General features: G+C 42.9%; 3 protein-coding genes and 1 long non-coding RNA gene across 6 annotated transcripts; 3 read left to right on the top strand and 1 right to left on the bottom strand.

Annotated features, from left to right (window-relative positions):
- Positions 1-24,481: 24,481 nt before the first annotated feature.
- Positions 24,482-43,579, bottom strand: LOC111208683. 3 transcript variants are annotated; one of them, XM_048769429.1, is made up of 12 exons: positions 40,710-43,579; positions 28,695-28,813; positions 28,182-28,626; positions 27,987-28,099; positions 27,196-27,901; positions 26,941-27,085; positions 26,709-26,863; positions 26,427-26,615; positions 26,112-26,339; positions 25,614-25,938; positions 25,161-25,344; positions 24,482-25,071 (listed from the first exon to the last, which is right to left on the bottom strand). In XM_048769429.1, the coding sequence occupies exons 1-12, from the start codon at positions 40,893-40,895 to the stop codon at positions 24,612-24,614; spliced, it is 3,255 nt and encodes a 1,084-aa protein (XP_048625386.1). In that variant the 5' UTR covers positions 40,896-43,579; the 3' UTR covers positions 24,482-24,611. The 3 variants fall into 3 exon arrangements, with proteins under 3 accessions (XP_048625386.1, XP_048625387.1, XP_048625388.1); XM_048769430.1 differs by having other exon boundaries at positions 26,709-26,860; XM_048769431.1 differs by having other exon boundaries at positions 26,709-26,827.
- On the top strand, positions 28,823-33,330 carry LOC125593185. The gene is made up of 2 exons (XM_048769433.1): positions 28,823-31,984; positions 32,056-33,330. The coding sequence occupies exons 1-2, from the start codon at positions 30,983-30,985 to the stop codon at positions 33,262-33,264; spliced, it is 2,211 nt and encodes a 736-aa protein (XP_048625390.1). The 5' UTR covers positions 28,823-30,982; the 3' UTR covers positions 33,265-33,330.
- Positions 43,580-43,740: 161 nt separating the features above from the next.
- Positions 43,741-45,435, top strand: LOC111211879. The gene is made up of 2 exons (XR_002662752.2): positions 43,741-44,537; positions 45,014-45,435. It is a non-coding gene; the product is annotated as an uncharacterized LOC111211879 (long non-coding RNA).
- Positions 45,436-53,008: 7,573 nt separating this feature from the next.
- Positions 53,009-55,136, top strand: LOC125593184. The gene is made up of 2 exons (XM_048769428.1): positions 53,009-54,307; positions 54,374-55,136. Exon 2 carries the CDS (start codon positions 54,377-54,379, stop codon positions 54,944-54,946), a length of 570 nt encoding a protein of 189 aa, XP_048625385.1. The 5' UTR covers positions 53,009-54,307; positions 54,374-54,376; the 3' UTR covers positions 54,947-55,136.
- The last annotated feature ends 16,026 nt before the right edge of the window (positions 55,137-71,162 follow it).

The following is a 71,162-nucleotide window of genomic DNA, read 5'->3' as shown; positions in this document are numbered from 1 at the left end:
GCTAAACTATTATTTGTTTCTCACTACTCGAAGACAACAGTCAAACTTTACGATAAAAACCGCAGGAAATTTATTTTTATCGAAGAAACCGTAATAAATGTTTCGAGAGTAAGACGACCCAAAGAGATCTAAAACGCAACTCGAAGCCCACTTACGATTTCTTATCCAAAAACCCATAAGCCGTATGACGGTTTATGCTTGGTTCGTAAGGCAAGAGAAATGTCAAGGTTCCGCAGATAAATGTGAAGTTTCCGAAGATAATCACGAAGATCGGGAAAATCAGAATATCTCCATTTTTAAGCTATGACGGCTTAAGGGCAGAAAGGGGAAAGTGAAAACCGACCTAGGAGCAAGTATATAAGGAGTCCTAGGCGAGAGGCAAAGAAGGATTCGACACACAACAAAACTTAGCACTTAGAGCAATTTAGGCAATTTTCCGTTTTTGTTATTCGAGCTGCGACTCAATTAGGTTTAGCATCTTTAGGGTTTTAGAACTAGGAATCTCGCCGACAGCTCTCGTAGCCCAGGCTCTTACCTTGTTTTAACGCTCAAACGCAAATTCGGAATAAGATCTACTTTGCTCTCTTTTCGATTTCTTATCTTTTATCGTCTTTATTTTGTGTTATGATTGCTTGGCGTGTGGTATTAGTAGATATCCGGGACCTCTGGGAAATTAGGGTTCTCCTACTTTCCTTATTTAAATGGAAATCGACAGTGCGAATTTCGGTTCCCACAACTTGAATCTGATCCAAGAGCCTCTGAATGATTCTGCAGGCTCTTGAGTGAATGTAGCAATCTTGCTCCTCAAGTCTTCAGCACGCGCTTCATCAAAGAAATTGCATAAGAATGCATTCTTGATGTTGCTCCAGGATTTAAGAGATCCTGGTTGTAACTACTTGAGCCAATGCAGAGCTTCTCCAGCAAGTGAATACCTGAAGAGCTTGCATAACAGGTAGTCCTCAGAGACTCCCTCGACTCTAATAGCAGAAATCAGATCCTCGAACCTCTCTAGATGGTCCATAGGATGCTCGTGGGATAATCCATTGTAGGGTAGCTGTCCCACAAGTGTGTAGTACTGCACTTTCAACTCAAAATCCCTCTCAATAGTGGGAGGAAGGATGGCTGATCTGTTGGTGGAGTATCGATCTGGACGGTTGTAGTCAGCTAACGTTTTGGGTTGTGCAGCCTCATCTACAGGTAAAGTAGTACCTATAGCAGTAGCATCAGGCTCAGGGATTTCAGCCCACTGAGCGTCTATCCTCTGACCTGCTACATTACGTAGATGACCCTCCTGGTCATGCAGGTCTCCATTGTTATCGCGTACAAGTATCAAAGGCGCAACCATGTCTCACGGCTAAGTATTGATCGATGTCCGGGATGGAATGTCGATCGATGTCGGATGAAAGATATTGGTCGAGGGAAGGTGAGTGTTGTCGGTCGATAGTGGTGAGCGAGTATCGGTCGACGGGACTAGTGTATGGGTCGACGGTGGTTGAGCAAAATCGAGCGACACACGAGTGATGTTGTCGGTCGATGAGGAGCGCGCTTCCTTGCGGATCGAGCGTTCCAAACTTGCAGGATCTGGTGAGAATAGCAGTTAAGTTTCCTTATTGCTTCTGGTACCGTTGGGGATGTACCTGAAAATCCAAGAAAAAAATTTATGTCAGAAACTTAACAAAAATTAGACAAATAGGCGATCAGAGTTCCCCGGCAAAGGCGCCAGATTTGATACCACTCAAATTACCCTAAGGAGTGATTTATACTCTCTCAAATAAGAGGTCGAGTTGTAGTACTTAGGGATCGAATTCACAGGGAGCTAGGGAACCTTTGAAATCTAATATGATTTGTTAAGCAAGATGGTTTTAGAGTTTTTAAATGTAAATTGCAGTTTTATATTGAACAAGAGTTTGTTCAATAGGTTGGTTTAGGTTTTGGTGCTTAAAAAGGAAATAGCTAGACTTAGGGTTTTTATTTAGGAAAATTGAGATTATAATCCTACAGATGATTAATGTGTTGCATGCATGATAATGTAAAGCTCAAGTACTTGATCAACAAGTCAATCAGATCTCGCATGTATTGACTTGTCTATTAACTAGATCTAATGATCTCAACTGTCGTATTTTGATCAATAGAAAGTGTCGATCGATAATCCTATGGGGATATCGATCGATACACCTTTTGCACTGTCGATCGATTATTCAAGTGTGATATCGATCGACATGCTCTAGTCAAGCTTTATGCGCAGGTTAAATAATAGCTTACTAAGCTCACTAGATCAGCTCTCGCCTTACTCATAGCAAGAAACATAGTTCAATTAGAATGTTTTCAGAATGAGAATAAAGCTCTCGCTTTTATCAATCAATCCAAGGGCAGGTTCTAGGTAGCTAATCTAGACACATGCATTAATGAACAATCCTAAAGATGATTACCACAACTCAGCAATCTATAGTTGGGGCTAATCCCTCCTAACTTATTTAAACCCTAAAATCCAACAATGGAACTACTCAGACATGGCTAAGCAATTCATAACAGCAGTTAAGTTTGAAAACTTCATTAGAATAGTAAATATATATTAATGGAGTTCCAATCACAAAATATAACTTTGGATCTTCTCTCCTATCTATCAAAATCTTAAAACCTTTGCTGTGAAAATAGTAAAACAATAAAAAGTACACTTTGCTTCTAACATGGCGGCAAAGCTTATATAATTAGGGTAAAACTCGTCAGGGGTAATCTTGTAAAATGGTGAAGTCTTGGGCTTCAAGTCGGTTGTGACCAAACGGGCTTTCTGCGCGCTACGCAGTCGATCGATACCAAGACATGCGTATCGATCGATTCTTTCTCTCCAATATCGACCGATGGTCGAGCTCGATGGTCATCTCGGGTGCTTGCTCCAAATATCTCCAAAATGCTCCAAAATCATCACTTATCTCCAAAACACTCTTGATCTTATAAATATAATAAATAGACTATATAATATAATAATTATTAGTAAAAGCACCTATAAACTATGGATGAAAATGGGTCAAATCCATAGTCTATCAACTCCCCTAGCCTTACCCTTTTGCTTGTCCTCAAGCAAAACAAACAGACAGTCTCTCTGAAAGAGGTTTTTTTAAAAACAGCAGGGACTCACATGATTTAAAACTTAGAATCATCACCTCTACAATATTGCAATCCACATCTAAGAATTCCTAATCACAAAAGCACATTATACCATATCCTAGCTTAGCAACCAAATTCATCTAGCCAACAACTTAGCAAATTCTGTCTTTCATTCCCCTCTACCAACCTTATTTCGTAGCAAAAATAAAAGTGAAGGCTTTACCTTGGGAGTATCGATCACAGAATGTAAGGATTCCGTTCAAAAAAAAAGAATGTAAGGATTCTCAAACAAGTATTTGGACCTGCAGGTAAATTTTCGTAAAACAAAATGGAAAAATGTAATATTATTATTTTCTTATGATGTATATTTTCTTATTTTAGTTTTCGAGTTTCTTTATTTAACGTTTTTATACGTAATGGTAATATTAAATTATGGAGAGTTATGAAAAAATTACATTATGGAAGATGACTTTATGAGCCAATAATTTCGAGTTTCTTTATTTAGCATTTTAATATAAAACGGTAATATTACGATATGGAGAGTTATAAAAAAAAGCCACATGGCTTATTTTTTAAGCTTGTTTTGTATATGACGTGGACTCTTCCTCGAGCCTCAAATAGTCTATTTTATTAGTATAGATTCAGAATAACAAAGATTTTCTGCCTAAAACTAAGTGAACTTTTCACAAATAAAGAAAATTTGAAACTTTTACTTAAGTGGAATTGCCAATATGATTTAATTTTAAATTCAAAGTACGTTTTTATGTGCCGGGTATCCAGTCACCATATGGGTCCTGACTAGCCGCAAATGACACCTCCGCCGATGCGAACCCAGAGACCTGGCGATTCTCTCATCTAAATCCGCCAGTGACCACATGCGGGGCTAATAATCTCTGGTCATGACCAATAGGGCAATTCCTCATTTAGTGGAGACCACTAGACCACCATGATGTGGTTGCAAAAGTACATTTTTACTATATGAATGTTTTAAAATATTAATTTAAAGAGGAATTTCTCAAATAAATTAATTTTATTTCGAAAGTTGATTTGCTTCCCAAATGAATTTATTTTATTTGAAAGAAAAGTAATGACATGTCATACTAACATTGATGACATGACTTGAAGCAAATTGTGACATGGACATTTACAGTTAATGTTGATTAATAATTTTGGAAAGTTTTTGAAAATATGGTAATAACTCATAGATCATCATTAATATAACCATAAATAATATAATTGTAGACATACAAATATAATAATATTTACAATTTCGAAATATTATATAATTTTATTTTTATAATTATAGAATTTTATTAAAAAAAATAATTCTTCAAACTTTTATTAAGTTTTTTAAGAAAAAATTAATTTTCTATTTCCGATACTATTAGTTTCTTTTGTATATCTATAAATTTTATAAATATTATTAAGTTTTACGTTTTTATAATTATATACCTGACAAAAAAAATTCTTAATTTAATAAAAGTTGATATAATATATTTTAAACAAAAAAGTAGAAAAAAATATTTCCAAAATCCTAACTTTAAATATATACATATGTATATTTTTAAATATAAATTATTTATTTATCTTAAATTTTACATATAATTAAATTAAAATTTAAAAATTAAATTATTGTAAAAAATAATAAAATCTAAAAATTAACATTTTTTTGTTGTAAAAATAATTTAAATTTTAAAACATTTATTTGTGCACATGTGTAGGAAAACACCTAACTATAGATTATAAGGGATTACCTCGGGCGGGCTACATCCGGATTTTTATAACTAGTTTTTATTTAGTTTAAATTATTATATTTTTATCAGAAATATATTTAATATTTTATTGTATATCTATAATTTAAAAATATTACAATTTGTAGCAAAATTTATCATCAAGTCGCCTTGGCCTAATGGGAAGGGGCTCTAGCTAGAGCTTCGGCGTTGGGTTTGAGTAGTGATATTATGTGTATACGCACACCAATTAACCTAATGTGTACACTACCACAATCAAATGGTATGTCGATGTAGCATTTTAGGATCGAATCCACAGAGACCAACGGTTACACTTTATTTCTATGGGATCAATATTAAGCTAAAACAATGAATGGATTTTAAAGTTGATTGAAGCTTAAAAAGCAAGTAACAGAGTTGGTTTAGTTTCAGATTATAAAAGAGCTAGGTTCAGGGTGATTCATTGGTATACTTAGGACAATAAGCCACACAACTATTCAGGAAGACAATACAAGCCAATCTAGAACTTGAACAACAAAATTAGATAAACCCACAATCATGGTGTTTACCAATTTATTAAGGAATCCTAATGCCTAAACTGTCGTTTGGAATGTTAGGGTCAAAATCGGCCACGACGGAATCAATGTCGGAAAGTTCTCAAGAAAAATGTCTCTCTTTAAAAAGAAAGAAATAATAGTTAAAAAAAATAGCAGGAAAACTGAAATTGAGTTTCATATGAATTCTGAAAATGATTCATACGATAAGCCCTCCAGAAAGGTCTGACTATAAATGCTCGATTACCTCTACACAACACATAACTAGACCATAAAGGTCTGACTGGAAAACAGGTTGTAAGAATCTCAAATCCAGGACGAACTACGAAAGGCTTGATCCTTTCGACAAGGGTACGTAGGCAGCCTTCACAAGGCGCAGCCCTAATCTTATCGCACTCCAATTTTAGTAGAACGAACAGACCACTCCCAACCATTAATTCTGCCTAACTTACCTGACCTACCTAACCGCTCGCAAGGACATCGCAAAAATTCTAGCGAGCTGGGGGGCTAACTATTGGAGTCAAAATCGGTCAGGATGGAACCAATGCCGGAATATCTCTAGAAAAATGTCTCTCTTTCAAAAGAAATAAATAATAGCTAAAAATTAGCAGGAAACCAAAATTGAGTTTCATATGAATTGTGAAAAGAATTCATACGATAAGCCCTTGAGAAAGGTTACTCGAATCCTCGGATAAACGGATCTTGGGCGTCGAAAAAATAAAATGAGCATAAGGCTCGATCAACCCGGCTCGCCATCGGGGCAAGCTGGATGCACATCCAACTCGCCCTAGTGGCGAGTTAGAGCGAACAAGAAGTACAACTCGCCCGTTCGGCAAGTTAGATCAACTAACCTATCTTCGTCCAGTTCTCGTAGCTCCCTCCTTCGAGATCGGATCAAACTTGCTCTTGTTTCATCTCGATCGTAGTCCGCAAGAACTCGTTATCTCGTATGAAATTCGAATTGATCGTATAAAATGGAAACGGTTAACTAAACACCTTGAACTGCCTCCACTATATGGAAAATTTGAACTTTCTTCGGAATCTACGTCGTTTCGGAAGCGCTCTTTCGATAAATCGTAAAACGTTTAAGTCGGAAAACGGCCCGAAAGGGTCTAGAACGCGGCTAAAGGCCCACTCACGATTTTATACGAAATTGAGCCCAATCGTCATGACGGTTTATCCTTTATTCTACAGGAGAAGATAAATGTCAAGTTCGGAGGATAAATGTGAAGTTTCCAAAGATAAACACCAAGATCGAAGGAAAATGGAATATTTCCGCCAAGCGATAAACTTGACCGAGGGCAGAAAGGGAAAGAGGAAACCGCGTCTAGGAGGAGTATATAAGGACTTCGAGATTGAAGAGGCAAATGGACAATTTTTTTACTCTTAGAACTCTCTGCACTTAGAAACTTTAGGCATTATTCTCGACATGTTTTCTTTCTATGACTGGCACTCTATTACTAGATGAACTTGCAAGGGTGGCTCGATCTCTTGTTATACTCTTTCAATCAAACTACATTCGGCTTGTTCCTCGAAAGGGGTACGTAGGCATCCTTTCATAAGGTTCATTCCAAAATCAATCAAAACATTTTTCGTTTCTTTTTTGTCTTCTGTTATCGAGCTGCGACTCAACTAGGTTTAAAGTTTTGGGTTGCTAGAACTAGGTAATTCGCTGACAGCTTTTGCGGCCGAAACTTTTATAGTCTCTTGTAATGATCGCAACGCTCTTACGCGGATTAGAAATAAGATCTACCTTTTCTATAAATTCAATTTGCTATCTTTTCATCTTTTCCGCATTAATTTGGTCACTTGTCATTGGCTCTCGCAGAGAATCCGTGACCTCAGGGAAAGTTAGGTTTGTTGACTTTCCTCCGATTACGGAAATCAACGGTACGAATTTCAGTTCCCACATGGATTAGAGAATGATGACAAGCATTAAGTTTGGATTCAATTGGTTCACGACTTGCCTTAACATCAGCTTTGGTTGGCTAAGGACAAATCGTCTATCTATGCTTTTCTAGCAACCTAAAACACTTTTGATGATCAGATGATAAATGGCTAGTTTAACACATGCATTAATATTAGCAATAGATAGAGATACCAAATATTAATAATCCTATTTGTGTCTAACTCATTGATCCATGATCCCAAAATCCTTAAACCTAACAAGCGACTACTCATCGGTAAACAGAGAAATCACAGAGACAATAGATGAAGAAAACATGTTGAATCAATAAATAAATAAGATAGGGTTCATGAATATTCTCAAGGCGAGAGAGATGAAGCCTTCCCTCTGTCAACGTAGCAAATATTCAAGTACAAAAGTCTCCAATGGTTTCTCGTGAAAAAACTAGCGTAGAATAGTATAGAGAAAGAGAAAAAGAAAAAGAAGATATATTTAGGCCACAGGCGGCTGGGGATGAAATATAGGGAAACTAGGGCAAATCCCGAAATAGAATCTTTTTTTCCATAAATATCGGGAACATGCAGTCGGATTGCTCCGCTCGATCGGGAACAGTCACTTCAGACTGTCCTGCGTGAAAATCACCAAATTGCACTGTTTTCTGCCTCTTTTGCTCAACTGGTCCATCTCCTATCCAGTAAAACTCCAGACCTGTAATGACTCACAAAAAGACTAGAAAGACTCGATAAAGCGTCAAACCCAATTAGAAAACATATATACAATGATATCAAAAACACCATATATCAATTTCTCCAGACTTAGATCCTTGTTTGTCCTCGAACAAGGCCAAGTATCAAGAACAGAGAGAAAGGTTTGAAAGTGTGGGAACTCTCTTATTTTCATCCACCATATTTTAACCACGAATCTCTGATCCATACAAGCAGTAAAACTAGGACAACACACCCATACCAAAACCCCACTGACCGCTGTTCAAGATCGGCTCCATACTCTCTATCTCAAACCTTCAAAAGCTACACCTCCCAGACAAAACTCCTTACATTCAACTAAGAGTGGCGTGAGATTCTCATCACATGCATTAGTCAAGGTTTCGGTCAAGGTATAAAACATGCCTTTTATGTGTTTAGGTGGAGTTAATCAGTGTTTAGGGATTACCATTTCTCGTAGAGGATGCAGGATACCGCGCAAAATTGCAAGAGAGGATAGATCCATTGATGTCCACAGCCTCTACTCGTTTTTGCCTTTTCTCACTTCAGCATAGTTACTCTGATTAGGCGCCTGCTCTTTCCTTGGAACAGTCGCTCATATCATTTGCATTTCCTTCATTCTTTCAACTTGGCACCCATTCTTTCACTCGACCTTCCCAGTGGCTCTTGTTTTTTTTTGAAATCTTCCCTCCTCCATCACCTTATTCTGATGGACGTTTTTTTTTTCTTGAAGAAAACATGGTGATGGTGACGAAGAAGGAGGTAACACATGATGGTTTCGATGTACCACTGGTGGTCATGATTACCTTCTCATTCCTGTTTCCTTCCACTCTGCTCTCTTAGACTAAATCAGTTGGCGTCTGAACAGTTGCTCCCTTGGTTTCACATGTTCTCTTCCCATAACACTTTTCTGTTGCATTAACGAGTAAGAGGCTGCATCGATCCTTTCCTCTCCGGCCCTTTTGCACATATCTGCACATAAGATACTGAAAAGCAAATGCATGAGGGTGGAATAAAGGCTTAGGGTTTCAAGGTGGGTACTAGCCAAAAATGAGCTAGCCAATTAGGATCAACAAGATGGATAGAAAGAATAAGAAGTCATGAGTGCGATCTTGTTACCCCAATCTAACGCCCATGACAAGAAGAATTGCAGTCAAGATAAGGTTCAAGTTAAATGGAGTTAAGTGTGTCCAGAGTAACCTTTACAAGCGAAAAGCTTCTGGAGAACAAGATTATGTAATTTCAGGGTGTTCTGGGTCCACACGTCTGTCGCCTCTGCTAAGGTCACTGAATAATATAACTAAAACACGAGGGTGGTTAAGAAACATCACAAAATAAGGTTCTAATTCTCACAAAATTTTGACTGACTCGATAAAAAAACTGACTCAAAATGACTCAAAAGAAAAATAAAAGAAGTAAACGAGTTAGTAAACGACAAAGACCCTCCCCCAGACTTACTTCACAACGTCTCGGTGTGAAAATAAATCGGAGAGAAGGTGAAAACAAGAATATACATTTTTTTTTGGTCGAGATACTTAGCTGAGTGGAACGGGTGGTCCGAAAAATTATGGGTGCTCTATCGTCAGATTTCGCTTCTGCAACCCATAATTTTTCGAAGTATCTCGATTTTTTCTGTTTTTTTTACCTGAGACTCAATAACTAAAACAGAAAATAAGCAAAACAAAAACAAAACCAAGTTATATTTATACTTACCAGTGGATTGCCTCCCACCAAACGCTTGGTTTAAGTCACTAGCTTAACTTGGTGATAGGGATCAGTCGGGTTGAGCATGAAGACTTGTTCCAAAAAAAGCTCCACAATCAGACATGTTCATCTTCAAAACACTGCTCAACAACCCTGTCACAGCAGCTTCTCCTTTCACCTTCAGCTCACCAGTGAGAATAACTCTGACTTTAGAGAAAGGTTTAGAGGTACCCTTACACTTTACCTCATACTCAATGGATTTCTCATCACACATGCGAGGTATCAAAGTCATTGTAGGATCACCCTTGATCCTTTTCTACTGGACTTTTTCATTCACTTTTGCATTCCCACTGAGTTTCTTGGTATCAGTGTGAGGATCTCCATCCAGGACTTCTTTTATCTCACCATTTTCACAAAGTTCCTTCTTAGGAACATTTTCCAGCCTTTCTCCGCTGACCACTGAGATGCAAGAGGCGTGTAGTGTGGGGTTGATCTCGGAGAAGGAAACTCTCTTATTAGGAAGATCGATGATTGCCCCCACTGTAGCCATAAATGATCTTCCAAAAATCAAAGGCATCTCATAATCCTTACTCATCTCAACAACCTGAAATCCAGTATGAAGAATACAATCTCCAACATGGACAGGAAGGTTGCGAATTGTGCCATAAGCGACTGCCATGGAAGAGTTTGCAAAAGCCAGAGTCACCAGAGAAGGCTCAACATCAACAATGCCCAGCTTGTCTAAAATCGCCTTTGAGACAAGGTTCACACTAGACCCGGAGTCACTAAGAGCTTCCTTGAATTCGACTCCAGCAATGGAACATGGAAAAGAAAAGTTTCCAGAGTTATCAAACATAAGCAATACCTTCGTGTTGGTGTTAATGCGTAAGTAAAGAGAGCCCTATATTCCTCTTGAGTCTCTTTGCAATTTTTGAAGAACATACGCAATTGCTGAATCTCCCAAATATGTTCAAATGAGGTCTTTTTAGGAAGTCTTCTCACCATCTTCCTAAACCCAACCAGCTGCTCTGCGCTAATGGGATCCATCAGATGTCTAGGTGGGATAGGATAGGTTACCTTAGGAACATAGACTCAAACTGGTGGAGTCTCAGCAGGTTCGCTAGGAGCAGTCGCTTCAGAACTAGCAGGGTGCTGTGTTCTCTCTTCTGCGCCTAAAGCAGCCTCAGCAAACAGTTGCTCCGGTTCTTTTTCTTCAGCTTTCTCACATCTCAGCTCTGTTGCATTACAGTGCTCAACCCTAGGATTTATCACACTCTTTCTAAGAAGGGTTCCTTGTTGCCTCTTAATGTCTGAGCAATCTGAATGTCTATCCTCTTCATATGGCTGCTAACCACATCATACTTGGTACTCAGCTCGGTGAACATGTTGTCCATTCTGGAGTTGATGTCCGTGGTAACATGATTCAATGCCTTGGTCTGAACCTGCTGACCCTGCAACAGTTGTTGCATCATCATACTCAGACCCTTCAGTTTATCAGGTTAACTGTTCCCGGCAGCTGAAACACCTTGCTGGTTGCTCCGCGGCTGTTGCTGGTTGCTCTGCGGCTGTTGCTGGTTCTATGAAAGCGAAAGTTTTACCCTGAAACTTCTGTGGGTTTTGTGCCTGACTGAAAGCGAAAGTTTTCCTTTCAATACAAAACTATAAAGTTTGAGCTTCAAATTTTATAACTAAATTACATTAAGATTCTTTATTTTTTATTTAGTCAGATATTAATTTGCTAATATACAGTAATATTCTTTTCACATGAATAATCCAAAACTGACCTTAACCACAACATACTATTCCTTGATTATATATTGAAGAATAAGTATTTTATTAAATAATTAACTTACTTAAAGTTTTATTATCAAGTTTGTCAGTGTGAGATGGCATCACCTAAAGCATTCTAAGATAATTTATGCTAATTTGTCATCATCACAATGATTCTCATAATTTACGTTACTGTATTATCACCACAAGTATTCTCGCAGAAATACTTAATCATTTTTTCTTTCATTAATAAGAGATATGGAATTACGTAATATGATAAAAAATATATGTGATAATTAATGATAATGAATGATAAAATTTTGATAACAAGTTTTCTATAATCTATCAATTTTGTTTAATTTTATATGTGTACATCCATTAAAATATCACATTAGCCATATAATAAGGTTTTAGATTTTATCATGTGTTATTTTTTGAAATTACTAAAACTGTTAAAAATCTAATATTGAAAATTTTGTGATCAATAGTTTACTTTTTACTATCAATATATATACATAATCATAAAAATATGTAGGAAACTTCATTTAATATATATTTAATATATATATATATATATATATATATATATATATGTGTGTGTGTGTGTGTGTGTGTGTGTGTGTGTGTGTGTGTATTTTTAATATTATTTAAATTAAATTATTTACCATCCTAAAATCCATAATTATTTTAATTTCAAATTTTTTATAAATATATATCATAGTTGAATTTAATTTTCTTTACAATTGGAACTTAATAAAATTATTAAAGTATATTTACATATCTTTTTGTTATTATTTTAAAAATTATTTTAAGAAAAACTTATTTTTAGAAAAATATTTTATAAATATCTATTATGTATATATCACAAGTTATTATCGAGTAGATTGTACTTCACATTAAAATAGAAAATAAGACACAAGCCAAACGAGAGAAAAAACAAATTATGGAAACCAAACCTTGATTCTGAAAATTAAGAAAATCAACGTCGACTCAAAACCCTGCTCATTTCATTCTTCATTTTGTAAATAACCAAATTTTTTTCGGCGACAAAAGGTATGCACTGGAAATCATGGAACAAACTATGTCATCATAAGCATAAAAGAGGGTTGGGGTTTAAATAGCTCACATATTTCAATACATCTATGCTCGAAAAACAATTTCGGCGGAAGGACGTTACTTCAGGAATGCATCACCCCTGAACCGATTAGATCTGGAACCGATTAGATCTGGAACCGATTAGATCACACTCACGGTCATATGGCTGATGCCGTATTGTCTTTGCTAGATTTCTGGATAGCAAAGGACTAATCAGCAGGGTGGGATCATGATCATCTATTTTAGTATGGAATGATATTTCCCTCCCAACCACTCGCCTGAGACCAGCAGGTAGTAATCAACAAAACCTCTACCCTGATCATATAGTGGATTTTCTCATCAACGCAACATCGCGGACATAGAATATACATGCAATTCTGTCTTTCATAGATCCACATGATGTGAAGATTATTGAAAGTATACCGCTGAGTCGGACTCAGATTGCAGAAAGAGATGGATGACATTTCACTGAAAATGGGAAATACACAGTGAAATATGGATATCAAGTGGAACGAGCTTATCCTGACAGAGAAAAAACGCTGCCAGTGTATTGCCCAATGGTGTTTCCCCTAAAGGCGTATGGCTGGAAAGTACGCTGTCCGCCGAAAATAAACACTTTCTATGGCAAATAGTATTAGGATGTTTAGCGGTTAAGAAAAACTTGAGAGCGAGAGGGATTCAAGGTGATATACATTGTGAAAGATGTGGAGCAATTGAGGAATCAATAAACCGTGTTTCTTTTTAATGTCCTCCAGTTGTTCAAGTTTGGGCACTCTCATCGAATACATATATTTTCTCTTCTCAATCACTGCAAATATGGATCATATGTATTATAGAGAGTCTCTCCACAAATGCATATGGAAGATCATCCATTTGCATAGATTCTATGGTACATTTGGAAATGACGAAACAACAAAGTTTTTAGTATTCATATATGTAGGTCATAAAATTATTAGAATTGTGATTAGTATATTTTAGGTCATACAAAATATTTTTTTAGTTTTTAGAATGCTTCCCTCTTAAATAGTATAGATTAAAGAATCACAAATCAAATAGTTTATTCAAATTTATATACTGTTAAAAAGTATATCATTTTTCTAAAAACAAATCATCAGACTTATACAAATTTGTAGGGCTTGTTACAAAAATGACTCAAAACTCAAATTCAAATTCAAACATAAAACTAATCCATGGCTTTTTTGGAACTTTCATTTGTCATATTCAACTTAAAAGTTTGGATTATTTACGAAAAATGTCATTACTTCTTTTACGAAAATGAGCATTTTACTCTACCATTCCCATCTTCTTCAAGTATTTACAATATCATCATTGCCATCAATACACCAACCACCATGAACAACCAATTTGAAGATCTTAATGCTCCTAAGAATCAATTTTCACTCTTCATATCCAATATCTTATTCACTAAAACAATATCTCTTTCAATTTCTCTCTTTATTCATCCAAAAAAACCCCAAGATTTTTATTCTAAATTTTGTAAGGCTCATAGAGCCATTCAAACTCCAGATTCTTGGCCATTAACAAGTGGGCCGTTTTCGTGTTGAACTAATGTGTGTTTGGAGAAGCTAAGCAAGTTATCTCATTAGTTGAAGGTAAGAAATCAATTTTTTTTCTAGATCGGTTCGCTAGAAGACTTCCGTGTTATTCTTCTGGTCGTAGAAGACTTATACGGATGTCTTCTGGTCAATGCAGAAGTTAGTTTTCCAATTGACTTTATGTCTTTTTTCTAGAGAAGACTTCCTTGGAGTCTTACACGTAATTCTTCTCGGATAAACAGATTAGTTTTGCAATTGACCAAATTTTGTTAGAAATTTGACTCTTTCTACAAGACTTACATGGAAGTTTTCCGCTAGAAGACTTCCAGGAAAGTTTTCTGAACTGTCGGTGGAAGTCTTCTCACAGAGCGGTGGAAGTCTTCTCAAGTTACTTTTGCAATTGAAAAATAAAAGTTAAATATTTAATTTTATTTAGAAGACTTCCATGTAAGTCTTCCGAGAAAAGATTACACGGAAGTTTTCCAGAGTTTATTTCGAGATTCTCGTCAATCATTTGGTTATCACAAAAGACTTCCGCGTAACTCTTATGCCAGAAGACTTACAAGTAAGTGTTCTAGTTAAAATTAAATACTCTATTTTTTAATTCCAAAAGTAACCTGAGAAGACTTACATTTCAAGCAGAAATAAAATATAAAGTTGTATTTTTATGGTGGAAGACTTCTGTGTAAGTCTTCTAGAAAAGGTCAAATTTCTGATACAATTTGGTCAACTGCAAAACTAACATGCTTATTCCATAAGACTTACAGGTAAGTCTTCTCTGGTATTTTCAAGATTTTTTCAAATACAAAAGTAAGCCAACATTTACAAAATGAAACTTCAAAAGAAGTCTGCTGTAGAGTAGACTTCCGTGGAAGTCTTTCTTTGTAAATTTTCAATTGTAAAAATTACCTAAAGGGAAGAATTCCTAGCAATCTTCTGAAAGACTTCCGTTGGCGTCTTCTACGTCAATGTTTAATAAACTTTCATTTTCTTTAAAACTATAAAAACTTTTTAACATTTTTTTGTTAATTCATATAAATTAGTCGATATTGCAGCTACTGAATTAAATTCATAACTTAATTGGTTTTAATCATGAGGTTACCAACATTCATGTTTATTAATATTTCTAGCTAATTTTATAAGCCTTTCCGGTAAGTCTTCTCAGTTTAAGTTTTTGTAAAACTTGTATTTTCAACTTCAATATATATATTTAACTTTCAAATGTGTCAAGTAACTTCAAAAATAACAAGTCATATGTTTTAATGTGTATTCTTAGATCATAAGATATACTTTTTAACTTTCATGAAATTTGAAATTTCAATTTTCACTAAAAATTGAGTTTCCCGCTTATATTTTAATTTTTTCGCTTTAAATTTCCCGCTTGAAATTTAAGTTATCCGAGAAGTCTAGAAGACTTCTAATGAAACTGTTATATGTTTGAACTTATGTAATGTTTGATCTTTTGTGAATTTGACTAAGTTTTCTTCCTTAGTTGTAGTAAATTTGACTAATTTGTTTTGTGTTATTGTGTTTTGCTATTGAATTTGTATCAATAACTTTTGGCAAGATAATATTGTAGACTTGAAGATATTTACCAAAACAAATTCACTAATATCTCTTCAAATTTTCAAAAGAAATCACAACTAAAGGAGTACACCAACAAATCACAAAACATACCATAAAAATAACTATTATAAATCATTGCTCCACAAAGACAAGTTTGAACTCCACTTGACATGAGAGAAGACTCCGCCAAAAGATTTCCATGAAGTCTTCTAGTGCATTAAATGTTAGAAGATCTGAAAAACATGCATATCAAAAAACATTCAAATGGCTTCAAAACATAGAAAAAATAAAAAATAAGATAATAGCTTAAAACAACCAAAACAATTTTCAAAAGGTAAGAGCTTTAAGAAACAAGAGGTTACCAAATAAAAAAATATGATTTATAGATATACTTTTAAAGGAGTCGAAGATGAGAACCTTGTAATGAAAAACTTACAAAACAAGATGAATTAGTGGGAAAGAAATGAGACAAAAAATAATAAATTGATATAAAGTTTGGTTTTTGCAAGTTCTAAGAGATTAAAGAGACGTCGGAGAGTTTTAGCTTAGGAAAAAGGTAAAAGTTTTAAGTAACCAGAGGTTACCAAATGAAGAAAAATCAGACATAGAAACTTATAAAAACACTCAGATCTATTATGAAAGAGGAGACATGGGAGAAGATTCCTCCGGAATACTTCATGCATTAAATGCTAGAAGAATTCTGAGAAAACTTCCCTGAAAGTCTTCCAAGTCTGTCTCAGATCTGAAAAACATGCATATCAAAAAGCATTCAAATGGCTTCAAAACATTGAAAAGCTTCAAAAATAAGGTAATAGCTTAAAACAGCCAAAAGAGTTTACAAAAGGTAAGATTTTTAAACAACAAGAGTTTACCAAATGAAAAATACTCCATCTGTTTTCAAAAGTAAGATGTTTTAGATTTTTTACTTGTTCCACAAAGATAGATGAATAGGAATAAAATGAATCGGAATAAAATTTTGTATTACTTTCGGAAACATTCACACCAGTGACTGGTAACCATCAAGAAACATTAGGAATGAATAGGAAAAAGATGAATAGGAATAAAATTTTGGAAATGATGAGGAATGAGGGTTCCTTATCAAAATTAACAAGGAACAAATTTGTATTATAATTCTCTACAAAAAAGAGAATGAGATGGAATGAAGAGGAAAAAATATTTTTCATGAATGGTAATCTTTTTAAGAAACGTTAAGGAATGTAGTATTCCTCTTCATTCCCTTGGTTACCATTCAAACCTATATTGAAGGTACTTTTTTATACTTTTAAGAAACATTAAATGAAAATATTTGAATTGATTAAATTTCTTTGGTGAAAAGTTATTGGAAAGTGTATAATAAAGTAAAAGAAAAATTAAATTATAAAAATTATTGAATTCTTAATAAACGTGAACACTTTAGAAAATCTTACTTTCGGGAATTTCGGGAACAGAGGGAGTATAATTTATAAATCTACTTTTAAAGGAGTGGAAGATGAGAACCATGTAAATAAAAACCTGCAAAAACAAAATAAATCATTGAGAAAGACATTAGATAAAAATGAGAAATTGATATAAAGTTTGTTGTCTTTAGGTTCAAAGAGATTAGAGAGAGGTTGGAGAACTAGTTTCCTGCCATGAACACTCAACAAAATCGCCAACAAGGTTCTTTACCTGGAAAATCTGAGCAAAACCCCAAGGAGACCATGAAAGCTATCACCCTCAAAAGTGGTAAGGAGTTACCTCAGAAAGCTCTCACCAAGGCTGCTGAGAAACAAGGTGAGGGGGTTGCCATCAACATAGATGATGAAGTGGGTATTGTTGATGAGAAAATCAATGATGAAATCTTGGAGAAGATTGTGGAAGCAAAAGGTAAAGGAGAGGTTGGGGAAGAGAAGAAAACAGTGAAAGATGGTGAAGTTGTTGCTCCAGCAAGTGAGAATTCTTTTGTTCCTCCTCCCTATGAACCCAAACTACCATTCCCTGGTAGATTCAAGAGGCAGCTGCTAGAGAAGTACAAAGCTCTATTTGAGAAACAAATGAGTGAAGTTCAAGTCACAATGCCCATCATTGATGCTTTCATGCTGATTCCTCAATATAGCAAGTTCCTGAAAGATGTTGTAGCTGCAAAGAAGAAGGAGATGGAGGGCATGATGATTATCACTCATGAGTGCAGTGCCATCATCCAGAGGCTTGTTGTTCCAAAGAAGCTAGAAGATCCAGGATGCTTCACATTACCTTGTGCTCTTGGACCTATGGTATTTGATAGATGTCTCTGCGATTTGAGAGCTAGTGTCAGCTTGATGTCTTTATCTGTTGCTAAGAAGCTTGGTTTCACTCAGTACAAGAAGTGTAGACTGTCTCTAGTATTGGCTGATCGTTCAGTGAAGAACCCTGTGGGTATCTTGGAGGACCTCCCCGTTAAGGTGTTGAAAGGTTTGATTAGATAACCCTCTCATTCTAGAATTACTTTGATTATTGAATTTTACTTGTCTTGTAATTTTCACATGATGAAAAGATTGAGAATTGTGATTCTTTACGTTGCCTCTTGAAGTTTACATTTGCAAAGTCAATCCACTTATCCCTTTTCAAGTTTTGTATTTCTCAGGTACAATGGTTAAGAAAACTAAGGGAAAGTCGGATGCTGAGAGGCAAGAACCTGAGAGACAAGAGTCTTCGTTGAGAGGAAAGGCTTTAGCCTCGGAACAAGCTGGTTCTGGGAAACAAAGGACTTCTCGACAGCAAACTGTGGCTGCAAAGAAGGCAAAGGAGCAAGAGAAGAGGACAGGAAAGAGTATAGCAGTTGCCACAGATGAGGAAAGTGGCGATGAAAGTACAGATGAGCAGGCTCCTACAAAGAGGGCCAAGATGTCCAAGGGGAAGGAGGTTGCTGATGATAGAGACAGGGCGAAAACTCCATCTGAGGAAGAGTTGTATCATCATTTGCTGAATGGGGTAACTTGGACTCCAACCAGATTCGCTGACCTTGATTTACTGAAAGAGGTGGGTCTCGATTCTGATATTGAGGCAATGCTGGGGCACCTGAAGATGCCCAAACTCCTCACCATGGCCTACCCTGCCTACCGGGATGTCTCCTGTCAGTTCTTATCTTCCCTTGAGGTCACTTACCATGACGCTACGCACGTGAGGCAAGGATGGGGCAAAATAAAGTTCAAGGTCAATGGGAGAGAGTACAACATGAACTTCAAAGACATTGGGAGAGTCATGGGTTTCCAAGACTTGGCAGACTACTCCCTTCCCAAGTGTGAAAACCTCCCCACTCAGCTTTGGAAGTTAATCACTGGAAACAAGCACTCTACCGGGGCTGACAAGAACTCACATATCCGGCACCCGTCTGTACGCTACCTCCATAGGATTCTCGTCCATGCATTCTACCCACGGAAGCAAGCTGGTAATGTCACCAAGGAAGACATGCGACTGCTCTGCCCGGCTATCCGCCCCTACATCCCACCAGGAACGTTGCCCCGTCCAAGCAATGACATCTATGCTTCCTTCGGGATGGTCAGCTTCTTCGTGAATCGTCTCGAGCACTACATAGACTGGGTATGGTACATAACTGATTCGCAACCAAAGGTTGGGATAGGCGGGATGATCACACCACTGCTCCAATTTCTGAATGTTCCCTTGGGAAAGGACGCAGCAGGGCCTAAGTTCATCGATGGCACTTACTTGAGGATTGCCACCTATTTCAGTGGGATGTATGGGAAGGACTACGTCTACCACTACTACTTGCAGGGCAAGCCGGTCGAAGTGGTTCTTCCAAACCAGAACCTGACGAGCTTAGAGAGACCTGGAGCTATCAGCTTCAACATATCCCATGAAAACTTTCTTGGAGAACACGGGTCTCTCGGTCCCATTGCTCCACCAAGGAAAAGAAGTGTTCCGACGAGACATTATGAATCTCCTAGGGAAGCATCTGTACCCGTCTATGGACCTCCGCGCTACTACTTCAAGCCACATGATGGGGTTCTTCCTCCTGGTGCGCTTCGTGACGCTCATGAGCATATTGGTCGACTTCAGAAATGGAACAAGGCACAAGACAGGACAATAGAAAAGCTGAAAAACAAGTGCAAGGCGCTGAGCAAGACGGTGAAGAAGCAAGCAAAGACTTCAGCCAAGTTCATGAAGAAAGTGGCCGATGTCTTGACCAGAGGAGGCATAGCTGGATGTAGCTCAGCGGACTTCGCTTTCGCGAACACATCAGTACCCCAGCCCCCACCTCAGCCCACTGATCTTGGTTTCCCACTCACTGATAGACAGCTCCAGCGAAAATGGAGGAACCCACCCACTCAGCCTTCCACCTCTGGAAACAAGTCTCCATCTCTAGCCTCTTCAGAAAGTGAGGCCGAGATTGAAGAGGTTCAGAGCCAACAATGGTATGGAGACTACAGCTCAGGACATGGAGGTTACTAAACCACGTTCCCACCGGACGACGACTATGCTGGGACATCTGCCCCCACTCACTATCCTTGAAGGTACTTCTCTACTTTCCCTTGTATATACCATTTCGTTTTTGCATATTAGTTTTCTCTTTTTGGGTATCTCTCTCTCCTTGACAACACAGAGACTGTGTCATTTAAGTTTGGGGGAGGTACCAATTATTTGATCATGTTTTCTTTGATGTTGTTTCATTGAGTCATGCATTGCATACCTATTTGCATAAAAAAATTTGAAAAAAATTTGAAAAACACAAAAAAAAATCATTTAGTTTGCATCATTTGCATTTCTAGGAGAGTTTAGAGCATATAGGTTTCATTTACTTTCATTGGGAGCAATGATTTGAAATGCCTTGTAAAGAACATTACTTTGCACCTGAGTAGCTTATGCACCTCTCAAAAAGACTTGTATGCTTCGACCCTTGAAAACTCTTCCTGAAACTTGTTAATGGCTGAAACTCAACATTTGAAGCCAACTACAACCTTGTTTGAACTGAACGAACTTAATGCTTCTTGCTTATGGTCCCTTGTGTACTGAGTCATGGATATACACACTTGAGTTGTCACATCCTTTATGCCAATCTTTTTGACAAACTCGAGTGGTACACCATTCCCAAAACCCTTCCCTCCTTTTGAGCTTTCATTATTTGATGAGTGAGGCCTTTTTCGGAAAGCCTTACATGTGCATAATGTTGAGAGTATCGGGAACAACAATGCTTGGTCTTCATTCTTGCTAGATTAGGCACTCTATTGTCTAGCTATAGGTGGGGGTGAGTGTTGTGACTATGGTTTGGAAGCATGAAAAGTTCAAAGGAAAAGAATAGAGTCTTTGTGTTTAAATGGATAATCTTATTGGAATTAATAGATAAACGTCTAGCTCGAGTTTATGAAAAGTCTTGGCCCCCGAAGAAAAAAAAGAATATAAAAGAGAAAAGAAAAAAATATATATATAAAAAAAAAGAGAAGAAGAAAGAAAAGGGGGTTATCAAAGTTGTTTAGAGCTAAGATTTGTTTAGAAGTTGAGAAAATCCTTTATAGATTTCAAAGAAAAAGAGTTTTATGTGCAAAGTGTTCTTGGGATCTTTTGGTGAGAGATGGGAGTTGGGTTTGACATTATGAAGTGATTGTGTAACTTGTATGTTTGGGAAAAGGGTAGAACAACGGAGATTGAGCATTGTATGCATGAGTTGGTCCCTTTCTTAGATATATTATGTTCAATGTCAAGACTACTTGTCTTGAGAGTAAACCACCTTTAAAGATCATGTGTTTTGAACCTCTTGACTCACTTGAATAAAAGACTTCCCTTTACTCAACCAAATGATTTGGACCAATTGACCATTTGCAAGAATTCACTTGATGTTTTATGCTTAATGAATGTGAGAGTTGGTTGATTTGAATGTGCGGATCCTTGATGATGAGTATAAGGGCAAAAGGAGTTGAGATATGCCTAGAGAAGCTAGAGTGTTATAAGAGAGTGTGCTCATATTGGTTTAGATGTTGAATTGAGTGCTAGTTGTGTTTCTTTTGGCTATGAGCTCCCACCTTCAAACCTCTCTGCCTATGAGTTCTAGAAACTTCACTTGTGGACAAGTAAAAGAACAAGTTTGGGGGAATTGATATCTTGGATATTTCCATTGTCTTATCCATTCACCCATGTGCATTTTGATCATATAGACTAGGATTTAGCCATGTTTATGTTGCATTTTGCATACATGAGTCTTTATTAGGTATTGGAGTACCACATGGAGTTCTTGGAGACATTTGGATGCATTTGGAGCTCAAAAGAGGGGATCTAGGTGATCATTGGACGAGCAGAGCATGGGAACGACATCACGGAGCGACGCCATGAGGTCGCCCCAAACTACCTCTCAGAGCGACGTCGCTGGAGCGACCCCGAGAAGTCGCTCGCCATTTCATCCCGGTGGAAGCCGAAACTGACCCGGAGCGACCTATCAGAGCGACCACTCCAGGTCGCTCCCGAAGCCCAGAGCGACTTGGCCAGAGTGACACCCCGAGGTCGCTCGTATTTCTATCGCGTGACGACAACACAATGGAGCCGGAGCGACCCACTGAGGTCGCTCCCAAAGCTCGGAGCGACATGCCGAGGTCGCTCCGCGTCTATTTGTTGGCCGAATTAATGTTTTCTCAAGGGCCTTTTGGTCATTTCATTATGCACGTTTTTACTTTTCAAAAACCTATGTTTTAAGTACCTTTGGTAGCCACCAGGCAGATTATCTTTTGTTCTTAAGAAAAAACTTTTGGAAAGTTCATCTCTTGAATCATTTTTGTTCATCTAGTTATTGCAATTATGTGTTTCCAATTCATTGTTGTATCCCTCTGTATGATTAATCTGAAATCCAAAATGGGTTTAAGAGGAATCATGAAGAGTAGTGAGTAATCACCATTTGAATTCATGGGTTAGGAAGATTAAGGGTGATTAGGTTAGAGCTAGGATGTTTTAGTGTAGATCATTCCAAAACCTTGTTAGTAGAGTAATCATAATGCATCTTCTGAGTTAGCTTCTCAAAAGTTGATCTTTAGGCATTTTCCACCCAAAAGGTGTTCGATGAAATGCCTGAAACAACTTTTCTAAGCTTTTAGCATATTTTGCCAAAGACATTTGTTGTTAGAAGTGCTAAGATAGCCTTAGACCTGTTAGTAATGATTGCTTCCATATTATTCAACCAAAGACATTTGTTGTTTGAAATGTGTTAGTAAATGAACATTCATCTAGACATAGAGTTTGTTTAGAATAGTGTCTAAGCTTAAGGTTGATAGTTTGATTGTTCGTCTGTCATCCTTAGTTCGAAACTTGATCACCCAAGGTCTAATTCCTATGCCCATGAGTTCTCATTTTCTTTAGTTAAGAAAGTCAACTCATTTACCGCTTTTATTATTCTGAAACTGAATTACCTTTATTCATTCGCTTAGAAATCATTTGAAATCACTGGTTGCACTTAGATTGAGTGAGTACTTGCATTCTCATTGCTTCGAATTCTCTTAGAATTGGTTCGACAATCATTTATACTACAACATTTGTCTTAGGAGCCTTGAAAACTTCTAACATCAAAGTTCCTAGGCCTGGGCGTTCGGGTCTTCGGGTCGGGTTCGAGCCGGTTCCTTTCGGGTCCGGATCTTTCCGGGTCCTAAATATATAGACCCAATAGGTACTTAGAAATTTTCGGTTCGGGTTCGGGTCGGTTCTTCTCAGGTCCGGCTCGGTTCTTCTCAGGTCCGGCTCGGTTCGGGTCTATAATTAAAATACTCATAAATACCCGTAATTTTTTGGGCCCATATCGGGTCCGGGTCGGGTTCGGGTATTTTGGATCTGAAAAGGACATAATATACCCAATTCCATCAACTTTAGTTGAATATTTGTCACATATATCTAAAATTTTACAAAACAACTTAAATGAAACTATTTATAATTAAAATAAAACATTTTAAAACTCTAAATTTTACATTTTAAAGCTTTATATTACTTTAAAAATGTTAAAAAATAATAACAAATGTTGTTAACAAAAGATATTTCAACTAAATCATAAAATAATATATATAAAATAGAACACAAAAACATCATAGTTTTAGATATACATGTTTTTAAGTCGGGTACAAATCGGTTCTTATCGGGTCGGTTCTATTCGGGTCGGTTCTTTTCGGGTCCGGGTCTATTCGGATCGGTTCCTTTTCGGTTCCGGTTCTTTCGGGTAAAAAAATTTAGACCCAAAAGGTACTTGTAAATTTTCGGTCCGGTTCCGGGTCGGATATTTTTGGGTCGGTTCCGGTTAGGGTCTTCGGGTCCAGGTTAAAATGCTCAGGCCTATAAGTTCCTCATACATTCCATTGCCCAGAGTAGTGCTTCCATCTCTGCATGAAGAGGAGAGAGACTAGCCCGAACATTCCTCGCCCCCATCAGCCCATCGAACCCTTCTAAAGTATTGAACCAACCCTGTCTAGAAAATATTATTCTTTTTCCAGGAACCATCTGTGAAACACCATCTACCTGGAATTGACGGTAAAGACGTAATCTCTACGTGTGATACTGTCCTCTGTTCATTCACTATCTATGTTTCAGCCCGGAGTGTTGATTATGTTTCTGCCAATTTAAACATATCCCTAGGATCAATATCCAGATTGCTAAAAACTTTATTCAATTTTCAATTATTCAATATATTTATTTTTTAAAATATGTAAATGAAGACAAAATAAATAACACATGGACAACTAATTTGTATACATAATATTTATCTCTTACAAGGCACGGATTATAATCTATTTTTATATAGTTTTATATATTTCTGCATATAATATTACTACACAAATACTAGAGACAAATTTATGTTCCACATGTTAATATTATTCTGTAAATACAAACGTGGTATTCTCACTCCATCTACAATTACTTTAAAACTGGATCAAACCATAAACACACCAAACCGGTTCACAATCATTTCAATTAAAATTCGGTTTCTTCAGCAATTCCTCGTACCACAATCCATGGACACTACGCGAAACGTTCGCCACAAGAACCAGAATGTCTGAAACCTCTATAACCTTGTCCGAGAGAGAAGCTGCTCCGATTCTTCTTAGCATTGTTTCCACCAATTGCTTTCTCTTCGTGTTGTTACCCGCCATAACTGCGGCTCGTGTCGCTAGGTATATGGTCTGTGACACACGTGTGAACACTGGGTCTCCCGCCTGTAAGCTTTTCACAAGCATGTTTGCAATCACTTGTTTCTTCGTCTCTGCATCGTCAGAATCAAGAAGCTCGGAGAAGGTTTCCATGATTTCTGAAAGACCCGCATCGGGTTTCGCATCTAACATCTCGTAGAGTCGGTTAATGCAGGTCCATGTAATGGTCTCCACGTCAGATGCTTTATGGCTTGCAAGTGTTTGCTGAAGGATCAACACACTGCAAGAAATACACAGCAGGTAATAAAAGAGATTATACTCTGTGATTGAGAGAGAGGCTATCAAGAGGTAAGTTTTGTCACTACTGACCTGATGGAGACTAGAATGATTTTCTGGATTTGGGATTGAATAGCTCTCAGCCTGGTGAGGTTGAGTCGAAATGTTTCGGGGATAGTTTCTAAAGTAAGACCCCCAATTTCGCTCACCATTTTTAAGAGGCCAAGACGAACAAGAAGATCCACAGTTTCTCCTTTGCACTCTGACAGTTCAATACCTGCAATAGAACATCACCAGCGTGTGCACATAAATCAACAAATGAGTACAGAGCTGGATTCATCGAAATATCATGGGCACATAGTTTAGAACCCTTCAACAGCCACATACAATGTTGATACCTTGTTAAGATGAAATATATCCATTTAATTTGGGGAAACAAAGTTTGGGGTCTACAGGTGAAATTAACCACTTGGTTTGAGTTCAGCTGAACTGGGTTCTTCCCAAAGATACTATAAAGATGAGTAAGTTGATAGATTGAGACCAAACCTGGAAATGGCGACGAAGGGGCATTGACTTTTGAGACAGAGGGGACATTGCCCCCAGTTCGCATGGTGGTTGAAGGGAGGCCTGATGATCCAGGGTTGTTATTTGTGACAGCAGAAAGAGCATCTTTATGTTCATCCCACTCCTTCTCCGCCTCTCCACGAACACTAAAAAGCCAACGCTTTGTCAACGGCAGAGAGGAAGCAGCTTGGTCTGGGGAACCATACCGACTGGAAAATGACTTCTTTAGATATTCCAGACCAGCAGGTCCCTTGAGAAGTGGCTCCAAGAGTTTCAAACGAGATTTGCTGATTTCCTTCTTCAGAATCTGTAATAAGAGGACATGAAAAAAGTATTATCAAATTAGACATCATCTGTTTCATTCCGGGTTTTTAACGCTATTATGCTTATATATATGGTGGTTAATGGTTATGCCTATGTAGAGAGCTAAGAAACGATTAACTATTATGTCCACAAAATAGAACAAATAAATTGGCAAACCTGGATCTGCTGCAAAACAAAGCGTAATCCCTTGACCATTAAAACTGCATATGACGAATTGGACTGGTCTTCAGTTGGAACTATCTCTCCAAGTTCTGTCATTAATTTATGGTGCGTACTCCTGATTTCCTCTTCGTTAGCTGGAGCCGAGAGTTTCAGCAAAATGCCAAGGGAGAACTCTAGAATATTTCCAAGATAACCCATGTCGACATTTCCCGCAGCCAGTAACTGAATCATGCCATGAAAAAATATACATATAAGTTCATATCGTATTTGTTATAGCAACAGTTGAGTTAAGGCTGCGGTAATAAGCACCTGTGACAGCACATCTGTATCGATAGTTTGAACAATCTCTTGTCTCCAATCTTTGGGAGATATCTCACAGAGTTCATCCCTAACTTCGTTCATGAGTTTAATAACCCAGCTGAAATCTGGCTGTGACTGTTTCATGGACTCCATGACGCCATCCCAAAAGGCCTTTTCCATTGTCTCCTTAACCTTCACCTGTAAGTGAAGAAATATGAGTTCAGCTGATAAAATAATAGTTCACAGCTTTATGGAATCGGAATATGTATAACAGCTTTATGGAGTACATACCTGAAGGTTGTTTAAATCCCCGGTGCCAGCATCGAAGCTATCAGCAAAAGTACTGCTATTTTCATGGACAATTTCATTTACGATTACTTCGTTCTCACTAGCCAACGTTGCATCTAAACCTGTCACATTTGGAGGAGAAAAACCCTCAATTCCTGCTAGAAGAATGTCGTGTCAGATGAAGACATGTTGTATAACCTGTGAGCTTTTAAAGGTTACTGATTGATAATATTACCAGAGTTCAAAGACGGAGAAGAACTCGATGACCCAGGAGAAGATGAAGATTGACGAAGCGAATCTGCAGATGCTTTAGATTCTCCTACTTCACCACCATCAATTTCAGTGAGTATGGCCCGAACGGTTGGAGACGATACCTTCAGCTGAAAAACAAAAAGAAGAGTCATTCTCCCGATCAAGCTTTCGAACTTCCATGGTTCATGTAGACAGAATCTTGTTAAGGTAAAATGGAAAGGAGAGTAACATAACATACCGGCTTCTGATTTAAAGAAGTGTGTTTGGACCCCTCAGGGAGCTCTGGCTTTTGAGTTTTGGCTAACTCGTTTTCTAAGAGCTTAGCATCGTTAATCTTCCAAACAACAAATCCTTCCAGGTAAGAGCACCAAGTTTCATCAAATGCTTCTAACTGAGATTTGAACTTTTTTGGACCTGGAGTTAACAGAGATACATTGTCGCCTGGTCCGTCCAATATAATCTTCACTAACAATTCAAACTCTCGAATAAGAGAGTTTGCAGAATCCACCAGCGCAATTTCATGTTCACCTCTTCCTCTAAAAATTGCATCTGGATGTTGTTTGATCATGTAGGCACAAAGAAATATTCTAGCTGGGTATCTCGCAATCTTCTTGAGATTTTCATGTCCCATCTTCTTGAAATTAGGTGACCTTTGCTCGCTTTGACTCACAGAACTAGGCGAGTTTCCTCTTCGAGCTGGTGGAAAGATATGCTTAAGAAGATGATTAATATTCTTCACAGTAGATCCCTGAGATAGAGTGAGTCGGATCTCCAAACGATCAAGCAGCTCTTTCACTGTTCGAATTACAGCAACAGAGTTCATCTGAATGGCCAACTGCTCAAACGGCACTGACTCAATCGACTTTGCATCAATCCCCAGATCACGATAGGCGCTAGCCAAGAGAATAGTAGATTTCTTGTACTTTGCAAATCTCCTCCAGCACCTGAGAATATTTAAGACGACAATCAGACAACCATCAAGCTAAAACAGTGAAACATCTTAGAGGCTTTTAAAGGGCAACATAAAACCTTTCTAACATCCTCACAAGGTGTGCTTGCTTCTTTCGCATTGTTTCTGATCTCTGACGTGCACCGTCAACGCCTCTCCCTCGCCTCAGATACTGTGCTTTCAGCTTCTTGGCCTAACAAATGCCAAAAACCAATGATGACAAAATCATGGCCAATTACACAAACAATGATAAAAGGTTGAGCCTTTAAGCATACCCTTTGAAGTCGTTCTTCTAAACGATCCTTCATTTTCCTTCTTTCAGCTTCCTTTTGACTCTGCACAGAACTAGCAGCTCCAAAAACCTGTCTCAACCTCGTGTTGGCTCTCCTCCTCTCGGCTTCAAGAATCCCCATCCGTTTACTCTCCGCAGCTGCTCTTTTCTGATAAATAGCCGCACGCACACTTTCCTTGTACCTATTATCCTGAATTGCTCTCTGCATCAAGCTCTGTGCAGCTCGCTGTCTCTTTGCCGCTCTCCTTTGCGCCATGGCTTTAAAGAGGAGCATCCTGTTCTTCTCAGCTTTTTGAACCCTTTCTTCAACCTTTGTCTCCAACTCATCACGCTGCTTCTCAACTCTTTGCAGAAGCCCGTTCTTTGCAGCTTGTCTTGCTTCATCTAGCTTCGCTAAACGAGCTAAATCCTTCTCCAGAATGCTTAACCTGAAGCATTACATCATATCAAATATTGAATATCCCTCGCATTAATTTCCAAATAAAAATCTCTTTACCTCTTTTGTTCAGCAGCATTAAGCTTTGATTGGAGTCTCTGGCTAAGCTCCTCAATAGGTGCCGATCTCGGGCTTCTCGTCTTAGGTCGTGCCTTGGTCGACAGTGATTCATAGTAATGCTACAAACGAACAACAAAAGTGTTTAAACTGAGACTGTCAATAAACTAGTAAAGAGAAGAGACGAGTTCTCGTCGGTGGGTCAAGACAAAGACGTGTTTTATTAGATCAGTGAGTCGAAACCGAGTTACAAAAAAGGGGAGAAAACAGAGGTAAGAGTCCGGCGAAGACAAGTTCGTCGGACCGTACAAGTCGGCGAGATGTAAGATGTAAAACCCTAATTCTAGCCGAAAGTGAGTGTAGTAATTTGCGGATCCCCTCCTTGTTGCCTTCTTTCCTCCTTTTATAGGTGAACATTCGTTGACCTAATGTGTCTTGTCTCGATGGGCCTCCTCGAGTAATTGGGCCGACTCGTCGGGCCGTTGTGTCAGGTCGGCGAGCCGATGATGTTTAGTCAGTCGTCTCATCGACTAAAAGTAGTCTGGAGCCGAGCCGAACACCAGCTTACAAGTCGACGAGCCGATCCTCTTTGTTGTAATCATGTATCTGGGTAATTGTCTTGCGGGCCTTTTGGGAGGGCTAGGCCCATACCCAACAGTAAGTCCCCCCAGTTCGCTGGTGAGTAGTGCAGCCGACTCAGCGAATTTGTTAGTAGGGTTTGCGAGACAACTATCCCAAATTTGTGATTTCGATCGACTCTTCGACACTCCAATCAACTCCTCGTCTGTCCAATCGACTCCTCGACTGCGCAGTGGATTTGGTATGCCCACGTTTGAGGATCTGACTGATTTGAATTTGATGATGATTGATTTTTTTTTATTTAAACCGGTGGTTCGTTCCGGTTTTGATTTGAACCGATTTCGGTTCTCCTCGAGAAGCTGAAAAGTCGCGACGTTTGGTGAGCTCCACGCGCCTTAATGGGCCGACTCTAGGCCCATCTAGGTCTAATAATGACGCCTCGGGGTGCGATGCGCTCCTCTCTCTATAAATACCTCTCTTCCTTCTCATTTTCTCCACTCTTCATCCGGCTCAGGTACTTTCTCTCTCTAACTCTCTGCTTCTCTCTCTAACTTTGTAGTCTTAGATCTGAGAATGTCGTCGGGCGGTAGAGGTAAACTTTCTAGGGCCCAGAAAGGGAAAGCCGCGGTGAATGCGACCGAATCGAGTCCGGAACGTGTCATTGAGTCGAATTCCTCGCCCGATTTTGAGACGATTCATCGTGAAGCCATGATGGACACGGAGAATATGGACACGCCCCAGCGAGTCCTCGTTGCTGATTCGGCGCGACAGCTCCGCGAGGAGAGAGAAAACGTAACATTGATTTCGAGAGACGGTCAGGGTGGGGCTGACGTCGGAGAGACTTCCCTCCCCGATTTCGTTCCGTGTTGTTACCATCCGGGAGGAATCTTCGAGGATCTTCCAGCTTTGGCGATTGAGCAGATGCGTCCTTCTGTCGTAGAGGGACAGTCATGGGAGAATATCGAGGAGACTCGTTCGACTCCTAGTAGCGTGAAAGCTTTATTGAGGGAGTGTGGAGGAGCCGGGGTGACCTTTCTGATCCCAACTAAATCTCAGAGGCCGTGGTCCCCTCCTTTGGGGTTTCAGTGCGTCTATGAGTCATACTTTCATGACGAGACCAAACTTTGGTTTCCAATTCCTCGACTTGTTACGTCTTACGTAAGACGTCGTGACGCGGCGATCAGTCAATTTTTCAACGGCGCGTTCCGTACCTCGGTGGCATTGATGGTGACTGCGGCGGAGATTGACGTTTCGATGAGTGTCCGGACGCTCGAGGAGCTGACCTATACGAAGTCGATGGGTGATGGTTTGTTCTCGATTCAGATGAGGCCCAACTACAACGTGATCGTCGATCATCCATGTAGGACGGCGCACTGGCAGCGTTTCTACTTTTACGTCAAGTCTGACGGTTTTGCCTTCGAGGAGCCGCCCGACGATTCCTTTCGATTTTTGTGGAATCATAAACTTGGTAGAACGTTGTTGTCAGCTCATCGACTGTCTCTTTTCCTTGTTTTTCTGACGTTTTTTTTTTTTTTTTTTTTTTGTTTATTTGCAGTTGATCACCCTGACACGGCCTTTTATCCGGAAGATTTCGTATCTGATGCTCGTGCAGTTGTTTCGCGCGTCCAAGTAAGCTGGAAGGATATCACCATCGAGAGGATTCGACGAGTGCTCGACAGAATCTCGAGGAGTAAGTTTCTTCTTACGATCACATGTTTTCCTCCAACTTATGTCAGTCACGAAATTTATCTCATCCAGCTTGCTACTCTTTTTCAGAGGATTGGAGGTCTGATCTATTACCTTTGATTACCGGTAACAAGCGACGGTTTTCGATATTCAGTAGTGCCGAGCAAAAGATCATCAACGCGGCCAGGGAAATGAAAGAGCTTCCAGACTTGAGTGCGCTAATCAAGAAAAAGCTGAGCGAGGCAAAAAGGGGATCTTCTGCGACTCCTAGCGAGACAACTCCTAGTGGGACGACTCCTCGCGAAGAGACTCCTCGTGAAAAGACTCCTCGCGAGAAGACTCCTCGTGGAGCAATTCCTCCCGCTCCTCTTCCTCTTGCAGTTTCTCCCAGACCGTCTTCGGGCCCAGTTATTGTCGGCTCCTCGAGGGAGGATCTCACATTGATCTCTGAACGAGAGACTGCTGAACCATCGGTGACTGGTGGCAATAAGAAGAGATCTGCTCCTGACTCCTCTACGCCGGCTACCTCTCAAGCAAGGACCGAATCCGATGGTCCTCCGAAGAAGAAAAAGAAAAATGAGAAGAAGAAGAAGAAATCTGCTGAGGAACAGTCGGAGCCTGCTGAGGACACCGGGAATCGTGAGACTGTTATCGAGAAAAGTCTTTCTCGCGATGCTGCGGCTCGGGGAGTCGTCGATTCGGATAACTCCCCGTCCATCCCTCTGAAGAGGAAAAAGAGTTCCCGCAGTCATGAGTTGTCTACTCCGGCTTCGTCTGCTTCTGCTGCGAAGATTCCTCCGGCTGCACCTCAGACTCTTGTTGAAGGCGGTTCGACCTCTGAAGATCGTCGGGTCAAATTTCGTGACCACGTGGAGTTCAAGTACGTCGGCGAAACTCCTCTCTCTTTTGCCCCGACTGACTGTGCTGAGCTTGTTCGGCAAATTAAGGGTGGTCGCAAGGACCTGCCCGCTGTCAAGGACCTTATTTTCAAGGACGCGTATGTCGATGCGGCGAGGACTAAAATTCTGGTAGGAATTATTCTCCTTACTTTGTCAATTTTTCATGTTCCTGATTCTGATCTTTTCTTTCGCTCATGCAGAGCGACGGGAGCATGAACTACGTCGTCGAGTTATATGATTCAGCCCTTAAGGAGGCCACGTCCAAGTTAAAGCAAGCCGACAAGCTCGCTCGAGCGAAGGATGTATCTCATGACCGCAAGACGAAGGAATTTAAGGCGACAATTGATAAGGTCGCGGAGGAACGGGCTCAACTGATTGAGAGGAAGAAGGCTCAGAAGGCTCATTTCCTGGAGAAATTCGGGGAGTTGAAAGATAAATTTGATGCTGCGGGTGTAAAGATACGAGGACTTGAGGAGGAGAAGAGGGCCTGGTTAAGAGAGAAGGCAGCCATGGAGGAGAAGATGGTGTCCACCGCGCTGAGGCACTTGAAAGAGGTCAACAGACTGAGGGACTCTCGGGGTCATGAGGTTACTCACGAGCGGTTTCGTGTACAGACGGCCATGATTGCTAAGAGCAACAAGCGTTTCTCCCAAATTCGAGATCTCGAGAAGCGTCGTAGTGAGTTTGAAACAGTTAGATCCTTGCAGAGCCAAGCTTTTGGGACAAAGAAATGCCTCGAAGCGCTTAAGGAGAGCGGGATCGACATTCCGCAAGAGACGATTGACTTGTTCGCCGAACAAGAGAAGGAGTACGAAACTGCGGCTGATCGACTAGCTGTCGGAGGAATTCCCGAGGAGCTTCTCTGTCTTTCTCCTCTTCATCTTCGATCTCCTTTTCTAAACGAGAATGTGTGGGCGACGATCGACCCATATGGATCGAACGCGGGCCTGATTGATGCTGGGACCGCTGCTTTCCTTCAAACTCCTAGTAGTTCTCAAGGAGATCATGCGAACGAAGAATCTGTAGAACCATCTGGAAGAGAGCTCGGGGAGCCGTCTTTTCATGAAGGTAGGATCGTTGGTGAGGTTGCAAGGCTCGAGGATACGACCGTTGCACCTGCTTTGGATCCGACTACGCTCTCCACCAGCATCGTTGTGAATGAAGATCCGTTGGTCCCGGCTCTTGGGACTGGTGCCGAGACGAGGACAGAGGCTGTTAATCTTCTCGAACTCTCAGATTCTTCGACTGAAGAAGAGGGTGGCGAACACCCGGAGGAGACTGAATCTGGTTTAGTTGGTAACCCGCAAAATGAAGAGGGAATGGCCGACAGAATTGACAATCTACCAGTCCTTCCAGCGGACGTGACTGCTCAGGTCGTCGAGGGAGGTTCCAACCGTGCCGAAGACTAGCTTAATATGTTGTTGTTGTTTCTTTTAGACTTTTGGTTTTTGGCCCTTGGAGGCTTTTGTTGATGTAATATCTGGATTTATTTTGCTTTTGCGGCTATCTGTTGTTTCAGACTTTCAGTAAGTTTGCTCTCCTTAGAAGTTATTTCTGAAACAGAATTTGCCTTAGTCATAGAGAAATAGTTTCGTGGACTCGAGGATGTGAGTTAGCCTTCGACGAGTCGCTGAAATCTATTTTAAATGTTGGATTTAAACGATTTGGTTTGGCAATCTGGTCGATGTCTTGAATTAAACCGGAAAGTCGATGACTTGGTTTTATCAAATTTTTACACATCATGCCGTCAGTTCGAGTCATCGATAATCAACACAAATTTTCGAGTTTCGAAGACAATCGTTTATATTTTCGAGCAACAACGGTTTTCTAATCGATCTTTAAGTAATCCAAAAAAGAAATATTAGGTTGGCCAATCCCGGCTTTAGAGGATTATAAGATGACTGAAAGTTGTCGTCTCGATCGCACGGGTCGGGACCGCGATACGACCGAAGAATCCCTCGAGCACGTGTCTGATCAGGACATGCCCGTTAGTGGGTGCGAGTGCTAGTACGTTTGTCCGAGAGACAAGGTCGTGCTCGTGCGTAAGCATCGCTTAAAACAATTCGCGCTCCTACTTGTTGGGAGATTGTTTTTGTTATAGCTGGACCCGGTAAAGGGCTGCCTACGTACCTCTAGGAGAGGATCAAGCCATTCGTAGTTCGTTTTGGTTAGTGAAAGTGGCAGTGGATGCGCATTCACTGGTTTTTTTTTTTTTTTTTTTTTTTTTTGAGTGAAAGTGACAAGGGTGTCATTCACTCGTTTGTTGAGATGGGACTCTTAAGAGTAGTATCGTCGGAGGTGCATTGAGTTCCATGCTCTGGGAACAGGTTCGCCGGTCGACGTCTCGAGTCGATAGACTCCTGGTTTAATGACTTGAGAAATTTTGTATGGCCCTTCCCAATTAGTTCCGAGCTTGCCTGCGTTTAGTTCCTTGGTGTTTTCGAACACTTTGCGTAGTACTATGTCACCCAGTTCGAGAGGTCGAGACTTGACCTTCTTGTTGTAGTAACCTTCGATCTGATGCTGATAGTTCTGGATGCGAAGTAGTGCCTGGTCGCGGCGTTCTTCTATAGCGTCCAAGGCATCGAAGAGCATACTGCTGTTGAGCTCGACGTTTGGTGGCATCCTCGACCTTCGAAGACTGGTTACGTTGACTTCGGCGGGAGCCATGGCTTCGACTCCGTGTGCCATCGAGAAAGGAGTTGATTTCGTTGCTCCTCGAGGAGTCGTTCTATGTGACCAGAGGACGCCGTCGAGCTCGTCTGCCCAACATCCTTTTTTGAGATCGAGGCGTTTTTTCAAACCGTCAATTATGATTTTGTTGGTCGCCTCGGCTTGGCCGTTGCTCTGGGGGTATCGCGGACTTGACGTGTTGAGTCGGATTCTCCATCTCTCGCAGAATTCTCGAAATTTATTTGATATGAATTGGGAGCCGTTGTCGGTCACTATCTCGTAAGGTAGGCCGTGGCGACAGATGATGTTCTTCCACACAAATCGTTGGACTTCCTTCTCTGTGATGCTCGCGAAAGCTTCTGCCTCAATCCACTTCGTGAAGTAATCTGTCAAGACTAGGACGAAGCGTTTCTGTCGAGAGCTCGGCATCGGGCCGATTATGTCCATTCCCCATCGCATGAAAGGGTAAGGAGCTGTCATTGTTCGCAGCAACTGTGTCGGGGAGTGGATCGTCGAGGCGTGTCGCTGGCACTGGTCACATCGCTGGGCGTAAGCTTCGCAGTCTGCGTTCATCGTTGGCCAGTAGAAACCGAGACTCTTTACTTTTAAAGCAAGTGCTCGACCTCCAGAATGATTTCCTGCAGCGCCTTCGTGCGTTTCAGCCATGACTAAATGCGTCTCTTCGCCATTGATGCACTTCAGAAGTACCTTGGTTGCGGTCCATCGGTGGAGCTCTCCGTCGAGGACGACATAATGAGCACTCCGCGTCTTGAGTCGTCTTGCAATCCATTTCTCGGGAGGTAGCTTTCCATCGACCAAATAGTCGATAAATTCTGTTCTCCAATCATTGGTGTCGTTTGACACCTCTTCGAAGACTTGGTTCGCGGGTACGGCTTCGGTTATTGGTGCTACGATGGCGGTCTCGATGGGGGTCAGATCGATGCTTGGTTTGTCGATCTTGTGAATAGGGATGGTACGTTTCACCTGATCGCGCAACCTGCTTCCTAAGGCAGCGAGAGCATCAGCGCATACGTTCTCACCTCTGGGGACTTTGGTGAGCTCGAAGAATTCGAAATCTTTGGCGAGTGTTTGAACGATCTTTAGGTACGCGTCCATTCGTTCGTTGCGGGCATCGTAGTCACCACTAAACTGACTAGTTACGAGTTGCGAATCGCAGTATGCGCTGAGGTGTTTTGCCTTGACTGCCTTGGCGAGTCGTAGTCCTGCGATCAACGATTCATACTCTGCTTCGTTGTTTGAAGCGGCGAAGCCGAAGCTGAACGACTGTCTGATCAGTTCTCCTGTCGGAGATTGTAACTGTACTCCTGCTCCTGATCCTTTGTTTGTCGACGACCCGTCGACGTGAAGTATCCAATTTTGACTTGGGAGGATTAGATCTTGCTCGAGCTCTGGTGCGAGCTCGATGAGAAAGTCTGCGAGGACTTGAGATTTTGCAGCTGTTCGATTCTTGAAGACAATGTCGTGCTCGCTGAGTTCGATAGCCCACTTCGATAACCGTCCGGATTGATTTGTATTCTGCATTACCGTTCGCAATGGTTGATTTGTCAACACTTCGATTGTGTGCGACTGAAAGTAGGGACGCAGTTTTCTTGCCGATGTTACAACGGCAAGAGCCATCTTCTCAAGGGTGGGATATCGAGTCTCTGGATCAGTCATGCGCTTGCTCGTGTAGAAGATAGGCTTCTGTTCTCCTCGATCCTCTCGGATGAGGACGCTGCTGACCGCGGTTGAGGATACGGCGATATAGAGTGAGAGTGTGTCGCCAGTTTCGGGCTTGGACAATACGGGAGGAGTTGTAAGATACTCCTTGAGTTGTTTGAACGCCTCTTCGCATTTCTCGTCCCAGATGAAGCGTTTGTTTCCTCGTAACAACTCGTAGAAAGGAAGGCATTTGTCCGTGGATCTGGAAATGAAACGATTCAGGGCCGCGATCCTTCCTGTGAGTCGCTGGACTTCTCTGCTGGTTTTTGGGCTGGGAAGATCAAGTATGGCGGAGATCTGTTTAGGATTTGCCTCAATTCCTCGCTGGGTGACGATGTACCCTAAAAACTCTCCTGAAGTGACGCCGAAGGTACACTTGGCTGGGTTGAGTTTCATTCCGTATTCGTTCAAAGTCTTGAAGCACTCTTTAAGATGATCCAGATGGTCCGTTGCGCGGAGTGATTTTACCAGCATGTCGTCGATGTAGACTTCCATCGTGTTCCCTATTTTGTCGGCGAACATTCGATTGACGAGTCTTTGATAAGTTGCACCCGCGTTCTTGAGACCGAACGGCATTACTTTGTAACAGTACGTCCCTCTATCGGTGATGAATGCTGTCTTCTCTTGATCGTCTGGATGCATCATGATCTGATTATAACCGGAAAATGCATCCATGAAAGTCAGGAGTTCATTCCCGGCAGTCGACTCGACGAGTCTATCGATATGCGGAAGCGGGTAACTGTCTTTTGGGCAAGCTCTGTTCAAATCAGTAAAATCGACGCAAATGCGCCACTTTCCGTTCTTCTTCTTTACGACGACCGGGTTAGCTAGCCACTCGGGGTATCTCACCTCGGTGATTGAGCCAGCTGCGAGGAGTCGCTCCACTTCTTCGTTGACGGCTTTGCTTCGGTCGTGACCGAGTTTTCGTCTCTTCTGGCGAATGGGTTTGATGGTTGGATCGACATTCAACTCGTGGGATGTGATGGCGGGGTTTATTCCTTTCATATCCGATGTTGCCCAAGCAAACGTTGAGACGTTCTCCTTGAGGAAGTCGATGATTGCACGTTGCATCTCATTGTTGAGGAACGCTCCGACTCGGACTACTTTGCTCTTATCGGAGTCGTCGATGGGGACTTCTAAAATCTCATCTTTCTGCGGTTGGATTTGCTTTGCTATCGCGTTGATGCGAGGAGTTGATTGTTGCATCTTTACTGTTGCGATGAGTAGTTCTCGAGCGGCTTGTTGATCTCCGCGAAGCGTCTGCACTTCTCCGTTTGGTCCGGGAAATTTCACGCATTGATGATATGTCGAGGATACTGCCTTAACAGAATGTAACCAGGGGGTTCCGAGGATCGCGTTGTAAGGAGCTTTCGTTCGGATGACTGAGAATTTAACTGTGCGTATTACTCCGCAAGCGTAGACGGGGAGTTTGATCGTACCAATCATTGTCTCGGAAGCACCGTTGAATCCTGTGAGGGAGCGAGATGATGGTTTCATGTCGCGCAGGTCGACTCCCATCTTATCGAGCGTATCTCGAAAGATTAAATCGACTGAACTGCCTGTATCGATCAACACTTTAGCGACGTCACACTTCGCTATTCCTACCTCGACTAGCAGTGGATCGTTGTGAGGTAAATGGACGCCGATGGCATCGTTTGGTGAGAAAGTGATTGAGGAATCATTCTCAGGTTTCGATGGCCATTTCTTCGAGGCTACTGCCTGTCGTCGATGGTCCTTTACTGACCGGACAGAGTCGCCGCACGGAGGCAAGCCACCCATAATTACGTTTAGGAAGTTAGACTCGACGACTCGTTTATTTCTCAGTCGAGTCCTCAAGTCGCTAGGCGAGTCTTTGACAACGGGCGAATTTTGGACGTTGGGCGAGTCCTCGACCGCGGTTGAGCCCTCGACAACAGATATGCGTCCATCCTTATTCTTGGGCCTCACCTCCTCGATTCTTCTTCGTAAATTTAAATGTTTTGGTCGGTTGAGCTTGATCCTGAGGTCTTCCGACTTTGAGTTGAGCTTGATCCTGAGGTCTTCCGACTTTGAGTTGAGCTTTTCACGAAGATCGATGACTCGTGGTCTGAGACAGGGTCGAACACTCGAGTCCTCGATTTTCCTAGCCTTGGATTTTTCGATGGTTGCGCGGAGATCTCCGTGTGAGTCGCATGTACGATCAGATGTCTGCGACTTTCGCCTGAGCTTGTTCCTTAAGTCGTTTGACCCTTCTGATCCTATGCTCTCGTTAGTTCGTTTGCTTGAGTACTCGCGTGAGTCGTGGACTTGTTTATCCTCTTCTTCATCTGAGGACGAACTGGGTCGTGCGAGGATAACTTGTACACGTCGACGATTACGTGGTTGCTCCTCGTCGACTTGTGCGTCGCCGTCATCTTCGTCGTGCTCTTCTGGCTTGTCATCCTCAGTATGCCTCGGCCGAGCTCCAGACTTGTCCTGACTCTTGTGAGTTTTCTTTTCTTTGTTTTTGCTCCAGCTCTTGGCGCCGTTTGGCCTAGGCTTGGGAAGTTCGACGTTTGACGTTCCCTTTTCGTACGACGAGAAGAGAGCGTCTAACAAATGCCTGCAGTTTTTAGTATCGTGCGCCTTAGACTTGTGGAAGCTACACCACATGTTTGGCTCTGCAGGTCCAGGACTCGACACCGGGGGTGTCGAAGAGGTTTGCGGCTTTTCGTCGTTTTCCCAAACATTCCAACCTTTTTCGCGTATAACGACAGTGGGCTGTGGGGACGCGTTTTTGTCTTCGACCACGTAAACGAAACTTTTCGGCTGGTTAGGTTTACTGCCTGAGGCGTGCTGACGGGGTTCTTGGCGTGCCTCAGGAGCTTTGGAGACAGTTGCCGGTTTGGTTGGCGTGTTTAGTTTCTTAAGTATCGCTGCTGTATCTTCTTCCATTCGGATGAAGTTGTTTGACCTGGCGATCGCGTCTTGGAGCGACGTGGTTGGATTTCTGTACAGGTCCTCGCGAAACAGGGACTTGAAGTAGAGAGTATTCATCAGTGCGTCGACGGCAACACTGTCGGGGACTTGGACTTTCGAAGCGACTGCTTTGAATTTTTCCATGAAGTCGCGGAGGCTTTGGCTCGATCCTTGAGACAGATTCCATAAATCGGACAGAGTTGCTCCTTGTCTTGTAAACATGATGTAGTGCTTGAGGAAAGCAGTCGTCAGATCATGGAAGTCGTTGATGGAGTCGCGCTCCAATCCAGTGAACCATCCAAGAGCTGGTCCTTGAAGACTTTCCACGAAGAGACGACAGTAACCAGCGTCTCTTTCTTCCTCAGAGAAGTTGGTTCGACCCATCGTGATGTTGAAAGCAGTGATGTGGTCGGTTGGGTCCGCCTTTCCGGCGTAAGTCGGAAGGCGAATTTTCTCGGTCGGCCGGTAACGTACGTCGGTGATCTTCCGGGAAAATGGGGTTTTTAGGGTTTCGGCGAGGACACGTTCGATCAGCGGCGCTGACGTAGGTCCTTCGAGCATCCGGTCTTTCATGTCCAGGACTGATTGCTTAAGCTCAGCGAGTTCCCGGACGGTGACGAGGTCGACGCCGCCGGGAGTTTGGACCTGTACGGCACTCGTACTTGCAGGGTTTCCGGCACTGGCTGTTCGGTAAGTGTCGAACAGTTGCTTTCGGACCGTTGTGGCCGGATCTCCCGAGCCTCCGGCCAACGGAGCTAGAATGGCGGCGATGGCGGCGAGTTGCTCGGTCGTCGCCTTTTGGGCGGCGTCTTGCTGCGCCATCCTCTCGAGTATGGTTTCTGCGAAGGCCGCTGCTGTTGGAACGCCTTCGGTCACAGGCGACTCGTCGTCGGACGGCGAGTCGGGTCGAGTCATGATCTTTTGCTGACGCTACTCTGTCTGCCCCACGGTGGGCGCCAACTGTTTAAACTGAGACTGTCAATAAACTAGTAAAGAGAAGAGACGAGTTCTCGTCGGTGGGTCAAGACAAAGACGTGTTTTATTAGATCAGTGAGTCGAAACCGAGTTACAAAAAAGGGGAGAAAACAGAGGTAAGAGTCCGGCGAAGACAAGTTCGTCGGACCGTACAAGTCGGCGAGATGTAAGATGTAAAACCCTAATTCTAGCCGAAAGTGAGTGTAGTAATTTGCGGATCCCCTCCTTGTTGCCTTCTTTCCTCCTTTTATAGGTGAACATTCGTTGACCTAATGTGTCTTGTCTCGATGGGCCTCCTCGAGTAATTGGGCCGACTCGTCGGGCCGTTGTGTCAGGTCGGCGAGCCGATGATGTTTAGTCAGTCGTCTCATCGACTAAAAGTAGTCTGGAGCCGAGCCGAACACCAGCTTACAAGTCGACGAGCCGATCCTCTTTGTTGTAATCATGTATCTGGGTAATTGTCTTGCGGGCCTTTTGGGAGGGCTAGGCCCATACCCAACAAAAAGGTAAGGAAATTTCTACGAATTCGGCTAATCGACAAAGTTACCTGACGACGGAGATCAGCATCTCTGAGTTTGGAATCGATCTCTTCGGCGGAGACCGGGCTTTTCGGCTCGAGAAGACGGCGGCGGAGCCTCCGGGGAATAGTCTTTGGAGATGAGGCCGTCGCGGTATCATCTTCGTTCGCAGGAAAACTCAGGGAGATTCCTCCTAATCGTTCTGGTTCTGTCATTAACGCGATTGCAGATCGCAAATCTGTGTGTATAAAAGTGATAATTGAAAGGGGAAAAAAAAATTAACTTTATTGGAAAAACGAAAGCTGTTCAATGTTGACGACGCGTTAGGTTGTTTTTCGAATTGTTGGTTTTGAAGAAGAGGAGGAGAGGAGAGGACCCCGTAATTTCTGGACATTTCCGAAATTATCCATTCTCTTCGACCTGAATTTTCTCCCTACATCTATGGCTCTGTGGGTCCACATAATCTACGTTGTTCGCGTTATGGTCTTCCGGCCTTATTATGGTCCAGATATATACATAAGATCGTTACAGAAGAAAATCTACTTTTCATTTTAATCCAAAACTATTTCTTTTTTTTTTTTAAAACAAAATGATATTTTATTACTCAAACTTGAGATTGTCTTGGTAAACAGATAGGAATAGAACAACCAATAAAACATAATTCTCTATAGAAAAACCTCGAAATCCTAGATAAAGAATCCAAAATCTGATTTTACGCTCTTGGAATATAAATTATCTTAAAATCCATAAAGCATATTTACATTGCAGAGTCTCTGCCCTCTCCATTTATGCTGCAAAAGTATTATTTAATAAATTGTAAACTTAACTATAAATAATGCGTGACAGTCACAGTTCAAACGCAATGATGGTTGAACTCGTAGATGCAATGCATGTGGTTTGAGACCTTTTTTTTTGTTAACCCACTTATATATTAAATTAAACTTGGATAAGAACACATACAATTAGAGGCAAACTCTTTGCCGATAAGTAGAAGCTACTTGTTACATAACTGAAAATCAAACCATTAAAGATATAGGTTAAACAGTTTACTTCATAGAAGAAAACCGGAAGCTTCTTCAAATGGGCTTCAGAATCGATCGGTATGATCCCGATCTCAAGTTCTCCAGACATCAAAGGCAAGCGAACAATACTTTTAGCTCGTAATATCTTTAAGACTGAGCGTTGAAAAGAGTTCTCGAACCAGAAAACAATAGCGAAAGGGTTCACTCCAAAGCAGATGGATGTGGTGAAAGTGATCACTCCAAACATGAGGAAATTGGTGACAAAGCTCTCTCCATTGAGGATTAATTTGTTACAGAGGACTAACTCATGGTGAAAGAGACCACAAACGTCTCGATTTTGAATTAATGATGCAAACAGGGTTTGTGCTTACTGGGCTGAGCAAAATATTGATGAACATTAATGAACTCACCAAGTCCATTAAGTGAAAAATATGGTCCAACTCCTCGCCGTCAATGGCAACACCTTGACGTCAGTGAAACATGGAGACTGAGGGAAGGCTGCGACAGATGAGCGGAGGAGATGCGCCAGATGAGTAGAAGAATGTCAAAGAAGCTCTTCCATCTAGCGAGGAAAACAATAAACGCAGCGGTGAGGAGTAGCTAATTCCTCTGAGGACTCGTCTAAAGATTGAACTTTTAGGCAAATGAGTAAAGAGGAAGGAACATAAAGACTGTAAGAGACGAGCCGGAGTTGAAGATATATCTGGCAACTTAGGTGTAGATCTGTAGGCGAGTTGAAGATATATATGGCAAGTTAGGTGTAGATCTGTAGGCGATGTTAGACGTGGATACTTTATAGGATGTAATGCAGTTTGCAGATGGAACAGAAATCTGATTAGTGGGAACTGATGAGTCACAATGGTGGTGGGTGGTGACGGTCATGAGATTTCTTCGGAGTTTGCCCGAGAAATGTTCAGATCCAATGGGCCAAAGGCGACAAAGGTCTCCCAGAGATCGATTGCGCCAGATCTAGAAGAGAGATTTTGAGACAACTGGTTTGCTCTAGATGAAATTGATAGATCCAGGATATATCCTTAAGATAAGTAACAAAAAGGGGAGAAGATGAAAGGAAGAGCAGAGGTAGAAGAGAAGTTAGAGAGGAAGAAGAAGGATAAACATCCTGATATTTGATTGATCGTATTTTGATATAGCTTACAAATTAAAATCCATCCTTCTAGGATCTTATCAGAAACCTTGACAGACGAAGTACAAACAAAAGACGAGAAGTTGAAGCGGAAAGAAAGACAAGACGAAGCAACTAGAAAGAAGAGAAATGAGAGAAACGAGAACAAGAGACAGAGGAGGCGACGTCGGCGAGCTAGTGCTCCACCGGCGTAAAAAACGGCGATATAATTGGTGCCTCGATAAGCATCAGAGAGGAACGGCTAGGGCTTCCCCAGTTTTGTTTTTCATCGAATGTACGTGTGGTTTGTGACATTATTAAATAATTTATATGACTGATGCAACCATTAGAAATCAATAACATTTGCGGAATAGTTATGATTAATTGGAAACTGGACACTTCTCTCTCAAGAAACATCTTCCAACTTCTCACTAGAATTTTCCAATAAAATTTGCGATCAGTGACTGATGGTGTGTCTACACTGCTGGTCACCACCGAGTTCTTTTTGTTTTTTGATCCAGTTTGACATGGTTCTAGTTTCGGCTTGTCTGATTGTAATTTAGGATTATATTTTGGGGTCTGATTCGATTTCGTCTTAACTTCGACTTGTTGGTCATGCTTGATGTTTCATCTGTGATTGAGTAAGAAGATATTCTCATCTTCAGCGATTAACAAGAGGTGAACTAGCGATATCGAGCTTGGATCTTGCCGTTGCTGTTTTATGGACAAGAACAATCGGACTTAACCTAAGCACCTTTCACCAGCGACACATTCTTGGACAGTCATCTCTAAGTTGGTTACATGTGTTGACGTAATCCACATATTATTAGGACACGTGGGTGGTCATTAACTTGATCTTATCCTTTGTTTTGTCGGCTTATATTATAAAGATTACTAGAGCTTGACCCGCATTCGCGCGGATATTGAATTTTACATTTTTATATATTGTTTAATGACATTTCTAAATATATGTGTTATTTGGATATCTATAGGTTCTTACAAACTTACCTTGACCTGAAAGGATCCGTTTCGAACCTATCCGGACCTGAAAGGATAAAATCTTTCGGGTTTTACTAAAGAGAGTGCCACTCTGAATCAAGGCCAGATGTCCTACTCGAAGAATTTGTAGCTGTAAACCCTGCTCTTTACTTATCCTTCTATTTTTATATCTCACACGTCAATATGCGTGTCTGCTTTAATAGAATAGAGATATGATTATCTCTTATTATGGGAGTCAAAAAGGAGCTGCAGAGGCTCGATGAGAGCTCCTTTTTCTTTTTGTTTATAATGAAGCGAAAGGTTTGTCTCACAAAAATGAGAGTCACTCGGAAAGTCTTAACTAACTTAGTTGAACTCACATAGAAGGAATCTCATCCCTTAGGTAAACATCATCCTTCTGAAACACAAACCATTCCTGCTTCTCAGAAATTTCTTCATCTCGTGTAAAGAAACCACCATCTTACTTGCAAGATTATATTTGCACATCAATACAATCTTCATATCTTTATCCTATATCATCATCCCTTTCATATTTTCTCTTGTCTTCGTATCTTTCTTTCATCAATCATATTACTAGTATACCTATTCCATCATCATTTGCTGAGGCTCGGAAATCCAAGGAATTTTGTGAGTCTGTTGATAAGGAAAACGATGCAGTGGAAATCACCACTACTTGGGATGTTACTAGTTTTCCTCCATGGAAGAAAGATGTGGTATGTAGATAGATCACTCTTAGAAGTATCATGCAGATTGTATCCTTAAGAGACGTAAATCAAAGTTTGTAGGTAAGGGTTACACTCAAAAGTAGGGCTTGTGATTATAATGAGGCTTTTCCTCTAGTAGCTAAAATGGCCACTATCAAGTTGTTGTTAAAAGTTATCCTATCAGAGAAATGGTTTTTAACACAACATGATATATCATATGTTTTCTTGAATGGTGAACTGGAAGAAGAGTTATACATAAAGTTACCTGAAGGATATGTTGAACGTATGGGGGACTCTCTTTCTCATAGACCTGTTCTCAGATTGAAGAAATCAATATATGGTCTTAACAGACATCGCGTCAATGCTTTAAGAAATTTGATATACCATGAATTTTACTCGCTTTTAGCCATGGTATATACGTGTTTTAGAAACTATTTATTCTGTTTTGGAGCCTTTTTAGCACATTTACAGGTCCAGATTTACAGGTCCAGGAGTGTTTTGGAGAAAAATGATGATTTGAGTGCATTTTAGAGATAAAATGAAAAGAAGCTCGTAGCTGACCATCGAACCTGTCTGAAGGTCGACAATCAGAGTCAAACATCGATCGACGCACATCCTGTGACGTCGATCGACAGCGAAGCGCGCAAAACCCGGCTAGGTTTCCAGCCGACTTAAATCCCAAGTCTCTACACATTTACAGAAATACTCCTGGCTGACTTTTAACCTAATATTTATCTTCTCTGTCATTATTCTAGGAAACACACGCTTTTATACTTTCTACTTTTCATAGCAAACAATACTTAGAGTTTTTTAGTAGTTTGGAGAGAAAATCCAAGACTCCTTCAGAGATTTGTATTGGAACTCCAGTATTTCTAACTCTATCTATTTATGCATTTTATTCAGTTTATGTTTATGATTTACTTTGCTATGTCTGAGTAATTCACTTGTTAGATTTAGGGTTCAAATAGATTACGAGGGACTAGCCCAAAATATAGAATTGCTAAGGAGATAAATATCCTTCAAAGAATGGTTGTTAATGCATGTGTTCTAGAGTAGCTAACTAGAACCTTGAACTTAAGATTGTGGAGAATTACGACGGTAGGTTCTGCACCAGAATTAATTCCTTTGAGCTAGTATTGCTAGAAACAAGTGAAAGCTGATTTAGACAATACTAGTGAACTTATCGATCAACTCGCTAACGATTATCTAAGAGAACATCGATCAACGTTCTTACCATAACATCGATCGACGTTCGATCCGCATCAACAAGCGACAACTGAGATATTGGACTTAGTCAAAACACAAGACTCGCATGCGAAAGCTTGATATCTTTACATAAGAAGTCGAGTTCTAGGATTGACAACCTAAATATTCTATACCTCTGTAATCATGATTACCTGAATAGAAATCCTAGATCTAGCGCTTTCTCATAACTGTTTACAAACCTCAAACCAATCAACTGACAACTGCCTTGTTCGCTTTCCTTACTATTTACTGTTTTCATATTTTACTTAGCTTAATCACAAACTGTTTAGATCAGTTGTGTGTCCTAGCTCCTTGTGGATTTGATCCATAAGTACTACAATTGAACCTCTTATTTGAGAGAGTAAAATCACCCCTTAGGATAATTTGAGTTATATCAAATTGGCGCCGTTGTCGGGGAACTTTGATCGCCATTAAATCTTATCTAGTTAGATTTAGTCTACGTTTTCTCTATTATTTAAGAAAACTGATAAAAAATTCTTAATTTCTTTCAGGTGCATGCCCAGCAGTACCAGAAGCAACAAGGAAAAATCACTGTTATTCTCAGACCTTGCACTCTTGGAACGCACGATCCGCAAACAGAAGAGAGCTGCATCGATCGACAACAACATCAGTCCATCGACCAATACTTCTCAGCAAACGTCGACCAATACTCCTAACCGTTGACCGACGGTTGTGAGCTATCGCCGATCGACACTACCATCAGAACATCGATCGACACCCATTCATGAGACATGGTTGCAACCCTTATCTTAGTGCGAGATGAGAATGGAGACCTGAATGACCAGGAAGGTCATCTGCGTAATGCAGCAGGTCAGAGGTTAGATGATCAGAGGGTTGTAATTCCTGATCAAGATGTAGAAGCCCCTGCAGCTGCTCAAGTTGTAGACGAGGCTGCTCGACCCATAACGTTGGATGATTACAACCGTCCAAATCAGTACTACACGAACAGATCTGCTATTCGTCCTCCAGCTATCCAGATGAATTATTTCGAGCTCAAACCACATTACTTTACACTCGTGGCGCAGACACCATACTGTGGTCTATCACACGCGCATCCTATGGACCATCTGGAGCGGTTCGAGGATCTTGTTTTTGCCATTAAAGACAATGGAGTCTTTGAGGACTATCTGTTCTGCAAGCTCTTCAAGTACTCACTCTCTGGAGATGCTTCACGCTAGCTTAAGCAGTTACCACCCGGATCTCTTACATCCTGGGCTAACATCAAAAATGCATTCTTGCGTAATTTCTTTGATGAGTCACGAGCTGAGGATTTAAGGAGTAAGACTGCTACATTCACACAGGAGCCTACAAAGTCATTCAGAAGCTCATTGTGGGAACCGAAATTCGAACTGTTGATTTCCGTTTTAATTAGGAAAGTAGGAGAACCCTAGTTTCCCAGAGGTCCCGAATATTTGCTAATACCACACGCCAAGAAATCAGAACACGAAACGAGAATAATAATAAAATAAGAAATCGTAAAAAGAGCAAAAGGTGTCTTATTCCGAATTCGCGTATGAGCGTTACAACAAGGTAGAAGCCTCGGCTATGAGAGCTGTCGGCGAGATCCCTAGTTCTAACAACCTAAGACTGCAAAACCTAATTGAGTCGCAGCTCGAAATAACAAAAACGGAAAGTTCCCTAAATGCTCTAAGTGCTAAGTTTGCTGTGTAAAAGTTTTCTCTCTCTCTGCCTCTCACCTAGGACTCCTTATATACTCGTTCCTAGGTCGTTTTACGCTTTTCCCCTTCTGCCCTTAAGCCGTCGTAGCTTAAAAATGGAGATATTCGGTTTTTCCCGATCTTCGTAATTATCTTTGGAAACCTCAGATTTATCCGCGGAAACTTGACATTTATCCTTTTCTTACGAGCCAAGCATAAACCGTCATACGGCTTATGGGCTTTTGGTTAAGAAATAGTAAGTGGGCTTCGAGCTAAGTTTTAGGCCTTCCTTGGGCCGTCTTTAACTCGAAACGTTTTATTACGGTTTCCTCGATAAAAACAAACTTCCCCCAGTTTTCATCGTAAAGTTTGGTTGATGACTCTGAGAGATGAAAAACATGAAATGGTTTAGCGACAGTTTTCGGGAGATAGCATTAAAGAGTAGACGAGAATGCACGAATTTGTGTCGTATCGACGTTCTAAGAGAGCTCGGTCGCTACGTAGCGACCGAGCCGTGTACGTGCTCGGTCGCTACGTATCAACCGAGCTTGGCTTGAGCTCGGTCGCTATGTAGCGACTGAGCTTGGCGTAACGACCGAGCTTGGCTCGAGCTCGGTCGCTAGAGCCGTGTGTATGCTTGGTCGCTGCGTAGCGACCGAGCTTGGCTTGTCCGTGGTCCGATTGCCATACTCGAGCTTGTCCGTGGCTGATTTGGATACGTGTCTGTTGCCTTGAGACAATCGGTATTTGGTTCGATCGAGATTCCAACAAGATTTTACCGCAAGGTTCTTTGTGAAGACATCTTTTTACGATGTATAACTTTCGTAAAGAGATGCTCACGCTCATTTTTTTTGCTGAGGTTTGGACATTAACTTTGTCATGACCGTTTTCGACCCCAACAGTTAGCCCCCAGCCCGTTAGAATTGTGGACTTTCGACGAGATTCTAGCGTGCGGTATGGCGAGTTAGACGAGATTGGCGTATTTGGGCGAAGTTCATATCCAAAAGTCCGCGGGTAAATAGTAACTTCTCATGTCTATAAGAAGGAAGGTAACTTCTTCATAGTTTTTCACTTGCTTACTTTCATAAGAAGCTCTTTGAAACAATTTATCTTCCCTCTCCATCTTCTCTTTCTTGCTTTTCCTTGAAGTTTACAAGATGTCAAGCAGAAAGAAGACTTTGAAAAGAGGTACATCCCGTGGTTCCTCGTCCGAAGGTGTTCACGAGGAGCTCCTCGTGCTGAAGATCGAGGTCGTGCCTCACTCGATAGATCCAGCTGAAAATGAGGTGTGGTGGACAGCGAGGTACGGTTCGATGACACCTCCTAACGAGAAATCGTTCCCTGTCATGATCCACCGTTCGGTCGAAGGAGGTGCGCCGAGCAGAAGCACTAGCGACTTTCTTCAAACCATCAGGTCGTTCTACCGAATTCCAGACACGGTGGAGTTTCGGATTCCTCGTTGTGGAGAAAGCGCCGATAGTCCCCCGGAGGGTTATTTTACTTGCTACGAGGCGTTCGTAGTGCGTTGCCGTTTGTGGTTTCCGATTCTCGAAGTCATTTTTCGCGTGTTGAATCGTTTTGAGGTATCGATAAGTCAGTTGAACCCCATCAGTATCCAGCACCTCATAGGCATCGTGATCTTGAGTTTCGAGCATGGTCTCTCCCTTACCGCCGACAACTTTGAAACGCTCTTCAGGCTGCAGCTTGTCTCGAAGCCGTACAATTACCGGTTGGTTCCTCGGACCTTCATGTCGGTGGTCAAGGGGTTTGTTTCCAACTTCAATTCGTGGAAGAAGTTTTTCTTCTTCGTCCGCATAGGCGCTGCATCCGTCGAAGAAAGTTGCATTCCATTGTTCCGGAGTGAGCCGAACGACGGTTCCTTCATCGACCCGATCCCTCTGTTTCCTGAAGACACTATCGCAGTGAGGGATCTTCTAAGGAACAGTCCATTTTTCTGGACCTCCTTTACGCCGAAGAGAGTTCGAAAGGCGTTGAGGCTCGCACATCCCGGTCCTGAAGTGAGCGCGGAGACAGACAGCGGTTCTGAGCCCGATGGTCCTGATCCTTGTGATGTTCCTGCGGGGGAGACGAATGTGAGGTCCTCGAAGGGTAAGGATATCGACCTTGGCGATATAGAGTTTTCAGTGGACGATTCTATCCTCCGAGGATGGGACCCAGAACTTGCTTATGGTGATGGAAGCGGTACGAGCGAGGTTCCTATCCTGGATTTCGATGATTTCTTTGCTGGTTTACCCTCGGGTTTTGATCCTCCCCCGCTTGTGGCCGAATCGGGAAAGTCGAAAGTCGTCGCGGAGGGATCTTGCATCATCAATGGGGTTAGTTTCTTTCTTTTAAGGACTTTGTGAATATGATCATGCGTTTTTTTTTTAAACACGTTGGTAATTTTCGTAGGGCCGGAACTTGCTCGGCTCTGCCCTTGAGGCGAGTCACAGGGAAGCCATGGTTTATCGATTTAAAGCGGAGAAGGCGGAGAAGGACCTTGCTCATATGCAAAGCGAGCTTTTGAAGTGGGATTCAAAACTCGCTAGAGATCATGAGAGGGCTGTTCGTCGAGAAGAACGGAAGGGTAAGAGGGAGATCGTCGAGGTGATGAGGAGTTGCGCCTCTCAGTTCAAGACTGAGAACGGGAACCTCAAGGACGCTTATGCCTTAGTGGGCGATTACCGTGAGTGTCGTGGTTCAGTTGGGACTTTTTGGAAAACACAGGCGGACGACTATGTTTTCGAGGAGGAGATGGGGGACATGAAGGCTGTATAAAGGACTATGCCCATGCTGAGGCGCTCATTGCCCCGATCGACGGGATGATTCAGGGATTCTGGGATCCCGTCCCGGTCTCTCCTGATACCGTAGAGACCACGACCGAGTTTGCCGGTTATGGCAAGGAAGTGGACCGTCCCGCAGATGTATTTGGAGCTTCCTTGTCTAGGAACTTCTACTTTGATCCGTGAGAGGTGAAGTGAGCATTCGTCGGGAAGAGGATTTCCCTTTATCTTGTAGTTGTGGCCGAGTGTGGCCTTCGTTTATATATGTTCGGCCGAGTGTGGCCTTTAAACTTTGCATGAGCCTGTTTTGGCCGCTTTTATCTTTATCGGGACTGGCCGTTGGTGGCTTTTGAATCCCTACCGCTATGCGGTTTTTATATATATAACGGATGTTTGTTTGAGCTACTTTGTTTCGAGTGTGTTTGAAGTAAACATGAGTTGTCGTCTCATATTTAATCCCGTTGAGACGTCCAATCTGTTGGTTTGTTCGAGACGTGAATTTTCGCAAAAATTATTTATTTTTATGAACTTTCGGAACATTAAGATATGAACGGAGAGACACGTTTTTGGATCTCGTATCATTTTTTAGATATCATGTCTTGAGATGTTAGAGACCAATGCGATGGGTTTAGGGCAAGACCTAGGTTTACTCTCGGTTTTAAGGTTTGTGCAGTGACTAGCCGGCTATCGATTTTCCTGTTTTGATTTCTACCTGATTCGTACCGATTTAAAGTCCGCGATAGGTTCTCGGCTTATATGACTTGTATGGCACGAATCGAGCACCTCTCCAGAGACAATTTTTAAGCCAACTGGAAGTGCTAGACCAAAATGTCGGATTTTTTTTTTGTAGCGCGCTATTATCCTTGTGTTGGATGTTCGAGGATCAAAAGAATGATCAGGTTACGTTTGTTTAAGACGCCTGACGTGTTCGTCGGGGCCAATCAACGAACGGGGGGGAGGGGGGGGGGGTAAATATTCGTTGAGATTTTATGGTCGCGTTCGGACAGTTGTTCGAAATTTTAACTTGGCGACGTCTCGCAGTTGTTTCGAAACTATCGTATATTTTAGGTGCTGAAGGAGGATGGCTTTGCGATTTGGGCCAGATAAGGCCGTTGACAAGAGTCTAATGTTTGTAGATGTTTTTATTTTCAAGCGTTTTTTGAGACTTTCTTGTGTAAGAGCTCGAAAAGTGTGTATTGTAGTAAAAGTTTTAGAAATCTCAATTACAATGGTAGTCTTTAAAATGTGGGAGTATACGAGTATACGTACCCACTCCCCCCCCCCCTCTTTTTAGAGAGGGGGGTAGCTGAACTCGTCTTTTGACGAGCTGCCTACATACCCCTTTCGAGGATCAAGCCATCTCGTAGTTCTGTTTTATGCTGCGAGTGTTCTTACTCGGCGGTCGTAGTCGTGCTGACCGCCTTAATCGTGGAGACTGTGGCAGGGTCGACGTTTTTGTCCGGTGTGGGAACCAAAATTCACACCGTCGAGTTTTTTTAATCGGAGGAAAGCCAAGTTAACCTAGCCTTCCATGAAGTTCCCAGTTATCTGCTGGGCCACATACAACACGATCAATATGAAAGAATAAAATGAAAATAAGCAGAAAAAGAGAATAAGAGGATCTTATTTCTGAATTCGCGTTTGAGCGTGAACAACAAGTAAAGACCTAGGCTACAAGAGCTGTCGGTACGTTCGCTAGTCTAGCGACCTAAATCTAAACTTGTTGAGTCGCAGCTCGATTAGTAAAAATGGAAAAAATGCCTAAATTGCTCTAAGTGCTAAGTTGCTCTGATGTGCTCTGATCTCTCCTCCCTCTTCGTCCTTGGTCCTCCTTATATACTCCTCCTTAGGTCGGTTTACCTCTTCTTGGGCCGAATTTGTCGCGAAGCAGGCTTTTCCATATTTCCTTCTTCTTTGTGATTATCTTCGGAAATTTGACATTTATCTCTTCCCGCAGATGAGATAAACCGTCATACCAGTCTTTGGGCTCAAGTCTTTTGGGACCATAGATGGGCCGTTGTCCGCAATTCAGACCCTCTTTGGGCCGTATCGAGACTTATGCGTTTTTACGATTTTACTCGCGAAGTAGCCGTTGGTATAGGCATGGTTCTTCCAACGGAACCCTGTTTCTTCGCATAGCCGAGGCAGTTGGTGTTAAGTTAACTGTAACCTGCTCTACTACGAAGAATAGGAAACCGTTCGAGAGACATAACCTTCCCAACTTCCCGAAGACTTTCGACGATGTTTTTTAGACGGAACATTGGTGTCGTATCCACGAACCCGAAGACTGAGTTACGGAAACTTCGGACGAAGATGCATGGTTATGGGATGGGACCGGGTTCGGAATGGTCCACGGAGAATTGGCCGCGCTCGCCGAGCGAGCTGATCCGTGCCACGGTCGAGCGAGCTGATCCGTGCCACGGTTGAGCTTGCCGGCAAGCCGAGCGGCAACACGGTCGTGCTCGCCTGGCGAGCTGGCTCGTGTCACGGCCAAGCTCGCCGGCGAGTCGACCGGCAACACGGTCAAGCTCGCCGGGCGAGCTGGCTCGTGTCGCGGCCGAGCTCGCCGGCGGGTCGACCGGCAACACGGCCGAGCTCGCCGGCGGGTCGACCGGCAACACGGTCGTGCTCACCGGGCGAGCTGGCTCGTGTCATGGTCGAGCTCGCCGGGCGATCCGTTTCGGCTATTCATTTTCTCGCCTTTTGAAGTTTTGACCGAGATTCGGTTTTTCTGTGGACTTTTTGGACATCGATTCCGTCGTGACCGATTTTGACCCCAACAGTTAGCCCCCAGCTAGCTAGGATCCATGGACCTGGGTGTTAGGTCCTAGCTTGCGGTATGGTCTGTTCTAGGTGGAATTAGACGTAATCGTTTGTCGAAAGATTGAAGGTGAATAGTAAAAAAATTGTATACGTAAGGGAAGTAAGTTTTTCAAATTCTTTACTCACTTCTTCCCTTAAGAAAAGATTCCTCCAAGATAGAAATTTTTTCTCCAAGATCTCTCTTTGCCCAAAGAAAATGTCTTCAAGAAAAGGATCTTCAAACGCACCCCTCACGCCGAGCATGGTCTCTCCCAACTACCTTACGACTCTCAGGGACTTTTACCAGATTCCAAGTGGAGTCCTATTTCGGATCCCAAGTGGCAACGAGAGTGCAAAAAACCCTCCGGAAGGTTTCTTTACTTGCTACGAGGCCTTCCTGGTGTATTGCCGCATGTGGTTTCCGATCTCTGGTACCATCGTCCGCGCGCTTCACCACATTGGGCTTTCGATCAGCCAGCTAAGCGTTCCGGCCTTGCAGCATTGGCTCGGCGTGTTGATCTCGAGTTACGAGCTATGAATGGATCTTAACCCTGGCGACTTCGAGGGATTTTGGTCTACGAGAGGAACGGGGATCGATGGCTCATACCGCATGGCGCCAAAAAAGGACATGGCTATAATTCAGGGGCACACTTCACATCCTAAGACATGGTTCGAGCGCTTTTTCTTTGTCCGGATAGATGGGGAGTCTGGCGAGGAGAGCTACCTCCACCTATTCCGTTTGGGACTGGAACTTCACCCGTGGTAATACGAATAGCTATGTTTTTCGTTTTGATACCTTGAAAACATGCGAAGATGATTTTTTTATTATCTTGCAGTGAACAGGATCCTTCCGCCGACTCCTGCCGATCTTTTTGCCAAGCGAGATCTTCTCCGCGGCAGACCGTTCTTCTGGAATTCCTTCACCGTTTAACGGATTCGAAGCGCGGTGGAGCTCCATCGATCTCGAGCCATCTCTCAGCCTCTTGACGTTCCGTATGATGTAGAACCGGTCATTGATATCTTGCCTGCTCAGAGGCAGAGAACCAGGTCTCGGAAAGGCAAGGGAGTTGCTTCTGAGAATGTCTTGGGAAACCCTCCGCTGCCAGAATGGAACCCTAGTTTCTCCCCAGGGGAAAGGAGTGGAACCACCGAGGTTCCCCCTCCCAGCGGCTTTTTTGCCGACCTCCCTCCCGGTTTTACTACTCATGAGTCGCTGGACGAAGAGTCGAGGAGGAAAGTAGTCGCCGAAGGCTTCAGCTTAATCAACGAGGTTTATCCTTTGAACTTTGATCTAAATTATATTTTTTTTTCCTTTTCTGATCTTAAGTTCGTGCAGGGGATGAGGGTGTTCAATGCGGCGCTCGACGGATGTTTCCGGGAGTCGCGTATCTCTCACTTCAAAGCCGAGGAGGCTGAAAGAGAACTCTTTCGGTTTCGGAAGGAGGTCGAAGAACAGAGCCGGAAACAGGCTGAGCTCCATTCTAGGGCCCTTGTCCGTGCGGAGAGGAGAGGAAAGAGAGCGATTGTCGCCGAAATGAAGCGGAGGGCTGCTTTGTTTGCCACCGAATTCGAGAGCTTTAAGGATGCTCAAGAATTCGTGGGCGATTTTCGCGAGTGTCGTGGCTCGGTTGCTACCCTCTACAAGTCGCAGAACGAGGACTTCTCTTTTCCTGCCGATGTCGCTCAGATGTCGGGTCTTATGAATGGGTGTGCCCATTCCGAATCCTTGGTTCCTCCGATCGAAGGAAGGGTCCGACAGCTCTGGGATTCCATCGAGGTCTCGGAGGACACGGTGGAAGCGGGAACCGGTGTTGGTGATGAAGGTGCCGGAGTCGCGGACGGAGAGGTGGACCAGCCTGCGAGCTCGTTCGGGGTCTCCATGTCCGGGTTCTTCGACTTTGAGCTTTGAGGATTGTTGGGATTTTTCCCATAGTTTTATTTCGAGGTTTGATGTATCTAGGCCGAGTGTGGCCGTATTTGATTTATGTGTGTTATGGCCTTGCGAGGCTATGTGAACTATGTGTTTGAGACCGGCCGTTTGGTGGCTTTGGGTCCTAGCCATTTTTTTCGGCTTCTATATATATGATGAATGATTGACATTCTGTGCGTTTTAGTTTATACTTCTGCCAAGTGTGTGGGAAAGATACGAGTAGTCACTTCGTATCTTAACTCTTAGTTTATCGTTTTGTTCGTTTGCTGAGGGCGTTCGTTTGCTGAGGGCGTTCGGAAACGTTTTGGAGTTTTGCTTATTAGATATAGACGATGGGACATGTTTTTAAGATCTCGTATCATGTCTTGAGATGTTAGTGGACCAGTAGGACTGGGTTTAAGGCAAGACCTAGGTTTACTTTCGGCTCTAAGGCTGTGCAACGACTGATCGGCTCTCGTTTTGCCTGTGGGCGATTTCCACCTGGTTCTTTCCAATTTAAAGTCCGCGACTTGGCGCCGGCTTATATGACTTGTGTGGAACGAACCGAGCACTCTCCAGAGACCGTCTGGAGTGCTGACCAAAATTTTGGATTTCTTGTATAACGCGCTATGGTATCCTCGTCAGATGTAAGAGAACCTTTACTTTTACGAAATGTTAGACTGCGAGTTCTTTTTTGAGAACGTTTTGGGTTTGTCCGTCGGGGCCAATCGACGGGCAATTTGTTTTTTTTTTTTTTTCAGAGTCGCGGACGATCCGTGTGTTTGGATAATATCTCTCGAAAATATTTACGACGTCTCGCTTTTTCCTAAAGGTATATCCTTTGTAGTGAGAAAGTTACGATCTTCGTTTTTAGAGAAGATGTATTTCGTCTTTCTTGACCATTGATACGCTGTGATTGTTGTTTAAGTTAGTTCCCATCTAAGGACTGCTTGAAAGGTATGCGTGTTTGGAGACCCTTGTCTTGGGTGTTTCTCAGGTTAATCTCCGATTGTTGTGGCTTATTGCAAGTGAATCGGGAGACCGAAATAAAATGAGTTTTATTGGAAAAGTTTCGAAAATATCGAGTACATGTGTGGATATTCCGAACTTTGTGGGAGTATACGAGTATACGTACCCACTCCCCCCCCCCCCTTTTTGGAGAGGGGGATAGCTGAACTTGTCAATAGGACAAGCTGCCTACGTACCTCTTTCGAGGATCAAGCCATCTCGTAGTTCTGTTTTGTTGTTGCGGGCGTTCCTACTCGTTGGATAGGGCCATTTCTGTTACTTCGGCCATTGAGGCTTTAGTTAAATCGGCGGCCATTTCGTGAGTCGGGTTTTCCGCTGGTAGGGCGATGGACTCCGGGATCGCGTCGCTGTCTGGAGCCGTTGCCTGGGCGAGTGATTCTGAATCGCTCTTTGTGGAACCTTCGGGAGTACTCTGAGTTTTCTTGACTCGCTTTGGGCTAATCGCAGGGGTGTTCCGAGTTTGTCGTAGCTTATGCTCAGCCAAAAAGCAGAGCCTAGATTGTTTCTGGCATCCCCAGATTACTGCTGTTCCGTTTGGTGTTGGGAACTTGATGCTAAGGTGGTAAGTCGACGGTACCGCCTTCATTGCTTTGATCCATGGGGTTCCCATGATAACATTATAGATGGCCGGGTTATCGACTACGGCGAAGTCAACGATTTTCGTGACTTCCCTTGCCATGACCGGAAGTTTGATCGATCCGAGGGTCATTGATGTTGTGCCCGAAAAACTGGTCAGGGGTTTTGGTTCCAGGACGACTTCCCCGAGTTCGATGTTCATTCTCCGGAGAGTGTCGCGGAAAATGACGTTGACCGTGCTGCCTGTGTCGATGAGGATTCTTCCCACTTCGAGGTCTCGAATCACCAAGTCGATGACCAGCGGGTCGCAGTGAGGTTTATCGATTCCGACGGTTTCCTCCTCCTCGAAAACAATCGTATCGTTTGGAGCGTTGTCGGTCAGGGACCGAGTCGTCCAGTTAGAACTTGTGTCCGCCTTTCTTCCGTAGGCCTTGATGGATGAAACAGAGTCGCGGTAGAATTGCGATTCTCTGATGATCATGTTTATCCTCCGGCGGGTACTATTGTCTCCATGGTCATCCTGCCTTCTTCCGCGTTTCTCCCCAGACTGGTTTGCGCGTGCGTCCCTCTCGGGAGACTCTTTATCAGTCCTGGGAGGGCGGTCGGAATCCAGGATGAGGTCTTTTATGCTAGTGACCTTCGAGAGGTCGCCAGCGAGGAGTTTTGCGGCTAGCCTTGCACCGAGAACTTTGCAGTTCGTAGTGGAATGACCTTTGGTCTGGTGGAACTCGCAGTAGGAGTTATCCTTGTACTGGTTCCTGGTTCAGGTGTTTCCGGAGGTCTTTCGTTGTTCAGAATTGATAGTGTAGTTGTGCTCGTCCTGGACGTCTTTTCCCTCGTGGTGGACATACTTGTCGTTTTGAGACCTTTTCTTTTTTGTGGGCGTCTTCTGCGGGTTGTACTTCTGGAAGAGGATTTTCATCTCCTCTTCCATTACGATGAAGTCTGTTGCCTTATGAAGAGCGTCCTGAATCGTTCTCGGTTTTTTGAGGGATATTCATTGCCGGAATTTCGACCGGTACCAGAGAGTTTTCTTCAGAGCATCGATCGCCACTTTGTCGCTGATCCCGGTGACTCTTGCCATTACTAGCTTGAATCTGTTCATAAACTCGCGAAGTGGCTCGTCTTCTCTTTGAGACAGGCTCCAGAGATCGACGTTCGAGGTTTCTCTGTCCATGAACATGGAATACTACTTGAGAAACTCTGAAGCAAGTTGGCGGAAACTTCCGATGGAATTTCGTTTTAGGCGAGAAAACCATTCGAGCACGGCTCCTTTGAGGTTCTCGATGAAGAGGAGGCAGTAACCAGCGTCTCGTTCGCGTTCCTTGAGTTTGCACCTCCCCATCGCGATCTAGAAAGACTGCAGGTGCGCTTTCGGGTCGGTGGTGCCATCGTAGATGGGAATTTTGATCTTCCCTGGGTCCGAGACGTTGGTCTCAGTAATCCGGGCAGTGAACGGGGTTTTGCGTGCTTCCTCAAGAAGTCTGTCGATATCGGGCGCAGCGCTTGTCGCGTGGTGGATTTGTGATTTCACCGCTTTCACCTCCGCTGCGGTTTTCGCGATGTACTCGCGGAGATCGTGGATCTCATCAGGATTTCTGGCAGCCTTGCGAGCTTGTCTGTGTTGGCTGTGGTGGATCCTGGCCTGCTTTTCGGCCAGCTCCTCCTGTTCTACCCAATAGAGGTTTTCTTCTTCCTCGGTCATGGGTCTTTCGAAGGATGCGTCCTGCCGAGCGGACAGGCTTCGCGTTCTTCTTGGGTGGATGTCAGCACCGTCATCCGAGTGATCGGACTGGTCACTTATATCCAGGTCGATGCGCTCGATTTCTTCTCCTTCGATGCTCCCGGTAAGAGGTGGAAGGTTCTCCGCAGTTGGCTGTGCACCTGGCTGGAGCGTTTCATCATGGTTTTGGCCTGAGGAAACCTTGTCAACGTGTGCAGCTCGATTGCACGGAGTCTCGAAATCAAGTCTTCTACCGCTGCGGGCTCTTGTGGTCCTGCGCGGGGCTTTGCTCCTGGCCTTCGCCGTTAAGGTTTCCACCTGTTTTGCGAGAGAGGCCATGAGTTTTCCTTGTTCGTCCGACTTTTTCTGAGCGGAGGCGAACATTTCCTTCATCTGGTCTAGTATCGCAGTGTTGGCAGTGGCCGTTGATACCTTTCCAGCTGGAGTTTTATCAGCGTTGGCATCGACGGGAGTCCCGTCGTGCGTTTTCGGGTCTTTGTCAGCGTTGGTCGTCATATCGGACTGAGCGTGTGTGGTTCCGAGAGAGATAGATCCGTATCCCCCTACTTCTAGCGCCAAACTGTGGGAACCGAAATTCACACCGTCGAGTTTTGTTAATCGGAGGAAAGCCAAGTTAACCTAGCCTTCCCTGAAGGTCCCGATCATCTGCTGGGCCACACACGACACGATCAATATGAAAGAATAAAATGAAAATAAGTAGAAAAAGAAAATAAGAGGATCTTATTTTTGAATTCGCGTTTGAGCGTGAACAACAAGTAAAGACCTAGGCTACAAGAGCTGTCGGTACGTTCGCTAGTCTAGCGACCTAAATCTAAACTAGTTGAGTCGCACCTCGATTAGTAAAAACGGAAAAAGAGGCCTAAATTGCTCTAAGTGCTAAGTTTCTCTGATGTGCTCTGATCTCTCCTCCCTCTTCGTCCTAGGTCCTCCTTATATACTCCTCCTTAGGTCGGTTTACCTCTTCTTGGGCCGGATTTGTCGCGAAGCGGGCTTTTCCATATTTCCTTCTTCTTAGTGATTATCTTCGGAAATTTGACATTTATCTCTTCGCGCGGATGAGATAAACCGTCATACCAGTCTTTGGGCTCAAGTCTTTTGGGACCATAGATGGGCCGTTGTCCGCAATTCGGACCCTCTTTGGGCCGTATCGAGACTTAAGCGTTTTTACGATTTTACTCGCGAAGTAGCCGTTGGTATAGGCATGGTTCTTCCAACGGAACCCTGTTTCTTCGCATAGCCGAGGCAGTTGGTGTTAAGTTAACCGTAACCTGCTCTACTACGAAGAATAGGAAACCGTTCGAGAGACATAACCTTCCCAACTTCCCGAGGACTTTTGACGATGTTTTTTAGACGGAACATTGGTGTCGTATCCACGGACCCAAAGACTGAGTTACGGAAACTTCGGACGAAGATGCATGGTTATGGGATGGGACCGGGTTCGGAATGGTCCACGGAGAATTCGCCGCGCTCGCCGGGCGAGCTGATCCGTGCCACGGTCGAGCTCGCCGGAGTGCCGACCGGCAACACGGTCGTGCTCGCCGGGGGAGCTGGCTCGTGTCACGGCCGAGCTCACCGGCGAGTTGACTGGCAACACGGTCGTGCCCGCCGGGCAAGCTGGCTCGTGTCGCGGCCGAGCTCGCCGGCGAGTCGACCGGCAACACGGTCGTGCTCGCCGGGCGAGCTGGCTCGTGTCGCGGCCTATCTTGCCGGCGAGTCGACCGACAACACGGTCGTGCTCGCCGGGTGAGCTAGCTCGTGTCATGGTCGAGCTCGCCAGCGTCGTGACCGATTTTCACCCCAACATCCGGGTTCTCCGGTTGAGTGGTAGTGTCGACTTCGGAATCGTGCTGAGTTTCGATGTTCGGAGTGTTCGCTTCAGCTGACGATATCGAATTGTCTTTCTTTGAAGTGTTCTCGGCCGAAGGCTGAGCCAACTATGCGCGTTTGCGATTCGCCATTGCGACGGTCGTGATTTGCCTTAGCTTATGCTCTGCGAGAAAGCGAAGCAGCGACTGTTTATGACAACCCCATATAGCTGCGATCCCGCTCTGGGTCGGGAATTTGACGCCGAGGTGATATGTATACGGAACGGCTTTCATGGCGTTAAGCCATGGGGTTCCCATGATCACGTTGTAGATGGCGGGATGATCGACCACCGCAAAATCGACGATTTTTGTGATTTCCCTGGCCATGACTGGTAGCTGGATCGATCTGAGAGTCATCGATACTTCGCCTGAAAAACTTGCCAGCGGTTTTGGCGTTGGGGTAACTTCCCCGAGTTTGATGTTCATCCGTCTGAGAGTGTCGCGGAAGATAACATTAACCGTGCTTCTCGTGTCGATGAGGACTCTCCCGACTTCCAGTTCTCGTATCACGAGATCTATGACGAGTGGATCGCAGTGAGGCTGATCGATCCCGCCGGCTTCGTCTCTCGTGAAAGTTATCGAGTTGTTTTGATCATCTTGGGGAGGGGACCACGTACGCCAGTTTGCACTTGATTCGGCCTTTCGCTGGTAAGCCTTGGTGGCCGAGACCGTGTCGTTGCAGTACTGCGATCCTCCGATGATCATGTTGACTCTGCGACGATTGTTATCGTTTTCTTTGTCGTCTGGTCTTCTTCCGCGTTTATCCCCGGATTGGTTTCTTTGAGGGGAGTTCTCCGTGGGCGGAACCCTGTTCGTCTTCGGAGGGCGATCAGTCTCGAGGATGAGATCTTTCACGCTGGTTACTTTGGAGAGTTTCCCAGCTAGTAGCTTCGCGGCCAACCTTGCTCCCACGACTTTGTAGTTAGTCGTGGAGTGTCCTCGGAACTGATGGAACTCCTAGAAGGTGTTTTCGTCGTATCCTTGATTACGAGTCCATGTATTCCCAATGGTTCGGCCTTGATCCGAATTGATCGCGTAGTTATGCGCCCCTTGGAATTCTTCCCCCTCGTGATGGATGTACTTTCCGTTACGAGAGCTTTTCTTTTTCGTCTTTTGGTCTACATCCTTCAAGGGCGGCTTTATCGGTTTATGCTTTTGCGACAAAACTTTTGTTTCCTCTTCGATTAGGATGTAGTCCGTTGCCTTGTGGAGGGCGTCTTGGATCGTCCACGGTTTGGCGAGGGATATCCACTTTCTTAATTCCGACTTGTACCAAAGCATTTTTCTGAGCGCGTCTATGGCCACCTTGTCGCTTATCCCGCTAACCCTTGACATAACCAGCGTGAAATGACTTATGAACTCGCGGAGGGGTTTGTCTTCCCCTTGGGACATGCTCCAGAGGTCGACATCGGATGTTTCTCTATCTATGAACATAAAATATTGTTTGAGAAATTCCGACGCGAGCTGGCGAAAACTTCCGATGGAGTTTCTCCTGAGGCGTGGGAACCATTCGAGAGCTGCTCCTTCCAGGTTCTCGACGAATAGGCGGCAGTAGTCGGCGTCTTTTTTCACTATCCTTCAGTCTGGCCCTTCCCATCGTGATGTGGAAAGCCTGAAGATGAGCCTTAGGATCGGCCGTACCATCGTACTTTGGTACTTTGATTTTTCACGGGTCAGATAACCTCGTATCGGAGATGCGAGCGGTGAAGGGCGTTTTCCGAGCCCCGTAGAGCATTCTATCGATCTCAGGGGCAGCACTGGTAGCGTGATGGATCTGGGATTTCATGGCCCTTACTTCCGCTGCAGTTTTGGTGATGTAATCGCGAAGATCGCGAATGTCCTACGTCTCGTTAGCAGATTTCCGAGCTTGTCGGCGTTTGCTGCGAGTGATCTCGGTTTGTTTTTCGGCCAGCTCCTCCTGTTCGACCCAGTAGAGGTTTTCCTCCTCTTTCGTCATTGGCTTATTGAACGGGGAGTTTTCCCGAGCCGATCGGCTTCTGGTTCTTCTTGGATGTCTATTAGCATCCTCCTTGGTATTGTTGGAGACGTCGCTGGGATCCAAGTCGACGTGCTCGACTTCGTTAACCTTCAAGCGCTTTGCGGGAGGTGTAGGACTCTCAGAGTTCCTTTTCTCGGCAGGGGATGTTTCGCTAGGGTTTTGGCCCGAAGGTCGTTCCCGCGATGTTCCATGCCTGTCGAGTGGGGTTGCGAAGTCGAGTCTTTTCCCGCGAACCTTAGTGGTTTCGCGGGGACGGATTGCTCGAGTCCTTGCCGTTAAGGTTTCGACCTATTTGGTCAAGGTGTTCACGAACTTGTCATGTTCTTCCGACCTTTTTTCATAGGTGGCGAACATCTTTTTAAATTCCTCGAGCGTTGCAGCGTTGGCCGCAGAGACATCCGCTGCTGGAGTGTGGAGATTGGTGTCGCTTCCTCCGTTGAGAGGAGTTTACATATTGTCTACGTCGTCAGTTCACTTGTCTGGTTGAGCGTGTTGTGGTTAAAAGTTTGATTGATCTGTACCCCCCCCTCCTTCTAGCGCCAAACTGTGGGAACCGAAATTCGCACTGTCGATTACCGTTTAAATTAGGAAAGTAGTAGAACCCTAGTTTCCCAGAGGTCCCGGATATCTGCTAATACCACACGCCAAGCAATCAGAACACGAAACGAGAATAACAATAAAATAAGAAATCGTAAAAAGAGCAAAAGGTGTCTTATTCCGAATTCGCGTATGAGCGTTACAACAAGGTAGAAGCCTCGGCTATGAGAGCTGTCGGCGAGATCCCTAGTTCTAACAACCTAAGACTGCAAAACCTAATTGAGTCGCAGCTCGAAATAACAAAAACGGAAAGTTGCCTAAATGCTCTAAGTGCTAAGTTTGCTGTGTAAAAGTTCTCTCTCTTTCTGCCTCTCGCCTAGGACTCCATATATACTCGCTCCTAGGTCGGTTTACGCTTTTCTCCTTCTGCCCTTAAGCCGTCGTAGCTTAAAAATGGAGATATTCTGTTTTTCCCGATCTTCGTGATTATCTTCAGAAACCTCAGATTTATCCGCAGAAACTTGACATTTATCCTTTTCTTACGAGCCAAGCATCAACTGTCATACGGCTTATGGGCTTTTGGTTAAGAAATCGTAAGTGGGCTTCGAGCTACGTTTTAGGGCTTTTTTGGGCCGTCTTTGACTCGAAACGTTTTATTACGGTTTCCTCGATAAAAATAAACTTCCCGCAGTTTTTATCGTAAAGTTTGGTTGATGACTCCGAGTGACGAAAAACATGAAATGGTTCAGCGACGGTTTTCAGGAGATAGCATTAAAGAGTAGACGAGAATGCACAGATTCGTGTCGTATCGACGTTCTAAGAGAGCTCGGTCGCTACGTAGCGACCGAGCCATATGCGTGCTCGGTCGCTACATAGCGAACGAGCCGTACGCGTGCTCGGTCGCTACGTAGCGACTGAGCCGTGCGTGTGCTCAGTCGCTACGTAGCGACCGAGCCGTGTGTATGCTTGGTCGCTGCGTAGCGACCGAGCTTGGCTTTTCCGTGGTCCGATTGCCTTACTCGAGCTTGTCCGTGGCTGATTTGGATATGTGTCCATTTCCTTGAGACAATCGGTACTTGGTTCGATCGAGATTCGAACAAGATTTTACCGCAAGGTTCTTTGTGAAGACATCTTTTTACGATGTATAACTTTCGTAAAGAGATGCTCACGCTCATTTTTTTGCGGAGGTTTGGACATTAACTTTGTCGTGACCGTTTTCGACCCTAACACTCATGAATCAGATTCAAGTCTTATTAGAGAGATTGTCCACACCATGGATTCAACAAAGTCCAGCTGCTCAGCACTTTCTTCGGAGGCATCGCGCTGGCATATCAGATTGCTCTAGATACTGCCAGTGAAGGAAACTTCAACACTGGGAATCTAGAAGAGGGTGTGAGACTGATTGAGAACTTGGCATCTAGCAACAACACCAAGAGCACTGATTCTGAGAGGAGAAAAACGGCCACCCTAGAAATGGAGGAGATGGACGATGTTAAAGGTAAGCTGGACAGTGTTCACAAGTTACTGAAGAAACAGGTTAGCTTTGTAGATGATGTAGATGTCAACAGTGACGGGGATTTCAAAGAGGGTGTGAACTTCATCAGTGGCACCGGTTTTTAGAATCAGAAGCCTGGAAATAAGAGTGGATACATAAATTCCAATGGGAATGAACAGAGGAGTAATTTCAACTATAGTTCACAGTACCAGAAACCCTATAGCAACAACTTCAACAACAGCAACAACAACACCTATGGGAATTCTTCCTATCAGAGCACACCACCACAAACACGAGAGATCATGATAGAAGCAATGATTGATCAAGTTCTTGAGGGCAAGCAGAAGTTGATAGTGAATGTACATGGGAAGATAAATGATGTTTACACTGAGCTAAATACAAAGTTTGAAACTTTGAACACACATGTGAAGAAGTTGGAGACACAAGTGGTTCAGACAGGGGAAGCTGTTAAGAGGCAGGAGATTTTCATCAAGGGCAAAGGAGATGAAGCACTGAATTACCACGTGAATGTCATTATCGAGGATGACTTATGGCAAGTAGTTAAGGAGGAGATGCTTCAGGAGGGAGATTTCGAAGTTGAGAGCTCTATGAGTTTCAGAAGTTCACATTGGTGTCGACCGACGCCGAGAGAGGAACATCGACCGATGGAGTCAGATGAACACCAATCGATACATTATGTTCAACATCGATCGATGGAGTCTGTTACATCATGCGAGACAGTAAGAATCATGACCCATGAAGAGTTCGCAGCAAAACCCCCTCATACCCAAACCCTTTCGTGTAAACATCGATCGGTGATAGACCATGAATATGACCCACTTTTGCCCATGGTTTATTAGTGTTTTAACTACTATTTATTATATTATAGAGTCTATTTAGCATATTTATAGGATCAAAACTGATTTGGAAGAAAGTGATGATTTTGGAGAATTTTGGAGATATTTGGAGTAAGCACCCGAGATGACCATCGAGCACGACCATCGGTCGACATTGAAGAGGAATAATCGATCAATGTTCACATCTTGACATCGATCGACAGCGACGCACGTAGAAAGCCCGTTTGGTCTCAGCCGACTTAGAGCACAAGTCTTCACCAATTTACAAGATTATCCCTGGCGAGTTTTAACCTAATTATATAAGCTTTGCCAAGATGTTAGAGGCAAAGTGTGCTTTCTTGTTTTACTATTTTCACAGCTAAAGATTTTCTTGGATTTTTAGTAGATTTGAGAGAAGATCCAAAGATATTTGTGATTAGAACTCCATTGATATCTATCTATTTCTATGCAGTTTTTATACCTTATTGCTTTTATGAATTGCTTAGCCATGTCTGAGTAGTTCTCATTGTTAGATTTCGGGTTTAAATAGGTTATGAGGGATTAGCCCCAACTATAGATTGCTAAGTTGTGATATTCATCTTTAGGATTGTCATTAATGTCTGCTTCTAGATTAGCTACCTAGAAATTGTGGGAACCGAAATTAGCACTGTCGATTTCTGTTTAAATTAGGAAACTAGGAAAACCCTAATTTCCCAGAGGTCCCAGAGATCTGTTAATACCACACGCTAAGCAATCAGAACACGAGATATCAACGACAAAGTACAAAAATCGTAAAAAAGGAGCAAAATAGATCTTTTTCCGAATCCGTGTTCAAACGTTACAACAAGGTATAAGCCAGGGCTCGAGAGCTATCGGCGAGATTCCTAGTTCTAGCAACCCTAAGATGGCTAAACCTAATTGAGTCGCAGCTCGAAATAACAAAAACGGAAATATGCCTAAATCGCTCTAGGTGCTAAGTTTGCTCCGAGAAAAAGTCCATGCCTCTCGCCTAGGACTCCTTATATACTGGCTCCTAGGTCGGTTTACGCTTTTCCTCTTCTGCCCTTAAGCCGCCATAGCATAAAAATGGAGAAATTCCATTTTTTCCGATCTTCGTAATTATCTTCAAAATTTCGTATTTATCCGCCGAAACTTGACTTTTATCTTTCCTTGCGAACCAAGCGTAAACCGTCATGCGGCTTACGGGCTGTTGGTTAAGAAATCGTAAGTTGGGCCTCGAGTCATGTCTTAGGTCCCTTTGGGCCGTCTTCTGACTCGAAGCGTTTATTACGGCTTCTTTCGATAAAGAGTGAACTTTCCGCGGTTTTTATCGTAAAGTTTAATCGATGACTTAGAATGGCGGGAAACATGAAATGGGTTCGCTACGGTCTTCGGGAGATAGCATCGAAGGGTAGACGAGAATGCATGGATTAATGTCGTATTGACGTTTCGGAAGAGCTCGGTCGCTACGTAGCGACCGAGCGGAACAGGCGTTCGGTCGCTGCGTAGCGACCCTTTTTGAGCTCTTGTCCGATGTCTCGTGTTTCCTCCGCAAAGCTTTTCGTAAGGAAGAATCTATTTCGAAAAAGTATTTGTCGAAGAAGGTTTTTCGTTTTCTTCTTCGGAAGTTTTGATCGTTAACTTCGTCGTATCCATAACCGGTCTGGGCATGTTTCCGATGGCTTATGCTTGATCTAAATAGAATTCGAACGAAGCTTTATCTCGGGAACATACGTTGTGACGTTCTCTTGACCGAGCATGGTTTGTTGCGGAAAGACATACTTGTATTTTGCGGAGATTTGGACGTTAACTTTGTCGCAACCGTTTTTGACCCCAACACCGAGCAGAACGGACGCTTGGCCGCTACGTAGCGACCGAGTGGGATGGACGCTCGGTCGCTACGTAGCGACCGGGCTTGGCTCGAGCTCGGTCGCTACGTAGCGACCGAGCGGAACACGCGTTCTGTCGTTGCGTAGCGACCTTTTTCGAGCTCTTGTCCGATGTCTCGTGAATGTATTTTTTCCTCAAGATTCTTCGTAAAAATAAATCTTTTTCGAAGATTTATTTTTCGTAAAAACGTTCATACCGATTTTTACGGACTTTTAGACATTGATTCCGTCGTGACCGATTTTGACCCCAACAGTTAGTCCCCCAGCTCGTTAGAACCATGAGCTTATAGCTTGAGGTTCTAGCGACTGGCTTGGCAAGTTAGGCAAGTTAGGTGAGTTAGGCGGAATTAATGGTCGAAAAAGTCAGTGGTAAGTGGTCTTCTCGCTCTTCTAAAAGTAGAACACAATAAGATTGGGGCTAACTTTGGGATCTCGTATCAAGGTTTTTGATACTATGCCTAGAGATGTTAGAGACCAGTGCACTGGGTTTAGGGCAAGACCTGGGTTTACTCCTGTTTTTAGAGGGTGCGATGACTAATTCGACTTACGTATCCCGTTTCAGTTTCATCCTGATTCCATACCGATTTAAAGTCCGCGATAGGTTCTCGGCTTATACGACTTGTATGGTTGGAACCGAGCATCTCTCCAAGGACAATTTTTAAGCCTCCTGGAAGTGCTGACCAAAAATTTTGGGTTTCTTTTATAGCGCTATTATCCTTGTGTTGGATGTACGAGAGTCATCTCCACGAGATGGCTAAGTCAGTTTAGGACGTTAAGAGTTCGTTGTGATCAACAACAAACTTAATGGTAAAAAATACCGTTTCAAGTCTTCGCGAAGGTTATGTTTTGAGAAGATGTTAGTGCGTACGACTGTCTGGTCTTCCAAGAAAGTGTTTTTATCGAGGAAGGAAATTTCGTCGAAGAACGAATCTTCAGGCGTCTGCGACGTCTCGCGATGCTGAAGATTTGTTATTATTTCGTATGCCGCTTTTCGTGCTTGAAATGTTTGCGGACTTGAAGATGTTTCGCGATGTTGCAAGGGATTAGTCTTAGCCTTGCGTTTGGAAAACATTCTGGTTTGACTACGGATGTTCGCAGCCAGAATTGTTGTTCCTGTTTGGATGCTAATAATTTGATTTGCGATCGAGGAATTAGGACTGAGGTGTCGCGTAAATTTTTTCATGGGAAGAAGCGTTTTCCTTCATAGTGCTTTGTGAAGTGTTGGCTTTCCGAGATCTATTTCGTGCACTTTTAGGATGTTTCGTATAGTTCTAGAAGCTTTGTTACGGATTTTTCCTTACATGCCGCGTATTATGGGTAAAACGTTGCGGGCTTAAAGTGAATTGTGGAGCGTATTGAACTCGGTCAATTTTTGAAAAGTTTATATCCTCCTTTAACCATTTGGTTGTTAGGTCGGAGTTTCGTTACGAATAATTTATCATATGACTTCCGACTGTAGGCTATACGATAATTATTCTCTTAATAGTCACACGACGTTTTTAGACAAATCGTAGATTGTCGTTTAGCCGTTAAGTGATGGAGCTATGGTTTCTCAAATAGTTTGGCTTGGCGTGAGGGATGTGTTCACTCAGATAGCCAAGGATGTTGCAGGTCAAGGATTACACCATGGTACTTTAACATTTAAGGTCATGTTAGTTTACGACCGTCCTTAAAGGGGATGGCAAATATTGGTTTGGACCTTTAGTGGAAGGCGTAATTGACCGAGGGCCAATGAGCGCTTGTCGAGATTGATAAGCCAAGTTTGCCGGGGTTATCCATGCTAATATGGCCGATAGTCGTAGAAAATGATTCTCCGCTCTAGGTTTTAGTTATACGACGAATATTTCGTATAATGTGACCTATAGTCTTATGAAAATCAAAATTTTTTTTTGCCTGAGGAAGACGAAGCCCAAGAGGTTTGCTACATAACCAGTGTGGAGTCAGTGGCGGGATGACTGCCTTCCCGGATGTGACCGAGGGAAAAGAAAAGCAGAAGCCAGCGAGCCGCATGGTTCTTCATACAGCCTGTTATGTTAACTTTAGAAAGTTTCTTCGTAAGACTTGGTCTGATTGTACGAAGGATTTTTCGCGTAAGTAACGGGGACCAGTTTTACGAAGGTTGTAGATCGGTGATATGTAAACATATGTTAAAGTAGCGTTGTTTCTGTGGGTTTCACGAGAAACGTTTCTGTCGTGATTTCGATCCTAGGTCAAAGTTGCTGGGAGTTACTCATGGAGTGTTACCGAAGTTTATTTCATTACGATCTAGTCGCAGAACGTTTTTCATAGGTTTTATGAAAGGATTCTCATGACACATTCGTTTCTGGAACGAATTGGTCGACCAGAGGTGGATCTAGCCACCATCGGGAGGAAAGCATCTCTTTGTGCACGATGCTACATCTATTCTCGAGTTTTCTTCGTCACAAATGTTTTCGATGCTTTTCCGTGGCTCACTTGGTACAACGGAAACTGAAAGAAATGCTTTGGTGAATGAAGATTTCTCGTAGAAATTTTTAAACGAAACTGGCTTTCTAAAACTGGAAAGGGCTTCAATACTTTGGCTAATCGTCGAGTTTCAGTTTGATATTGGTATATGTTTTCTGTACGCATGATTGCGACAAGAAATGGTGTATAGTCTTTGAGATAATGTTCATGATCGTCTGGATATGTTGCTAGCGTTTAGACGAATTTTAGATTGTCGTTTGCCTATTTGAGACGATTTTCTTTGACAAAATCGTTTTCTTGATGATTTGCAAAAGTTTTTGAAGTTTGGGAGTATACGAGCATAGTATACGTACCTACTCCATTTTTTTTTTTTTTTTTTTTTTTTTTTACGGAAGAAAACAGTTGAACCGATACTTTGAAGGGCTGTGTACGTTTCTTCTTCTAAGGTTTGAAATGATCAATAATCCTGGACGATTTAAAGACGACGCTTGGACTGTGATTTGGTTTGTTTCCACTTTGACGACTTGGAATATGTCGGTTCCGAGAAAATTGCTAGAAACGAATCGGTTTTAAGACGATGTTCATGTCTCTAGTTTTTTTTCTCTTTAGGAAGCGAGCTTGATATGCGTGGCGATCGTTTCTCGATTTTCGGAGAGTTTAGATCGGTTTGCAAGATCTGGCTGAACAGTTAAAGAACGATATATCGAGACAAGAAAAATCGCCTAAGACTTAGTTCGCTAGACTATCCACCTAGGTTTTACGTTCCCTAAAGTTCTATTGCAGTCTCAAAGGCGTTTTTATTTCTTAGTAATTTGAAAATTCCAAGTCTGATTTAAAAAATCTTAAGTCGGAAATACCTTAGTTCTGTCGAAGACGCTGTTTTGTCTCTTCTCAGTTTTGCTTGCTTATTTTCTCTTCCTCTTCTCGTGTATGTTTGCCATTTTCGATATTGGTCTTTATCCTTTAAACTTGACATTTATCTTCCGAACTTGGCTTTTATCTTCTCCTTAGATACGACGTTAATTTTTATAAAAAGGTTCAATGTAATCGTATAGTTGAGGCGGCTAAGTTGTTAAGTTAACCGTTGCCGTTTTATACGATTAATCTGAATCCAAGCGAGAAAACAAGTCTTTGCGGGTTTTTCTTATCGTAAAGTTTCAATGGTAACTCCAATCAAGACGAAACAAGAGACGTTTCGATCAAGATTTGAAGGAGAACACAAAGATGAAGGTAAGGGCGAGTAGGAGCAAGCGAAGGAGTTTAGACGAGTCCTACTTGTTTTTGTCGTAAAGTCTCAACGGAAACTCCGATTGAGACGAAACGAAAAGCGTTTCGATGAGAATTCAAAAGAGAACCTAAAGGAGGACCTTTCTGAGGCCTGACAGGTTGCTATGTAGCGAGTGAAGGTCAGACAGGTCGCTACGTAGCGAGTGGAAGCATGCCAAGAAGAGTCCTACTTGTTTTTGTCGTAAAATCTCAACGGAAACTCCGATTGAGACGAAACGAAAAGCGTTTCGATGAGGATTCAAAAGAGAACCTAAAGGAGGACCTTTCCAAGGCCTTACAGGTTGCTATGTAGCGAGTGAAGGTCTGACAGGTCGCTACGTAGCGAGTGGAAGCAAGCCAAGAAGAGTCCTACTTGTTTTCGTTGTAAAATATCAACGGAAACTCCGATTGAGACGAAACGAAAAGCATTTCGATGAGGATTCAAAAGAGAACCTAAAGGAGGACCTTTATGAGGCCTGACAGGTCGATATGTAGCGAGTGAAGGTCAGACAGGTCGCTACGTAGCGAGTGGAAG

This window comes from Brassica napus, chromosome C9 (assembly GCF_020379485.1).
Source record: "Brassica napus cultivar Da-Ae chromosome C9, Da-Ae, whole genome shotgun sequence".
NCBI lineage: Eukaryota > Viridiplantae > Streptophyta > Magnoliopsida > Brassicales > Brassicaceae > Brassica > Brassica napus.
This window is presented reverse-complemented; position numbering and strand designations above follow the sequence as displayed.

Bases quoted from the DNA above. Each gene is read 5' to 3' on its own strand.
- LOC125593185 (XM_048769433.1), top strand. From the start codon at position 30,983: ATGTTTTCCTCCAACTTATGTCAGTCACGAAATTTATCTCATCCAGCT. The intron at 31,985-32,055 runs GTAGGAATTATT...TCGCTCATGCAG, and splicing joins CGGCGAGGACTAAAATTCTG to AGCGACGGGAGCATGAACTA.
- LOC111208683 (XM_048769429.1), bottom strand. From the start codon at position 40,895: ATGACAGAACCAGAACGATTAGGAGGAATCTCCCTGAGTTTTCCTGCG. The intron at 27,902-27,986 runs GTTTTATGTTGC...AAATATTCTCAG, and splicing joins CTTGTGAGGATGTTAGAAAG to GTGCTGGAGGAGATTTGCAA. The intron at 26,340-26,426 runs GTGCTTATTACC...GGCATGATTCAG, and splicing joins ATACAGATGTGCTGTCACAG to TTACTGGCTGCGGGAAATGT.
- LOC125593184 (XM_048769428.1), top strand. From the start codon at position 54,377: ATGAGGGTGTTCAATGCGGCGCTCGACGGATGTTTCCGGGAGTCGCGT.